Raw genomic sequence first — 72,089 nt, forward strand, 5'->3', positions numbered from 1 at the left:
CACCTTCTTCCATATGTTTGGTGTGTCTCCCAGGTGGCTTGTGGCAAACTTTAAACGACACTTTTTATGGATATCTTTAAGAAATGGCTTTCTTCTTGCCACTCTTCCATAAAGGCCAGATTTGTGCAATATACGACTGATTGTTGTCCTATGGACAGAGTCTCCCACCTCAGCTGTAGATCTCTGCAGTTCATCCAGAGTGATCATGGGCCTCTTGGCTGCATCTCTGATCAGTCTTCTCCTTGTATGAGCTGAAAGTTTAGAGGGACGGCCAGGTCTTGGTAAATTTGCAGTGGTCTGATACTCCTTCCATTTGAATATTATCGCTTGCACAGTGCTCCTTGGGATGTTTAAAGCTTGGGAAATCTTTTTGTATCCAAATCCGGCTTTAAACTTCTTCACAACAGTATCTCGGACCTGCCTGGTGTGTTCCTTGTTCTTCATGATGCTCTCTGCGCTTTTAACGGACCTCTGAGACTATCACAGTGCAGGTGCATTTATACGGAGACTTGATTACACACAGGTGGATTGTATTTATCATCATTAGTCATTTAGGTCAACATTGGATCATTCAGAGATCCTCACTGAACTTCTGGAGAGAGTTTGCTGCTCTGAAAGTAAAGGGGCTGAATAATTTTGCACGCCCAATTTTTCATTTTTTGAATTGTTAAAAAAGTTTGAAATATCCAATAAATGTCGTTCCACTTCATGATTGTGTCCCACTTGTTGTTGATTCTTCACAAAAAAATACAGTTTTATATCTTTATGTTTGAAGCCTGAAATGTGGCAAAAGGTCGCAAAGTTCAAGGGGGCCAAATACTTTCGCAAGGCACTGTAGTAGTGCAAGGATAATGGACATTGTTAATAATGAACATTTAGGCCTAATTAGCCATTCAAAGGAGAAGAATATTACTGCGACAATGTTGCAGACTACTTCTATTATTTAGTCCCCTCATACAGACTGCATCAACACAGTAATGTGTGTCATTCTTTATTTTTGTTTGTTTGTTATTGTGATATGAGATAAATGCTGTAAGACTGCTTGGTAGTATTGCTGTGTTTTCATTGGCTGTCTTCAAGTTAGGCTACACGTGCACATGTATTGCAGGTGTATTGCAGGTGGATGCTCCATGATATTAACCACATAATCTGAAGAGCTGTATACAGTTAGTTATTTTTAAATGTTCACCCTATACTATTAGGAAAGGTGCCACTACTCCTAAATACTGTGGTGAGGTTAAATGTTTTGGGCAACAGGGACACAGCTCTGTTTGTCTGAGAAAAACCCTACAAGAAAAGTTATTTCCTACCTGTTACATGTGGTCGTTTCAGGTTGTGTATTCATTGTCATTTATGTATTGCCTTGGAATCAATTCCAATTCCAATGTTAGTCCATTATAGCTTGTTAACTGGCTTACGGAAACAAATAACAAAATGTAGACCTATCCCATCTTTGTTAAATACAGTGCATTCGGGAAAGTATTCAGACTGCTTGACTTTTTCCATATTTACATAAGTATTCAGACCCTTTGCTATGAGACTCGGAATTGAGCTCAGGTGCATCCTGTTTCCATTGATCATCCTTGATATGTTTCTACAACTTGATTGGAGTCCCCCTGTGGTAAATTCAATGGATTGGACATGATTTGAAAAGGCACACACCTGTCTATAGAAGGTCCCACAGTTGACCATGCATGTCAGAGGCAGGAAGATGGCTGAAGTGGATGCTGAGTTTGAATTAAGCAGCGCGTCAAGTACATTTTGTGAAGACGAATGTTCTGAATGGACAACATTAATATTGAAAACTGGAACAAAAGGAAATAGTCTAAAATTGGAGTGCAGGATACGTGTGTAAATAATAATGAATTGCTTCTTGTTGGGATGCTGGTTTGAGGTGTCGAAAATGGTGAAGTATGCGCTTGGAAAAGTGGAGTCTGTCCGAGTGACCAGGAGTGGTCTTTTTTTTATTAATTTTATTTCTGAAGAGCAGAGGAAGATTGCAGTGGGACTTAAAAGAATCCGGACAACAGAGGTTTTGTGTTTTGAACTTACGTAATAGAGCACCCACAAAGGAGTCATCTCAGGGGTGACGACTGATGTTCAGGTTAAATACCTGAAGAGAATTTCTGGTGTTGTTTCGTTCCCGGCGTCTGACCCGCTTGGTGAATGGAGAAAAAGAAGAAAGTCTGTCGGTCCTGTTGTTTTTTGATAAAGAGCAAATACCTACGCATGTGAAGCTTGGTTATGGAAGATAAGCCATAGGAGCTTCCGTCCCCAAACCACTGCAGTGTAAGAATTGTAAAGGATTTGGCTATGTTTCAAGTGTGTGCAGACGAACGGAGTCTACTGAAGAAAGGTATGTAGAAGGAGGACGGTGTTGCAAATGTGGTGGTGATCATGATCCTGAGTTCCTGGAGTGCCCTGTAAGGGTGAAAGAAATTGTGGTGGCAAAAGTTAGAGTGGTCAATCAAATCTCCTATGTGGAGGCGATTAAAATAATTGAGAAAACAAGTGATGCAAGTGAAGAGATGGTAGAGGATACACCTCAGCCTGTAGTAAATGTTTTCTGCCAGACAAAATATACCCTGTGTGTTAAAAAGGTGGATTTTGTTGCGTTCATTGCCACAGTTATAAACTGTACAGCACAAGTCTCAAAGAAGTCGAAGAAACTAGACATTATTGTGGCTGCAGCAGAAAAGTCTTTAGGATTCAAGGATTTGACATCGAAAGACTTGCAAGGGTTACTGGCACCGGAAGACCCTACATCCCAGGTTCCCCTTGAGGTTCCCCCAGATCAGATCTGTTTTATTTATTTTTTTCTGACAGAAAAGTTGTTTGATTTATATTATTTTTTGTTGTTGTAGTTTTGGTAGTTCAGTTTTTTGGGGGAGTACAGTTTCCATCTCGCATAGTAGGTTGGTGGGATGCACATTAAATTGTGTGATCACCAATATGCAATAGAAGAAGAAGAAGAACATATCAGAGCAAAAAGCAAGCCATGAAGTCAAAGAAATGGTCAGTACAGCGCCGAGACAGGATTGTGGCGTTGCACAGATCTGGGGAAGGGTACCAAAACATTTCTGCAACATTGAAGTTCCCTAAGAACACAGTGGCCTCCATCATTCTTAAATGGTCGATGCTTGGAACAACCAAGACTCTTCCTAATAGAACTGCAAAAGTGTTACTCTCCACTTTCTGGAGGACTGAGTTTTGAAATCAGTGGAATTAGAGTGATAGCTAAGATGATGGAGAAAATTCTGCCGTTTGATTGCAGAGAGAGTCGAAAAGAGAACACAGAAGGCTGTGGGACAAAACACCTGTCTCGAGATTACATCTTCAAACTAAGGGCAACCATGGCATCTGTGACAGAGGACGAAGCATCCATCCATGTATACGGTAAGATAGTCTACCTAGCTACATTTTCATATATTACACGTTTCTAATTTCTCAGTAATTTTCATTTCAAGTTAAAGCGTACTGTTAGCTAACGTTAACTGACTGGCCTTCTATAGGAATTTAATGACTGCATAGGGCTATGTTTTGGATGACTGGCTGCGAATGTTGTTTTATTTCTGCCTTTTCTATTCCAGACATTCTGAAATTCACTAAAGCATCCCATGAGTTGGGATTATGGTTCATTGTTCAGATTGCTAGATGTCTAAACAAAAGACTCCACTATGCAAGTAACCATTTCAATAGAATTTTCATGATGTCACTGCGACAACTGTCGATAGACGTAGCTGGTAAATTCACTCTGGCTATCTACTCCGATTTCAGAGCACTCTCATCGGTGTAACGTTTGTTGAATGGAGGAGACCAAAGCGCAGTGTGATTAGAATACATACTTTTTAATGAATGATGAAGAACACGTAACTATATAAAACAACAAACCGAACGTGAAGCTATAATACTAGTGCAGACACAGGCAACTAGACATAGACAATAACCCACGAAATACCCAAAGAAGATGGCTGCCTAAATATGGTTCCCAATTAGAGACAACAATAAACAGCTGCCTCTAATTGAGAACCAATCTAGGCAACCATAGACATACAAAAACACATACATCACCCATGTCACACCCTGACCTAACCAAAACAAAGACAGCAAAGAATACTAAGGTCAGGGCGTGACAGAGTGTGACAGAGTGCAGAATAAATGACGAATTTAAGGCCGGTGTCAGTGAATGTTGGAAAACAATTGTAATTCAATTGTTACTCGCAGAACAAACGCAGTCACCAACATTCTGGATAACATAAAAAGCCTAACCAGCTCTGCTAGGGCGAGTAAAATGGTCAGAATGAGCTGTTCATTTGTGTCTGGAAGTAGCTAGCAAGCGAGCCAACATTAGCCAGTTAGCCTGGGTGCTTGACTGCTGTTGTTAGGTCAGAACGCTCGGATCAATCCTACTCCTTGGCCTTGAGTGAAAAGCTCCAAATTTACGAACGGACAATCTGACAACGCTCTGAGTTTACGAACACCCAGAGTGCACTCTGGCCCTCCAGATTGAATTTACTAACATACCCATAGTATAAACCAGCCATTAGTATTGAAGTCTTTGGTTGTTTAGTACATGGCCTCACTTGTGAATCCTCAGAGATGGGTGGGGCTAAGGCTTAAGAGGGTGTGAACGATGCTGAATGGGTGTAAACAAAGAAGAGCTCTCCAGTAGGTGTACCAAAACATCTAAGGGCCATTTTCTCAGAAGTGAGGTACACGTTTATAAACGTTCAAAGTAGAATTGCTTTTCCATTGTCCCTCAACTGTAGTGTATGATATACAATTTTCTCTACTTTTATCCAATGTAAAAAAAAAAAAAACATTTCACATTTTGCTACATAAGACCGGATTGAGCCAGCTACATTTTTAGGTTGCTCTTGTTGCATGCGCATATGGGCATTGATGGATAGGCTGGATAGGCTGTGTTTCCACTGTAAAAATTCATGGCATAACCAACAGCGTTACCGCTAAAACCAGCTTTTGGTTGGTCTTAAATATCAGCGCTGCATGAAATTAGCACTTTGGATCATGTTTTTAAGGACACACCTCAAATATTTCCACCCCGGCCATATAAGACTGGTGAATTACTGAATCTTTAGGGCTGGAAAATGCCATTGTGCCAGTTTTTACATGACTTGCAAACTAAAGTGCATTTGACACTAGTGCTGCAAAGTAATTATATAGGCATGTTTTTTCACATCCAGTGTCCAATGTCAAAAGCTCTCAGTTTCCATGTTATTCCCATTTAACAGCCTTTGAATTTTTAAAGTGTTAAACCTCCCCCAAAAAAACATCTCATGCTGCTTTTCCACCTATAGACTTACCCCCACACCAGGGTGTCACCAGTGTTTAATGTTAATGTCAGCTCTAGTGTTTCCATCAGGAGTGTGACACTAAAGACATGTGGCAAGCAGAATCAACAACCTCTGCATCATTCAAGACCCTTGCTTTGTGAGAATGTGTTAAAAGTTAGCCATTGTTATGAAAATGAGCCAAGTCAATGCAGGTCTGCCAGAGCCATGGCCCAGTGAGACACGGCCCGGCGAAGATGGAAACAGAAAAGTCTGAGCTTTTTGGGTAAAACACTGGGGTAAATGCTCAGTGGAAATACGTGTGTTTAGTATGTCACATAAGCCATTTAGTTCATAAACAAAACTCAAGCACTATTTGCATGCTGTTCTGAATATGGCCTCTTGCCTCGTGTATTTGGCTATTTTGTCAGACATGCCCCAAATCCCCAAACTGATGCGCTTACCCTGGGGCCACCTTACACTGCCAGCCTACTTCTAACGTCACTCTGCCACTCTCTCCGTTACTGCCAATTAATACACCAGGGCCAAGTTGTGTTTGTGTGAAGATTCACTAGCTTTCTCTCATTTTCAGCATCTCAGTTTCTCTGTTTTCTCACTCTCTGTCTGTATTCTTACAGGTGCAACTACATCCGTCAGTGGCCACACAAAAGCTGACTTACAGCAACCCCATAGTTACAATGGATAACGGGCCAATGTTCCAATGCTCTAATTCAAACTTAATCAATTGATTAGTCATTAATGATGCCACCTACAGGGGGATTTAATGTATACCCCTGTGACCAGAGGCAGGTGACGGGGGCAAATTACATCATCATTACTGGTCCCATTGGTTGGCAGAAACCTCAACCTAAGGCTATGGAGCTATATAGGCTAATTCAGTCCGATAAACCTAAGTTAATATGAGCTTATCCACGCCCAAAGTGTCCCCAGCTCCCAGTGCAGTGCGTAAGACCAGGGAGTAAACGTCTTTTCCATGGCTTGTACGCTTTAGCTAGGAGCTGCGGCCCCAGTTCCCTCCAGTGTCACGTTGTACACAAGCCAATCACTTGCCCATGATGCACTTAAGTGGGGGCAGTGGGGGAGAGCCTGTGTCAGTGCCAAAGGTTACGCTGTTGTAACAGACATTAAAGCTACAGTGGATGCCTTTAACTTTGACGTTTGCATAGACTTGGGCAGATGTCATTTTATGTTGATTTATCATTCAAGTTTTAATACACAGACACAAATTTCTGCAGAAAATCTGTGATATTTTCTTAGTGGTATATCATGTAATATTATGGATGTTATGTTATTGGTATGTTATTAATGAAATTGAACATTTTGCTCTCATGAATGTAACCACAGGTGCTAAGAGGACAGTTTACATCCTTTCACAACTAATTGATTGTTGGTAGAGCATGGTGCTTGCAACACCAATGTTGTGGGTTCGATTCCCACAGTGGTCGCCTATATGAAAAATGTATGCATGCAAGACTGTAAGTTGTTTTTGATAAAAACATCTAAATGGCATATATTATAATATTATATTACTAACCCACAGACACCTCAACAACTAACAAATTTACCTACAGGGACATCTCGACAGCAAACATATTCGCCCACAGAAACACCTTAATAACAAGCAAATGATCTTACAGGGACATCTAGACAACAATGTTATGCACTCGCATTAACAAACACACTTATATGCATTGCTTTTAATACATTTGTGAAGTGCATGAAGACTTTCTAAATACTGTATAATAAATAATAAACAAAGTGCCTTCAGAAAGTATTCACACCTCTTGACTTTTTCCACATTTTTCTTTTGTTACAGCCTGAATTTACAAAATGGATTAAATTAAGGTTTTGTCACTGGTCTACACACACTACCCATAATATCGAAGTGGAATGATGTTTTTAGAATTGATTACAAATGAATAAAAAATGAAAAGCTGAAATGTCTTGAGTCAATAAATATTCAACACCTTAGTTAGGGCAAGCCTATATAATTTCAGGAGTAAATATTTGCATAAAGGGATACCTCAGCATTTTGGCAATGAGGGCCTTTATCTACTTCCCCAGAGTCGAATGAACTTGTGGATACCATTTTTATGTCTCTGTGTCCAGGATGAAATTAAGAGGTACTTTTTGCGAGCCAATGCCAACTAGTTATGGCAATTGCGCAAGCGCTAGTTAGGGACTTCCATCAAACTGCACTGTTGGCTGTCTGGAATTGAAAAAAAAAACACTATTGGCTGCCTTGCTGCTGTCTGGTTGATCGCGGCTAGCTGTCATCTTCATCTTAAACAATTTCCATTTCGATGCGCTGCTACCGGCCACCTCCTTTTCCTCCTCTACCTGTACTGCCACTGCCTCGATCGGCTAATCAGGCTAATTTTTTATTTTATTATTTTCTCGATTTGGCTAACTGAGATTGACCATTTTTATTCACATACTGTAGGTATATTTGAGATTGTAAATGGATTCTTCGCAGGATATATTTTCAAAAAAGGGAGTGCTGCCAGAAATGGCTTTTAAATACCAGTAACCAATCGGATGTCAGGAAATTACTCACCTTTCAGCACTAAGCACTACATCTACAAAGGATATAGCCCTGTATGGACTAGCTAACGATATGCTCTTGGAAAACAAGCTTTTGAATGATATATGATTCAACATGCAGAGTTTTAAAATTGCAGTTGAAGTTCTAGATGAAACATGCTAACAATAACTACATTTATGCTAGATGTAGTTGACGGAGTTGGGTTAAAATGATATAAATCAAGTATGTATATACATTATTTACGATTTATTCGTATATTTTATGAAAGTATGGCAAAATATCCCAAAATCTGAAAATGGACAAATGGAAGCTAAATCAACTATTTTGCCTGTGGTGCATGGCCTTAACAAGTCACATAATCATTTGAATGGATTCACTCTGTGTGCAATGATAGTGTTTATGAATGACCACCTCATCCCTGTGCCCCACACATACAATTTTCTGTAAGGACCCTCAGTCGAGCAGTGAATTTCAAACACAGATTCAACCACAAAGAACAAGGAGGTTTTCCAATGCCTCAAAGAATGGCACCTATTGGTAGATGGGTAAAAAAAATAAAAAAGCAGACATTGAATATCCCTTTGAGCATGATGAAAGATACAACCGTCCTTCCTAACTCAGTTGCCGGAGAGGAAGGAAACCGCTCATGGATCTCACCATGAGGCCAATGGTGACTTTAAAACAGTTACAGGGTTTAATGGCTGTGAAAGGAGAAAACGGAGGATGAATCAACAACATTGTAGTTACTCCACAATACTAACTTACATGACAGAGTGAAAAGAAGGAAGACTGTACAGAATTAAAATATTCCATATCATGCATCCTGTTTGCATAAGGCTCTAAAATAAAACTGAAAAAATGTGGCCTGAATACAGAGCGTTATGTTTGGGGCAAATCCAACACATCACTGAGTACAGCTCTTCATATTTTCAAGCATGGCAGTGGCTGCATTATGTTATGGGTATGCTTGTCATCGGCAAAGACTAGGTAGTTTTCAGGATAAAAAAAATTACTTAATGCAGCTAAGCACAGGCAAAATACTAGAAAACCTGGTTCAGTCTGCTTTCTGCCAGACACTGGGAGATGAATTCACATTTCAGCAGGACAATAACCTAAAACACAAGGCAAAATAGACACGTGAGTGGCTTAGTTACAGTTTGACCTAAAATCGTCTTGAAAATCGACGCCAAGACTTACAAATGGCTGTCTAGCAATGATTAACAACGAACTTGACAGAGCTTGAAGAATTTTATAAGATTAATGTGCAAATACTGTACAATCGAGGTGTGCAAAGCTCTTAGAGAATTACCCAGAAAGACTCACAGCTATAAATCGCTGCCAAAGGTGATTCTAACATTATTGACTCAGGGGTGTGAATGCTTATGTAAACTAGATATTTCAGTATTACATTTGCAAACATTTCTAAAAAACATGTTTTTACTTTGTCATTATGGGATATTGTGTGTAGAGAAATCTACACAACAAAATGTAGAATGTGGGTTTGAATACTTTGTGAAGGCACTGTATCATTAATATCAACCATGACAAATGAACTATAATTAGCACATATTTCAGTGCTTGCACATACAATCGTGGCCAAAAGTTTTGAGAATGACACAAATATTAATTTCCACAAAGTTTGCTGCTTCAGTGTCTTTAGATATTTTTGTCAGATGTTACTCTGGAATACTGAAGTATAATTACAAGCATTTCATAAGTGTCAAAGGTTTTTATTGACAATTACATTAAATTAATATTTGCAGTGTTGACCCTTCTTTTTCAAGACCTCTGCAATCCGCCCTGGCATGCTGTCAATTAACTTCTGGGCCACATCCTGACTGATGGCAGCCCATTCTTGCATAATCAATGCTTGGAGTTTGTCAGAATTTGTGGGGTTTTGTTTTTCCACCTGCCTCTTGAGAATTGACCACAAGTTCTCAATGGGATTAAGGTCTGGGGAGTTTCCTGGCCATGGACCCAAAATATCAATGTTTTGTTCCTCGAGCCACTTAGTTATCACTTTTGCCTTATGGCAAGGTGCTCCATCATGCTGGAAAAGGCATTGTTCATCACCAAACTGTTCCTGGATGGTTGGGAGAAGTTGCTCTCGGAGAATGTGTTGGTACCATTCTTTATTCATGGCTGTGTTCTTAGGTAAAATTGTGAGTGAGCCCACTCCCTTGGCTGAGAAGCAACCCCCCACATGAATGGTCTCGGGATGCTTTACTGTTAGCATGACACAGGACTGATGGTAGCGCTCACCTTGTCTTCTCCGGACAAACGTTTTTCTGGATGCCCCAAACAATCGGAAAGGGGATTCATCAGAGAAAATGACTTTACCCCAGTCCTCAGCAGTCCAATCCCTGTACCTTTTGCAGAATATCAGTCAGTCCCTGATGTTCTTCCTGGAGAGAAGTGGCTTTTTTGCTGCCCTTCTTGACACCAGGCCCTCCTCCAAAAGCCTTCGCCTCACTGTGCATGCAGATGCACTCATACCTGCCTGCTGCCATTCCTGAGCAAGCTCTGTACTGGTGGAGCCCCGATCCCGCAGCTGAATCAACTTTAGGAGATGGTCCTGGCGCTTGCTGGACTTTCTTGGGTGCCCTGAAGCCTTCTTCACAACAATTGAACCGCTCTCCTTGAAGTTCGCAATGATGACGGCACGTGTTTCCTTCCAGGTAACCATGGTTGACAGAGGAAGAACAATGATTCCAAGCACCACTCTCCTTTTGAAGCTTCCAGTCTGTTTTTCAAACTCAATCAGCATGACAGAGTGATCTCCAGCCTTGTCCTCGTCAACACTCACACCTGTGTTAACGAGAGAATCACTGACATGATGTCAGCTGGTCCTTTTGTGGCAGGGCTGGAATGCATTGGAAATGTTTTTGGGGGATTCAGTTAATTTGCATGGCAAAGAGGGACATTGCAATTAATTGCAATTCATCTGATCACTCTTCATACATTCTGGAGTATATACAAATTGCCATCATACAAACTGAGGCAGCAGACTGTGAAAATTAATATTTGTGTCATTCTCAAAACTTTTGGCCACGACTGTACACTCACTAACACATTCTAAGCATGCACACGTGCTAAGAGATATTCACTTTGGTCGTTTCATGCTCTCGCTCTAACTTTTAACTAAATGCTTAGTGCAAACCTGTCATCTCAGCTGACTAACAGTGTTAGCCGAATGGGGGGAATTCATTGGGGGTAGGAGAGTTAAGAATCAGACCACCAATTCCCCATCTGCTTCATGGTCTGGAGTGCCCTACAGCAACCCCTCCCAAAACATCAGGGTGAGTTTGCGGCCTCCAGTCCAGCAGAGTTTTAGAACTGTAAGGTTTTGAAAGAGCACAACACTGGTCTCTCACTTTGCACACACACACAAATCCACTCTCACTATTTCAAACACTAGTAGATCCACACGTATTTGGTCACACACTTCAGCAAATGAACACACACACCTGCACAGTCACTTTATAATCTATGAACAGTACCTCATCACCATCACAACGCTGCTTTATCTGACATATGTGTGTTGACAGACAGCTCTCATAATGCTCTAACAACTAACCCAGCTCGTGTACGACAGTTCCTGCCAGAGCATGCTACTACAGTATACTGTATTGTGCCTCCCATTATGGCTCTAATACATTCTGACTCCATGGTACACTAACCATGGCTATAGATCCAATGGATCCCAGTCTTTGGCTGAAAGTGTATGCCCTCTAGTGGCCTATTTGCAGTCCAGTGAAGCTCATTAGCTGAAGCACCAATCATAATCCTATGTCACAAGTGAGAGATGATCTAATGCTGAAAGGAAATTCAAGAAATACGGTGTATTAAAGGCCAGGTTTATAAACAGATCCAGGACAATCAAATAGTGAGGAGATAATCTGATGGACACCTGTTTTATGGCTGGGCTAGCTGGCAGAGGTTTATGGTACTATCATGGCACAAGGCGAGACCCACATGCAGGCAGATGGTAGATGGTTGGAGTCTTACAATGTTTATTAATCCAAAGGGGTAGGCAAGAGAATGGTCATGGACAGGCAAAAAGGTCAAAACCAGATCAGAGTCCGGTAGGTACAGAGTGGCAGACAGGCTCATGGTCAAGGAAGGCAGGTACGAAGTCCAGAAACAGGAAAGGGTCAAAACCAGGAGGACTGGAAAAAGGAAATGCAAAAAGCAGGAGAACATACAAGACGAACTGGCACAGAGAGACAGGAAAACAGGGATAAAACACCGGGCAAAATAAGTGACACCTGGACAGGGTGGAGGCAATCACAGGAACAGGTGAAACAGATCAGGGCGTGACAGGTACTATAAGATCACTTCAAGAGAATAATACAAGCCAGAAATGAGGCCCATTCACACGAACACTGCAAAGACGTTTTTTTCAACAGTGTTGAAAAAGTGTTAACTGGATTAGTGGTTCTCATATGTGCTCTGTGAAGTGTTATTAACACTTTCTGACTTAAATGTCCATGTGAATTTGCTGTGAAAGTTATTCATATATTTACTCTACAGCCTCCTACGGCCTACTTTACACTTTTCCAAGTTTAAATGTAATGTAGTTCATTTAATGTGTGACACACACCCACTCACAACCTTTAGTAGATACTGTATGTGAGATGTAACAGTCTCTATTTATACATAACATATCGTGTTATTCCCTGATGGAGATTGGAAGAAAATGGCAGAGTGGGCCACCTGGTCAGTCCAGCCAGGACACCTGGCCCACACAAACAGTGGAAGACGCATACTGATGTCCAGGGTGGAGAGGGTCATTGGAGTGGATAAGGAGGTTTGCGCTGGCAGGTTGATGTTTATTGTCATGAGTCTTGTCCTAGAGGCAGAACTGAGCAATGTTCCCTTAGATAGTCCAGCTGCAAAGTAAAAATTGTCTATATTGTAAAAATTCATGACAACAAAAATGTTAATTTTGGTCTTAATTTAAAGGTTAAGGTTAGGCATTAGTGTTAGCAGTGTGGTTAAGGTTAGGTTTAAAATCAGATTTTATGACTTTGTGGCTGTGCCAGCTAGCGACCACTCTTCAGAGCTGCATCCAGAACAAGATTAATGACGAAGAACGTTAACATGCTTTGGGCTGGGGGGTCTTTGGAAAGTCCAGCCCAAGAATCTGGGACATGCTAGTTAAATTAGTTGAAACTGGATCCAGAGCTTTTGGGATATTCACAAACATCAAAAAGGTCATATTGGGTCATCTTTAAAACTCAAGGCCTGAGATTTATAGTTAGACAGTCTGTCAAATTGTAAGGCAAGTGTATTGAGTGTTACCTGCAGCTGTTGGCGACTCAACTCATGATGAATATGCAAATCTGCAAATGATCAGTGTTGGGGAGAAGTGAACTACATGTAGTTTAACCAGTAAACTACATTTTGCAGTAGCTTGGTGGTAGTTGAACTAAATTGAAATCTTGTTAGTGTTTTCAGTAGTTAAGAACTTTTTGCCATGTAGCAGTGTAGCTAACTACTGGAACTACAAAAAGAAAAGAAAATATGGGGGAAATCTGCAATCTTTTCCAGCACCAGACCTGCCTAATTATCACTTGAAGCATAGTTGTGTTTAATAGCCTAAATTACACATTATTTTAACACCTGACCCCAGAGTGATCTATTCTTGCGATTTGTAGTCTATGACATTTCAGATTTAGATATAACTTTCTGACCTTGTACTGGGCCTTTAATTGCATAAAAATGAGGAAATCATTGATTATAAAAATGTATTGAATTGGTAACACGTTCTATAATTTGCACTGTGAATACTCTCCAAAAATATTAAGACCACAGAAAAAAATGGCAATAAATCCATTTTTGAGGCATGCAGCGGGTTTCGACTACATATTTTCAGTCAATGCAACCAGACTGTATCACAACCGGCTGTGATTGGGAGTCCCATAGTGCGGCCCAATTGGCCCACCGTCGTCCGGGTTTATGCCGGTTTAGGCCGTCAGCCTGAATGTGAAGTACAAGCGATGGGTAGTGGAGTAGCCGCAGGATGGACAGGTAGATGTTGAGGGTCATGAGGGTGATGCCCACGCCATGGCCCAGAAACACCTGGAAGTCAAAGAGGACCCAGCAAGTCAGGCAGCTGTCAGATCCACATCATAGTTGGAGTCATTGGACATCGCTTAGTGTCTGATTGTCAGGTCACAGCGGTGAAAAACAAATTGGGAATTCACCAAACCCAGGCAATGGTGCCACTGCCAACAACTATGGCTGTCTATCTATGGGAGCCGTGGTTGCTAGCCCTTTGCTTCAGGTAACTGTTATCTTCTCCATCATTCTTCCACCTTTTCTGTCACGTGTCACCCTCTTCATGCATTTATAAATTCTTTATCAACTGCCTACAAATCGATTGGCTTAGTGGAATAAATTGTTCAGTCAACACCTGCCTCTCAGCATAGCAACATTACCATATTTAACAGTAGGTCAAGCAAGTAGGCCTGTGCTATGTGTATGTGAGAGAGAGGACACCCGACCTGCATCAGGAGGGTTAGTGACAGTGAATATCCATAAGTGGAATGGAAGTCAGGCTGAATCACTTTCCCTATTGTTAGCTACTACCATGTACATGTTCATTAATAAATAAATATTGAGGATGTTACAATTATTGGACCTCTTGGTCCTCAAGTTGTTTAGCCTAGATAAGGATATTCAATGGAATATAGGCCTAGGTCATGAGAATGTTTAAAATATTGTGATATTGTAAACATGCATGTACATTTCAAATATACATTTACAAAATAAATGAGGAATAAAGTTATGTTATGGACACAGCTGAGAGGTACAGGGTTTTATCATTTTATTTTCAGAAACATGCACTCCCTGAATCATTCCACCAAATGGTAGTACTGCTCGTGCAATAATGTATAGGACATAAGACTGTCGCACATGTGCAACATAGCAACAGCAGCTAAAAATGCATGTTAACATCTCCAATCATTGCCACAACATCCTTTGCTGCAAGACAACTGACCCTCTTCCAACACAGCCACTGTACTGATTGAAAGATGAAACACAAACAAACATGGATGCTGGGTAGCAGCATCAAATTTCCATCCAAAAGCAGCAGCCTAGTTTGTTAACATAACATTCATTTATCAAACATTCAGCAGTCATCATATTTGTCAAAAATGACTTGTACAGTCTCCATCCGAGACCAATCCCAACCTCTAGTCCTTTTTGCATGGAAACCTCAAGGAATCTATATAGAGTGAAAATATCAACCAAAAAAAATAATTTCAATGAGGTCCCCGAATCAGAGCTCCAGTCCCCTCTTCCGTAACCTGAGTCCCCCTGTGACACACTCTGACCCAGTCACCACACAGCGCCGCATGTCTTTACAGAACTGCTCCGCCTCAGCGTTGCTCGGAACCTGGCTCTATATCAGCAGCGGGGTCTCTGCGCTCCACCACGATGTTATACATCATAGCTCTCTGGGTCTGTACAGAGTTGCTGTTGCTGGCTCCTCTGCCTCCTGCGGCTGATCAGTGTCCGCAGCTTGGCCAACACAGAGCCAAAGTGGCCCCGCACCACTTGCACCCAGAACACCTCCAAACCACATAGCTGACAGACACACAAAGAACAGTGGTTAGGGACAGAGACAAGGGTTTGCGGTCAATCATTCAGTTAAATAATCATCAGGGGTTTAAACCACACAAGCAAAATCTGACAGACGCTCCAGGTAGTACTACTCACTCTAACCGCCCAAAAAAATGAAGTATAAACGCAGAGAACACCATTTCCGTACTTTAGGGTCCATAATGCAATTCTGCAGTAAATGGGCGTGGCTTCACATAATTTGCAGATTTGAAGAAAATATGCAGCCTAAATCCAACGATAGCGGATAAAAATGAATTGCTTTAACTAACAAAATGTTGAGCAATGTAATAAAGTAATTACTTTTCAAATAAGTAACCTTACATGCTATGTTGGCTGACAATTTGTTAGCTAAGCTGTCCTTATGAATCACAAAGCATATCATTACAGCAGTATGTACAGGTATGTTAGCTAGCTAACGTTAGTTGTCTACTCACACATCAAACTTGCCAGTATATTGACTATAAACTAACTACCCAACGTTTATTGACTTGACAATTCCCGTAAATCTTAGCTAAATGGTATAGTCGTTGTACATTCTCAATGGACATTCGGGTAAATTCGCTCTGGCTATCTACTCCGATTTCAGAGCACTCGTCTGAGCTACCAGAGCGCAGAGTAATGAATTTATGAGCGCTCAACACCGGTTGAATATGTCCGGTGTCAGTTAACGTAGGCAAAAAAAGCATTAAATTGTTGCCAGCAACAGGTAGTCACCAACACTCGGGATTACATGAAAACTGCCTAACCAACTCTGATAGGGCGAGTAAAATGGTCACTCCCATTTGTGTCTGGAAGTAGCGAGCAACGTTAGCTTGGGTGCTTGACTGCCGAAGTAAGGTCAGAATGCTCAAATCAACCACACTCCTCGGCTCGAGCATCCAGTGTGCGCTATGAGAGCGAAATGCTCTGAATTTACAAAAGGACACTGACAATGCTCTGAATTTAGAAGCACACTCTGGCACTCCAGATTGGATTTAAGAACACACCCTGAATCGTAAAATGTCTAACTAGTAAAGGGTTATCCTAACTAGCTAAACTCACTGTCAACTGCGTTTCATTTTCAGCAAACCTAACGTGTAAATATTTGTATGAACATAACAAGATTCAACAACTGAGACATAGACTGAACGAGTTCCACAGACATGTGACTAACAGAAATGGAATAATGTGTCCCTGAACAGGGGGGGGGGTAACAGTCAGTATCTGGTGGAATGATACAGCACTCTTCCACCAAGGCACCTACAAGTTCCCGCACATTTGGCTGGTGGCATTGTCATGCTGGAGGGTCATGTCAGGATGAGCCTGCAGGAAGGCTACCACATGACGGAGGAGGATGTCTTCCCTGTAACGCACAGCATTGAGATTGCTTGCAATGACAACAAGCTCAGTCTGATGATGCTGTGACACGCCCCCCCCCCCCCCCCCCAGACCATGACGGACCCTCCACCTCCAAATCGATCCCGCTCCTGAGTACAGGCCTCAGAGTAACTCTAATTCCTTAGACGATAAACGCGAATCCGACCATCACCCCTGGTGAGACAAAACCGCGACTCGTCAGTAAAGAGCACTTTTTGGCAGTCTTGTCTGGTCCAGAGACGGTGGGTTTGTGCCCATAGGCGACGTTGTTGCTGGTGATGTCTGGTGAGGACCTGCCTTACACCAGGCCTACAAGCCCTCAGTCCAGCCTCTCAGCCTATTGCGGACAGTCTGAGCACTGATGGAGAGATTGTGCGTTCCTGGTGTAACTCCTGTACCTGTCCCGCAGGTGTGATGTTCGGATGTTCCGATCCTGTGCAGGTGTTGTTACACGTGGCCTGCCACTGTGAGAACGATCAGCTGTCCGTCCTGTCTCCCTGTAGCACTGTCTTAGGCATCTCACAGTACAGACAATGCAATTTATTTCCCTGGCCACATCTGCAGTCCTCATGCCTCCTTGCAGCATGCCGAAGGCACGTTCACGCAGATGAGCAAAGACCCTGGGCATATTTATTTTGGTGTTTTTCAGAGTCAGTAAAAAGGCCACTAAGGTGTCCTACGTTTTCATAACTGTGACCTTAATTGCCTAATTGGAAGCATGCTTGGGGTCATTGTCCATTTGGAAGACCCACTTGTGATCAAGCTTAAACTTCCTGAATGATGTCTTGAGATGTTGCTTCAATATAGCCACAATCTTCCTGCCTCATGTCGTCACCTATTTTGTGAAGTGCCCCAGTCCCTCCTGCAGCAAAGCACCCACACAATATGATGCTGCCACCCCTGTGCTTCACGGTTGGGATGGTGTTCTTCAGCTTGCACGCCTCCCCCTTTTCCCTCCAAACAAAACAATGGTCATTATGGCCAAGCAGTTCCATTTTTGTTTCATCAGACCAGAGGACAGTTCTCCAAAAAGTACGACCTTTGTCCCCATGGGCAGTTGCAACCCGTAGTCTGGCTTTTTTATGGCTGTTTTGGAGCAGGCTTCTTCCTTGCTGAGCGGCCTTTCAGGTTATGTCGATATAGGACTCGTTTTACTGTGGATATTGATACTTATGGACCCGTTTCCTCCAGCATCTTCACAAGGTCCTTTGCTGTTGTTTTGGGATTGATTTGCACTTTTCGCACCAAAGTACATTCATCTCTAGGAGACAGAACACGTCTCCTTCCTGAACTTTATGATGGCTGCGGCGCTGCCTGACTTAGCCGACCAAGCAGGCGCTGCCTGACTTAGCCGACCAAGCAGGCGCTGCCTGACTTAGCCGACCAAGCAGGCGCTGCCTGACTTAGCCGACCAAGCAGGCGCTGCCTGACTTAGCCGACCAAGCAGGCGCTGCCTGACTTAGCCGACCAAGCAGGCGCTGCCTGACTTAGCCGACCAAGCAGGCGCTGCCTGACTTAGCCGACCAAGCAGGCGCTGCCTGACTTAGCCGACCAAGCAGGCGCTGCCTGACTTAGCCGACCAAGCAGGCGCTGCCTGACTTAGCCGACCAAGCAGGCGCTGCCTGACTTAGCCGACCAAGCAGGCGCTGCCTGACTTAGCCGACCAAGCAGGCGCTGCCTGACTTAGCCGACCAAGCAGGCGCTGCCTGACTTAGCCGACCAAGCAGGCGCTGCCTGACTTAGCCGACCAAGCAGGCGCTGCCTGACTTAGCCGACCAAGCAGGCGCTGCCTGACTTAGCCGACCAAGCAGGCGCTGCCTGACTTAGCCGACCGTAATAGAGTAATTTAATCAGGGGTTGATTGGGTTACAATCAATGCAGTTATTTTTAGCATGGTAATTTGCTTTACTCGAGGGCATAGGCTTATTTCACTACTATCTACCTAGCTAGTAGTGAGCAGGGTGGGCAGTGACCCAGCTAAAAACAAACATTCCCACACCTAAGAGAACATTTCCATCCCTATTCCAGGGGAGGGTCATGTAATTTGTAATTGATGAAAAGTCAATATTTCTCAGTGTTTTCATAATTAGTTGCTTATTGGACTATACAGTAAAATTGGAAAGTTTTCAGACTCCTTCCCTTTTTCACATTTTGTTACGTTACAGCCTTATTCTAAAATGGATTTAAAAAACAAATAATCTCAATCTACACACAATAAATACCCCATAATGACAAAGCGAAAACAGGTTTTTAGATTATTTTGCAAATGTATTAAATAAACTGGACTCAGACCCTTTGCTATGAGATTTGAAATTGATTTCAGATACATCCTGTTTCCTTTGAACATCCTTAGATGTTTATCCAACTTGATTGGAGTCCACCTGTGGTAAATTCAATTGATTGGACATGATTTGGAAAGGCACACTCCTGTCTATATAAGGTCCCACAGTTGACAGTGCATGTCAGAGCAAAAACCAAGCCACGAGGTCGAAGGAATTGTCCGGAGAGCTCCGAGACAGGATAGTGTCAAAGCACAGATCTGGAGAAGGGTACCAAAACATTTCTGCAGCATTGAAGGTCCCCAAGAACACAGTGGCCTCCATCATTCTTAAATGGAAGAAGTTTGGAACCACCAAGACATCTTCCTAGAGCTGTTGTCCTAAACTTAACAATCAGGGGAGATGGGTCAGGGAGGTGACCACAAATTAGAGCTCCAGAGTTCCTCTGTGGAGATGGGAGAACCTTCCAGAAGGACAACTAAATCAGGCATTTATTGTAGAGTGGCCAGACGGAAGCCACTCCTCAGTAAAAGGACTCTCAGACCATGAGAAACAAGATTATCTGGTCTGATGAAACATAGATTAAACTCTTTGGCCTGAATGGCAAGTGTTACATCTGGAGGAAACCTGGTACCATCCCTATGGTGAAGCATGGTGGTGGCAGCATCATGCTGTGGGGATGTTTTTCCAGTGGAAGGGATTGGGAGACTAGTCAGGATTGAGGGAAAGATGAACGGAGCAAAGTAAAGAGAGATCCTTGTGCACCAGAGCACTCAGGGCCTCAGATTGGGGCGAAGGTTCACCTTCCAACAGAACAACAACCACAAGCACACGCCAAGACAACGCAGGAGTGGCTTAGGGACAATCTCTGAACATCCTTGAGTGGCCCAACCAGAGCCCGGACTTCAACCCGATCGAATATCTCTGGAGACCTGAAAATAGCTGCGCAGCGACACTCCCCATCCAACCTGACAGAGCTTGAAAGGATCTGCAGAGAATGGAAGGAACTCACCAAATACAGGTGTGCCAAGCTTGTAGCATCATACACAAGAAGACAATAGGCTGTGTAATCCCTGCCAAAAGGTGCTTCAACATAGGGGTCTGAATACTTATACATTTTCACAAATGTCTAAAAACCTGTTTTTGCTTTGTCATTATGGTGTATTGCGCGTAGATTGAGGGAAAAATGTAATTCATTTTAGAATAAGGTAATAAAATGTGGAAAAAGTCAAGGGGTCTGAATACTTTCCAAATGCCCTGCATATAGGCCTATCACTATCGCAAGGCATATGAACTAACAGGTTATAAAGCAAACAACGCAATGATCACAACACATTTGTAATATGGCTTTTTTTTGGCTTCCCCTGTGATTTTACCCCCGCATCGTTACGTAATGGGGATAGGGAATTCTAAATGAAAACATTTGAATCAAAAGCATATTGTAGTTAAAAATCTTTAATATTTATACATATATTTATATATGTACACATTGACTTACATATTCCTGTAATGGCAAGTAACGTTTAAATTCATTAAAAGTGATTGGGTGCCACAAGTAACCATCTCTCCAAATAAAAACAAACTTCTCAGGTGTTTTTACACACATGCGGGTCAGGTTACATGGAGAGGGCTCGCTGAGAGCACAAGAACCTTTCCTCTCTATTCCCTACTCTCCTTCCCTCTCTTTTTGTGCTGCAGTAGACACCTGCCTGTCATCCAAACGGCTAGTGCTGGAGTCTGGGGTCTCTTTTTTTTTTTCACCAGGCATTTGTTCCCTTTCCAAACGGTCTCAAAACTAGCTAACGTTAGTGTGTTTGGGCTGTTGTTACACTTGGGACTTATCCTAGTAACAAATAAATAAAAAAAAGAGTAAGGGTAAAAGACCTGGGTTGTATTCAAGGTTATTCAACGGTTTTGTAAACCGCTAGGCAAAATGCTGTTGCAACGCCTTGGGATAGCACTATATGGTGTTTTGAGCCTAATAAGAACAGGGCCACGTTCAGTAATAGTGGTAATAATTATGGACCAAATAAAAGTCCCTTTCCCGGATGCCATACCTACAGGCGGAGGCGTCATGCCCATTGAAACCGTTACACATTACATAGTTTATTTTACACGGAATTAAATTATACTGAATTTGACTACCAGTAGCCCCTCAAATAGAATTAGGTGCATATCTCCTCTGCCAGCCTGATAATTCACATAATTCGAGGCAAAAACTCTTCACGTCACCTCAGTTCCCTCCTAGACTTGTATACAACCCTGATTGTTATCCTATAAACACACTGGTACAAACATAGTGGCACATCCATAATGTTGCCCAACCATGTCAAGTCCTTATTATACCTTGTATTTTAATGTGATTACAAATGCCGATATGCACAATAAAGAGCTGTCAAATGAACAAAAAAAATAAATGAATAGAGAATGTATTTAGTCCAAGGGCATCATTCCATGGCAGTCCCAAATCCCATAGTCCTTTATAGTGTCATAAACTAAGCTTTTAATAAAAACTTGAATTCAGAGTTTCAGAACTGTACGTTCACATCACAGGGTGTGACGGAGCCGGTGCATTGAATAGGTGCTGCATGCTGCCCCCTGGTGGTGTTGACGAGGAGATAGGCGCACTACAGGAAGGGGTTGGTGGAAGAGCCTCCAGCAGGGTAGGATCCAGCCGGGGCTCCCGCCTGGTTCAAAACAAATGGTTCATCAATATCGTAAAATAACATCACCATCAGCATGACTTCCAAACTCATCCATGAAGTTAGCAGAGAGAGTGCAGCAGCATGGGTGACCGCCCACATAGGTGTTTTTACATTGGACCCATGCAGAAGTTGCATGTGTATGTAAATTCAGACTTGTATGTGTTATGTCAAAGTGTTTCACACTGGTATGACAAGTATTACTGTTAAAGACCACAATGCGTCCTTCGGTCCCACAACATGATCTGGAAACGCACACACAAGCTTCGAGCTGCTCACCATGAATGGGTTATTGGTCATCCCCGGCCCAGCCATGGGCTGCCCAAAGGGGGTCATGGAGGGCTTGGTCTGCCCGTAGACTGGGTATCCACCAGGGCCTGTCCATGCAGAGAAAAAAAATCTGGCTGAATGGTCTATTTACTATTTAACCTTAGTAATAACTTTTCCATTTTTTTAATTTTTTTTAATAAACCTGGTAAATGTAATAACTTGCTGGTAAACGTAATAAAATGTTGAACGGTAAAGTTGACTTTTTCTGCTAAATTGTAAAGTTATTACGTTAACCGGTGGTTATTACATTAACCGGTGAGTAACAACTTCATGAATAATGTAATAACTTCAACCAAACATGTAATAACATACCAAAATCAATGTTTTGTACTACTACCCTCATTTTGATGTACATACCACCACCTAGTGCCAATCACAACACAAACAACTCATACAGGAATACATAGACACTCACAAGCACACATTGAAATGTACCCACATGCATAGTCTCACTCACTCACTCACACACCACTTTATTTGATCCTTATTAAATCAAGCTTATTATGTTATCCGGTGGTTATTATGTCAGGTCACCAGGACAGTAGCAACTTTATTTCATGAAGCATAACTTCAACTGGTCATGTAATAACAATGTCTGTGTTATTTCCCTCGTTTTTAATGGACATGGACTAGTGCTAAAACCATTAATCCGGCACTCCAGGAAGGCTCAAGCAAACACCCAAAGTATTCGAACGATTTCAAAATCGGTTTGGCCGATCTGGATGGCACCAGGGCAATTGGGTGTCAAATGAACATGCTGAGTAACCTTGCATGAAACCTGAAGACTGCCATTACAAGGTAACACAAGCTAACAACCTTGGCTTCAGTTCAGTAGAGGCTATCAAAGTCATGTGCTGCACAGAACCAACACAGTCAGTAACACCAGCAACCATGCAGCTCAATACAAACTATACTGAACAAAATATAATATTCGTTTATTTGAGAATCAGGTGACGTTCCCCGGACAAACACGGAACTAGACAAAAAAAGGAACCATACAAGACCGCCAGGGGACTATGACAACGTCCTGGCGACCATTTTGTGACGTCCTGGGGACTAATTATTAGCAGGGAACTATTGTAGATGACATGTTTAGATTTAGCAGCAAAAGTTATCTTATCATTCCACAATGTATTACGATTACCAGCAAGCTTTAACATTTACTGGTTTTATTACATAAGAAAAAAATCTAAAATTTATTTCAAACAGAAAAGTTATTACATTTACCGTTGTTACAGGGATACCTGCCAGAAAAACAACCTTTGTTTATAGTGGAGGGCCACAAGAAAATTTGAAACATTTGGTGAGTCAAAACACAATATTTGGTGGGGGGAGGGAGGGGGGAAATCACAGCTTTGAAGTAAAGTCCAAACTATATTGTGTTATGGGTGAAACTACTAAGGAGACGAGGGCACACTACTTACCGTTGGGTTGCTGGGGGTGGTAGGCCCCCGGCTGGGTGTAAGGGCAAGGGGCCTGGCCAGGGAAGGGCTGCTGGAATGTCCCACTGAAACTGGTCGGGAGGCAGTAAGAGGAGGGGTTCCCAAAGCCAGCAGGCATACTCATAGAGCCTGTGCCAAACGAGGCTACGAAACAGGAAGGGCGGAGTGAGTACCACAAACACAGTGGTACACAACCGTACCTTTCAATGTACAGTATCTACTGATATCAAACAATGCTATTTCAGACAAATTGACACGCATTCACTGGCAGAGGCCCAAACATGTCCTTTAAGCATGCTTGTGTTCATACTTCTGACTTCAACCACACACACGTTATGCATGTATTTATGTACTTTCACGTGCTCTCTCTCTCACACACACGGCCGGTGCTATACCATTAGTCTGGAAGGGGTTGGTGGCCATATCCGGGGCGGCGGCAACAAATGGATTATTGGACGGGATGGCTGAAACAGGACATTACATCATGTTTTCATTACATTTGAGGGTCACCCATTTCAGAACTCAATGTTCAGGAATATGTAACACAATCCACTCACCTCCAAAGCCTTGCTGCACATGCATGCTGGGTAATACTGACTGAGTCTGGGCAGGCGAGGTTCCCAACACAGCTCCAAACATATTCCTAGATTCACATAAATACATAACATGAATCAATTTGTTACCGCATTGAATCATAAAAAAAAAACACTTTTTTAGCAAGATCCAGAGGCAGTGTTAGTTTGTGCATATCTAAAACCTATTTTTAGTGCCAAGTTTTTAAAGTGGCGTCTGTCTCTCACCCCTGGACACTGCTCCCTGTGGGGGCCGAAGAGCTCAGCTCGTTGTCCAGCTCAGCAAGAGCAGCGTAGCGGTCCTCTGCTGAAGTGCCCAGCTGGGACGGAGCCGGTGCAGCACCGGCCACCGACGGCACTGGGACACCTCGCCCTACAGAGAGCGAGAGAGACATACACAGGGGTCAATATACACACATGGCAATGGACATGGACACTAACACACAAAAATAAGATAACATGCTGTGCCCCTGTTGGGCTTGGAACAGATATAATGTAAATAAGAGGGAATGTATGAGAATGGGACCCAGGGGTACCTGATGCAAAGGACTGTGAGGGGGGTGAGGTGCTGAAATGTGAAGGTACTCCAGAGTTGCCAAACGCCTCAAAGTTGGCAAAGTCGGCGTTTGAGCTAACCTGAGTCGCTGCAAACCACAGAGGAGGAAACAAAACACTGACAACGTGAGGAATGTGGAAATCATAATGGCATTATGGTACATGGGAGGAGGGGCAGATGACAATGATTTAACACAAACACATTATAATAGCGTGTTAAGTCTTCTTACACTACTTTTTATAACTGATCATTTCCAAGCCCTCAAGATATGATGTTGTCTCATTGAAGACAAACATTTCAAATCAACTCAATACTGGGAAACTCCTGAACTGCCATTTAAGTAAAATTTTCACTTCATTGACATTATTGCACGACTAAGTGGAAATTTGGCTGAAACTGAAGTTAGTTTGAGTGAAGGCCATTCCCACTCATTACCTGACTGGCTCGGGAAATGTGCAAAGTTGGCAAAGTTGGAGTTGCTGGCAGCCTGAGAGGGCGGAGTGGCAAAGATGTCTCCACCCAGGTCAGATAGGAGGTCAAACTTCTTCTCCTGAACTATAGGATAGGCCTGGGAGCGAACCACCACCGGCGACTGGCAGAGAGAGGGAGAGAGAGATGGAAGGGCATGAAGAATGACAGCATGCTTTAAAGAAAAATAACTGGGGACATTGGGTAGCACCCATTGACTTTTAAACTCAGAAAAAAAAGCAACGTCCTCTCACTGTCAACTGCGTTTATTTTCAGCAAACTTAACATGTGTAAATATTTTTATGAACATAACAAGATTCAACAACTGAGGCATAAACTGAACAAGTTCCACAGACATGTGACTAACAGGAATGTAATAGTGTGTCCCTGAACAAAGGGGGGGTTCAAAATCAAAAGTAACAGTATCTGGTGTGGCCACCAGCTGCATTAAGTACTGCAGTTCATCTCCTCCTCATGGACTACACCAGGTTTGCCAGTTCTTGCTGTGAGATGTTACCCCACTCTTCCACCAAGGCACCTGCAAGTTCCCGGACATTTCTGGGGGGAATGGCACTAGCCCTCAGCCTCCGATCCAACAGGTCCCAGACATGCTCAATGGGATTGAGATCCGGGGTCTTTGCTGGTCATGGCAGAACACTGACATTCCTGTCTTGTAGGAAATCACACACAAAACTAGCAGTATGGCTGGTGGCATTGTCAAGTTGGAGGTTCATGTCAGGATGAGCCTGCAGGAAGGGTACCACATGAGGGAGGAGGATGTCTTCCCTGTAACGCACAGTGTTGAGATTGCCTGCAATGACTACAAGCTCAGTCCGATGAGGCTGTGACACACCGCCCCAGACCATGATGGACCCTCCACCTCGATCCCGCTCCAGAGTACAGGCCTCAGTGTAAGGCTCATTCCTTCAATGATAAACGCAAATCGGGCCATCACCCACGGTGAGACAAAACCGTGACTCGTCAGTGGCTGCCACTTTTTGCCAGTCCTGTCTGGTCCAGAGACGGTGGGTTTGTGCCCATATGCGACGTTGTTGCCGGTGATGTCTGGTGAGGACTTGCCTTACAATAGGCCTACAAGCCCTCAGTCCAGCCTCTCTCAGCCTATTGCGGACAGTCTGAGCACTGATGGAGGGATTGTGCGTTCCTGGTGTAACTCGGGCAGTTGTTGTTGCCATCCTGTCCCTTACCCGCTGGTGTGATGTTTGGATGTACCGATCCTGTGCAGGTGTTCTTATACGTGGTCTGCCACTGCGAGGACGATCAGATGTCCGTCCTGTCTCCCTGAAGCTCTGTCTTAGACGTCTCACAGTACGGACATTGCAATGTATTGCCCTGGCCACATCTGCAGTCCTCATGCCTCCTTGCCGCATGCGTAAGGCACGTTCACGCAGATGAGCAGGGACCCTGGGCATCTTTCTTTTAGTGTTATCCAGAGTCAGTAGAAAGGCCTCTTTAGCGTCCTAAGTTTTCATAACTGTGACATTAATTGCCTACCGTCTGTGAGCTGTTAGTGTCTAAACGACCGTTCCACAAGTGCATGTTCAAGCATGGGAAACAGTGTGTAAACCCTTTACAATGAAGATCTGTGAAGTTATTTGGATTTTTACGAATTATCTTTGAAAGACAGGGCCCTGAAAAAGGGACGTTTCTTTTTTCCCCAGAGTTTATAATGACCAGGGTTTAAAAATAAGCAACATTTTAGACCTTTAATAAAGTATCTAAAATTGCTAATGTTGTACTGTAGCTTAGACCCTATTTCACATCATCTGACGTTGTGTTGTACCCACCATCAGTTGAAACTTGCTCTTAAATACAGGGTGGGTTTCATTTCAATCACAGAAATAATAGAATGGACCCATCCCTTCAGACCACTGCAAATTAGCTGGTACAAGTTTAATTTGAATCACTACAACAAAAGATGACCACCGGTCCGACCACCGTCGAATGTCAACACTAGAACCGCTAATGCCAACGGCCACAGATGATTGATTTTGTAAATAAATAAAACAAATTGGGGTAGAAAAAAGCAACGTACTGCTCCTTCCCTTTTCCTAAATGTCTGTATTTTACATTGCTCAGTTGTCAGAAGGTGATTAAAACAAACAGAAGTACAGTACTTTAAGCTTTATCCCAGTTGTTCTCTCTCCACACCTATTTCAAGGTAAATGCGCTGTAGGACGTTGGTACCTAGCCAGGCACTTATGTCTCTCTCTCTCTCCTCACCGAATGAATGACGTAGGTTAAATGGATGCGTGGGTGACAGAAACTGATAATTGTGCACATTACTTCAACTGAATTCAAATTAGGCCTAACTGAATGATAAGGAGGGTGAAGACAAGAGGTTGAATTAATTTAGATTAGTGTAAAATTGGGAGCATAGATATGAGATGACGAGATTGATTCACGCGTAAAGGCACGGTTAAGGGCCCACAGGGCCCGATTACAATCAATAAATGCCTCCTTGTTTTCATATCTTGTCATGAATATATATTTTTATAAATATTTTATGCAATTAATTATTTACATTTGTCTTATGCCTATTTATCAGCATTGGCACTTATGCTTATACTAAATAATTTGACCGTGGCACCCTGAGGGTTCCTATCCTTCTTTTACATTATACACTGCTCAAAAAAATAAAGGGAACACTAAAATAACACATCCTAGATCTGAATGAATGGAATATTCTTATTAAATACTTTTTTCTTTACATAGTTGAATGTGCTGACAACAAAATGGAAATCAAACCAATGGAAATCAAACCCATTGAGATCTGGATTTGGAGTCACACTCAAAATTAAAGTTGAAAACCACACTACAGGCTGATCCAACTTTCATGTAATGTCCTTAAAACAAGTCAAAATGAGGCTCAGTAGTGTGTGTGGCCTCCACGTGCCTGTATGACCTCCCTACAACGCCTGGGCATGCTCCTGATGACGTGGCGGATGGTCTCCTGAGGGATCTCCTCCCAGACCTGGACTAAAGCATCGACCAACTCCTAGACAGTCTGTGGTGCAACGTGGCGTTGGTGGATGGAGCGAGACATGATGTCCCAGATGTGCTCAATTGGATTCAGGTCTGCAGGAACTGCTGACACACTCCAGCCACATGAGGTCTAGCATTGTCTTGCATTAGGAGGAACCCAGGGCCAACCGCACCAGCATATGGTCTCACAAGGGGTCTGAGGATCTCATCTCGGTACCTAATGGCAGTCAGGCTACCTCTGGCGAGCACATGGAGGGCTGTGCGGCCCCCCAAAGAAATGCCACCACACACCATGACTGACCCACCGCCAAACCGGTCATGCTGGAGGATGTTGCAGGCAGCAGAACGTTCTCTACGGCGTCTCCAGACTGTCACGTGCTCAGTGTGAACCTGCTTTCATCTGTGAAGAGCACAGGGTGCCAGTGGCAAATTTGCCAATCTTGGTGTTCTCTGGCAAATGCCAAATGTCCTGCACGGTGTTGGGCTGTAAGCACAACCCCCACCTGAGGACACCGGGCCCTTATACCACCCTCATGGAGTCTGTTTCTGACCGTTTGAGCAGACACATGCACATTTGTGGCCTGCTGGAGGTCATTTTGCAGTGCTCTGGCAGTGCTCCCCCTGTCACTCCTTGCACAAAGGCGGAGGTAGCGGTCCTGCTGCTGGGTTGTTGCCCTCCTACGGCCTCCTCCACGTCTCCTGATGTACTGGCCTGTCTCCTGGTAGCGCCTCCATGCTCTGGACACTACACTGACAGACACAGCAAACCTTCTTGCCACAGCTCGCATTGATGTTCCATCCTGGATGAGCTGTACTACCTGAGCCACTTGTGTGGGTTGTAAACTCCTTCTCATGCTACCACTAGAGTGAAAGCACCGCCAGCATTCAAAAGTGACCAAAACATCAGCCAGGAAGCATAGGAACTGAGAAGTGGTCTGTGGTCCCCACCTGCAGAACCACTCCTTTATTGGGGGTGTCTTGCTAATTGCCTATAATTTCCACCTGTTGTCTATTCCATTTGCACAACAGCATGTGAAATGTATTGTCAATCAGTGTTGCTTCCTAAGTGGACAGTTTGATTTCACAGAAGTGTGATCGACTTGGAGTTACATTGTGTTGTTTAAGTGTTCCCTTTATTTTTTTGAGCAGTGTATTTTCCAGTGATGAGGACATGGATGTATGGTGGGGTATGCAAAATGGGTCAACTTTGAGCACCATTATCTCTTGAATGTTTTGGCATTCAGGTCTAAAAAGCCACTTTCTGTGCACTTCTACAAATACCTATGGAAGTGAAAAAGGGATTGAGTTTAAAAAGTTATTGAATTTACCCTAGACAAAGTTATGATTATTATTTTTTTTGCATCAGCCTAAAATGGATTTCCCCATATGTTAGGAAATGACTCAAAAGCACATTAGCCTGAGATGTACTACGTCATATGTTAGGAAAGAAGATGGGGAAATACCTGACGCGTTGGTGGGGTCTTGTTAAGCTGCAGGGTTCTCAGGGGCTGGACCTCCGGGGTGCTGCCTGTGCTGCTGGCTGAGGTGCCCGACTTGGAAGCCTGGGCTGTGGCTACCGTTCTAGCCTGGTCTGGAGAGACATACCTGTGTGCACACAACCATGAATAAAAATACATCCAGGGGTGGAATCGATGGAGAGTTCCCAAGGTGAAATCATGTTCACATGTAAAAATGGGTTGTTACTTGTTTTTTTAAAGTGAATTCATAAGATTTTACATTGAGAGCTCTGAGTGTGATTTTACATTAATACATCACAATAGAAACTGTGGGATCTGCAAATCAAATGATTCTGCTTTTGAAGATGTTCAGTTCACACAACACAATAGAAAGCAAGTGAGTGAAGTTCAGTGAACAGATGAATGAACCAAAAAGAAGCATCTCACCATCTTTTTTTCTCGTACTTTTCCTGGAGGAATTCTTTTACTTTCTGTGGTTCGTGGAAGTCTGGAACAACCAATGTCCGGTCATTGTACAGCCCCAACCAGATGTGTTTACAAACCTAGAGTAGAGAAAATGTTTGGGGAGAGGGTGTGGCGAGAGAGCGCGAGAGAAAAAGGAATGCCAATAAACTCCCTAGAGAGAAACAAAAAAACCTCAAATAAAGAAAGCAGACATGAGGAGACAGACATGCATAAAGACACTAATCCAGTGTTTTTCCAATGCTGGTCCTAGGGGCCCACAGGGTAAGCAGGATTTTGTTCTAGCCCAATACAAACACATCTGACTCAACTAATCATCAATACCTTTGAATGAATTGGATTTGTTAGTGCTAAACTGGAATAAAAGCCTGCACTCCCTGCAGATCACTAGGGTTGAAGTACACATTTCTTAGTACATTACTTGACCTCATGTCATTACCTCGTTGGTGTGTTTCTGTAGGAATTCGATTTCCTGTTGCGTGAAGGTGGTCATAGAGATGGACTTCACTCTGTGGGGGGGATTCAGCCCTCGTCTAGTTGGGAGTGGAGGGGTATGTATTCGGTGTCATTCAGTTTACAAAGACCAGGCACAACATGACTGCACACTCACAGCTAAACTGTGCATTTACTGACATTCACTGTCAAAAGGGTTGTTCCATTTGATTTCAATCACTTTTTGACCGCCCCCTTTATATTTGAACAAAACTTGTCATATATATTTGCCCATGGTAGAAGTGGCCAGAGAGTGACTTTTTGAACCTGAATGCCAAAACATTTAGGAGATAGAGGTGCTCAAAGTTGCCCCATTTTGCATCAATGTCTTTAACACTGGAAAATATAAACAGGGATGTCAAACTATTTATCCTTTAGCAGCAATTATCAAAAACAACTCATTTTTGCATATGCTTTAACCATATTTTACATAAGCTGAGGTGTTTGTATTGTGCCCGCTATCTGTTGAGACACAGCATACTGTTGAATACAGGGCGGGTGTAATTTCAATCATAGACATTCATAGAATGGATTTCTCTCTTCAGACCACTGCAAATTAGCTGGTACATAATTGAAATTCTAATGTTTACTTCCAATTACTACCACAAAGATGGCCACCAGTCCCCTCAGCGTAGAATGTCAACTTAAATTGAAATATCTATTCTTTTATCTACATTTCTATGATTTCAATAGGTTTCCTATGGAAGATTGACAGTATCATTTAAAACTGATATTCCGCTACCATTTCAAAGATGACATTTCTATTTTATTCACATTTTAGTACACTTATCTGGCAAACCATGACACCCAATAGCATGCTGTTTCAACCAATAGCAGGCCTAACAAACACATCAGATGATGTCAAATAAGGTCTAAGCTACACGTGGGGGAAAAAATAGTTTATGCATTTAGATAATTTATGTTAAAATTAAAAAAAATATATAGATATATAAAAGTTTGACAACCCTGTTTGTGAGCTTTTGAATTATATCAAACTCAAACATGTATATTGTCCAGTGATGAAGACATGGATATTCACTTTGGGAAACTCCATCTCCTATATGTTATGGCATTCATGTCCAAGAGGTCAAAAAGTGATTGAAATCAGATGGCACATCCCAAAAGTGAAAACCACCAGTGAAAGTCATTATATGATTCATAAGGCTATGCATTCATGTGCCTAGCCTTCACATATGACGTGAGATGATCACTTGTGGCATCAATTGTGGTCTTGTCAGAAGTCCTTTCCTATTGTGGTCTCTGAACCATATCATTTGCATTACTTGACCTACTGCCCCATTTCATGTATTCTACAAGACAGTGTCTGTCTGGCACTTATACACTTCCTCTATCTCAGGGATGGAAAACGCCAATCCCTGGGGGCCTGATTTGTGTCACTTTCCCCCCAGCCCTATAACTAACACACCTGATTAAACGGAATTGCATTCTAAACTGAATACCTTGATTAGTTGATTATTGGAGTAAGGTGTTTTAGCAGGAGCTGGAGCAAAAAGTGTGTCAACAATCAGGCCCCCCGAGGACTTGCCCATCCCTGCTCGATCTATACACATATAGGCGTGAGCAACGGATGTCCCAAACTACGCCTACGGTATAGACGAGATGATTGGGAAATAGGTTCGCCGGTGCCGTGACGTGCCGTTTTGACACACTGGTCAAATATTTGCCTTTTATCAGACAAGTACTTTCGGCACAAACAATCCTTTAGTTAGTTGCCAAGCTAGGTATGGAAATGAATATTGACCTTCTAAAGATTGGGAATTGAGACCCCTCCTTACAACAAAGCATGGGCTTGCGACCCAGCCCAACCAATGGCCTCGAGCTAACGTCGGATAGCATTACCTGCTGTGTTGGGGAGCTTGCCAACGTTAGGCTAAACCACCAAAACACATAATAAAGAGCGCAATTTTGCTTTAAAAACAAGCCCACATAAAAACACAACCATAGAATCAACACAGTACTTACAAGATGCCAGAACAGGTGGTACAGACGAAGGAACCCACTGTCATGTTGGCATAAGTCGGGCCGCGCTGGTCGCAATCAAAGCACTTCCTATTCGGGGGTTGGCTAGTCATTTCCCGAAGCATCTTGAGATGCGTCTCCTCTTGCTTTCGCTTCGCACTCGTCGCCATGGTTGAGAAATGGGGCTACTAACGGTGGGAGAAGTTTATCGAGGCCTAGGGAGAGGATGTCTTCGGGGAGGCTTGCCTCGACAGCGGTGGTGGTTCAGACACCTTGCTGAGAGGTCTAGTGGGACGGACACGTTCCTTCTTCGTTGGCATACAGGAGGTGTACCAGACAGCTAACCGGAGAGTGACTGACACCTACCGGTGGGAAGATCTGGTGGGCAGTAATTCGACAACAAATTACATTGATGAATAAAAGTTTAATAGTAAATACCATCATTCTGACATCTTGTGTAAAAAGACAGATACAAGAGATTATCATATTTTGGTCTCTACTTTGACATGATCATGTTTATCAAGATAAGAAAGTCCTTTGCCTCAAATTTGGCACTGTTGAGGGTAGCAGGTGTCCACCAAATAAGCCATGAGCCCATCTGACCTTCCTCCATAGAAATCAATCGGCTCCTGTTTTGGATGAGGGAACAAGCAAGCCAAGGCCCCACAGACAGTGGTTGCACTGTTCTCGCCAATGAGTCTCCGCCTCTGCTCATCCTGTTTACTTGCTCCCTAGGAGTTGCCCTGGTCATGTTCATTAGGGGCACGTTTTTAAAACAGAAAACGAATATGAGCATTACTTATTGGATATGCCCAGGTAGTCTGCCCCCTGTTTCAAGGTGGTGCCTAATGAACACGACCCCGAGGTACTCTCTGTCACAAATCTTTACATAATAAGAATTGGTTTATGCTCAATCGTTAGGAAGTTAATGAAATGTATAGATCAGTTGATCTGCACAGCTCCTTTCTCAGGTAGACCCTCATGAACAAGCACATCCTTTTAACTGTCAGACAGCTGGTTGGTAAGGATGCATTTGCAGTACCACCAGACTCCGTCGGAGGGCAGTGTCACTTTGGCCTCGCTCTCTTTTCTTTGGTGCCAATGGAATCCCCAGTTTCAGACGGCTACAAGTGGAGATAAGGCACAACACACTAACTGAATACATACCAGAAATACACAGGCTAATTTAGGTGTCACATCCCTTCAGTCTAGATTCCAGTCTGTTTCTGCTTTAGCCAACCTGTAATCATGAAATGTTATATTGCCAAACAAGGCAAGGCAACAATGTGACATTGTTACAACAATGTGAAAAGTTAACCTTAGTTGTATTGGATATAGTGGACCAATGTAAAGGGTTGATACAGTATGGGGATCTCCAAAGCCATAAATACCGTAGATATGAAACATTTGGCATCAATGAACAGGCTAATAAAGTCTGATATATAGCCATCTCTATACCAGGCTCTGGGCCTTGAGATATAGAGTTTAGCAGGTACTCCCACCATAAAATAGTGAGGTGTCATAAGTGTCATAGTGGGGTTATATTACCTGTTGCCTTTTCCGTGTAACACGGAAGAAGTCCTCCATGCGAGTTTGTCGGCTCTGTCCTGCTGCCTTGTCCTCCTCCCTCTCCTTCCTCAGGCGTTCACGCTTCTCACTGAACTTCTGCATTCGACCACGTACTCTTTGCTCCCTACATAACACACACACATATATGGAATAATTCCGTTTTAGATTACTGGGCAAGGACATAAAACAACCATGCACTGCAGATATAGAGGACTCGATTTGTGCACACCAGGGGTCTCATATATCAAGCGCCTCAGTTTGACTTTTTTGAACACAATTAATAAGATTACATGGTCAAGGGGAACCTGATCCTACTCTGAGATGCTTGATACATATGGCCCCTGGTCTAATTCCAAAGGTGGTCGGTCATACAGGACCAGAACAGTACTTGATGTGTTTCTCATGGCACAGAAAGTGGACCAGGGCCTCCTCATCTGGCTCAGTCCAGACCAGGTTCGGTAGCTCGGTCAGGGGTGCATCCAAAAACAGCTTGCGGGCATCCTGATACTGCCAGAACAGTGGGACAGGGTGGGTCTGAAGGAGGTTGGGTGTTAGTCTAATTACATGGACAGGAACATAGCATAGAAGGTGAGGTCTGAGATGAAAAATGAAATAATAATTCGTTCATATATGTTATTCATATGTGGAGTGGTAACAAATGACATATCATTTAATATTTTCTTGGTTTACTAGTATATTTTATCCAGACTTATAGATAAGACTTCAGCAAACACATTGGAACCAAAATCTCCAAGACAATTGCATTGCAGTAATATGAACAGTTGTCAGGGAGGGAACATTTACCTTTCTGTTGATGTTCAGCACCACGTTCTCTATGTTCCGGTGCTGCTGGATCAGAGTCAGAGCTCTCTTAGGTCCAAGGCCTGTGATTTTGTCACAGTAGTCACAGCCCAACAAGATACACAGGTCCACAAACTGACATACATTAGGAGGAAAGACAAGGGGTGTTAGCCTAAGAGATTAAATATCACTGAATAGATAGTATGGGAGCATTTTGAGGGTTGAGAGACAGTTGAGAGATTACACTTGAGAGAAAGGTACATGATGTTTATGCCTTACAAGAATGTAGTATGCTTGTACACGATGCCTATGAACATGTAATGAAGGCCTTTGCCTCATTCAATACAAATGCTTTGGGTGGAGGAGGTATCTTACCTCATCATGTGTTATCTTCAAAATGTCTAGCAGCTTGGGCAGAGAGTACTCAATGACTTCGCTGCGAGGAGAATAATAATTTGATTTAGAGACCCAGAGAACTGGTCATTACAATTACAACATCAGTCATCATGTTTTTTTTTGTTTTTTTTGCTAATACTTTGCCACAAAGTGCTTAGAAGTAACCATGGCCTAAAACCTTTTCTATTGGGGGAAACCACAGCAGTATAAACAAACTGTAAATATATGAAACATAAATCCTGTACACTCCAATTAGTATGATATGTTTCATATGATATGTATTACTTTGTAGATGTCCATTATCTATTTTGTATGATTTGTAACACATTACAATTCATTTGATATGTTATGAATTGCAATTTGTACAATATGTTGTGAATCACAATTAGTACATCATGCTACGAATTTTCAGAAATGCAGAATATGTTACGAATTCCAATTTATTGTGGCTAACATTAGCTAAGTGGCTAACGTTAGCTAACCTACGTGTTAGGGGTTAAGGTTAGGGTCAATGTTATGCATGAAACACACCAACAATCTCTGTGCCGATAGGTATTTATCACAGTGGGAGTGTTCCTTCTCTTGCTAGAACAAAAGCAGTACCCGCTGCTTGCAGACCCGGTAGCGCCGAACCTACCGATTCTACTTGTAGAATCGCAATGCTCGTGTCAGTGGCCAACTACTTCACTTTGAGCCAATCAGAGCGCACGAACCCCCACGTGGGGGAGCCAACACTTCATATGCAATGTTGGCTATTGAATAGTAGCTAGCTAAGTGCACAGATGCAATACACACAACACTAAACACTTCCTCCAAACTATCTAACCACTGTAGCTAGTATTGGCATTATAATTAAATCACAATGGATTTGCTAGTTTCCATTAAACAGCTGCCTGCGTTAGCTACTGAGTTAGTGCAGTGTCCTTAGCTGGCTATGTTGCTCTAGCTAGCAAATATGCTAACTTTAGCTAGCTAGCTAAACATTTGGCTATGGGCTGGCACTGACAGTATGGGATTATGGAAAGTGAATTAAATTGTTTCTTCGTCATCTTGCTAGGTAATTATCTAGCTGTGGTCATCTGGTTAGTATCAACAAGGGCTTTCTATAAAATAGCAACATTAGCCAGAGTGTCCATGTCTCCATCCAATTCGCTACACATGTATAACAACTTCTAAATATGTGTATGCGACCTACTCGATTTGACAGCTTGGAATGTAGACCATAAGTAATATGCACAGATATGCAAAGCCAAACAACGCAACTGCCACATTCTGGTTTGGAGTATTTTAACAAGGCCTGATGACTTCCAAGGTCTTTGCTGTGTGAATAAAAAAGACATTGACTGCAGACCCCCTGTTCAGAGGTGCTAAGTACTGTCGGCAGGCAAACGTTTCACTATCCTGCTGGTGTCTTGAGCTTTTATGGTTAAGCTTAGGGTTAAGGTTATGAGTGATGTTAAAGGGTTAAAGTTAGGTTTAGGGGAATTGTTAGCTAGCATGCTAAGTAGTTGCAAAGTAGCTAAAAAGTAGTAAGTAGTTACAACGTTGATAATTAGCTAAAATGTGATGAGATTCGAACATGCAACCTTGTAGTTTCTTGACATTCGCGTTATTTGGGTTGCTAGACATTCATGTTATACACTCACCCATACCAAATCATTGTCTTATGTAACCACTGGGGCGGCAGGTAGCTTAGTGGTTAGAGTGTTGGACTAGTAGCAGAAAGGTTGCAAGATCTAAACCCCGAGCTGACAAGGTAAAAATCTGCCTTTCTGCCCCTGAACAAGGCAGTTAACCCACTGTACCTAGACCATCATTGAAAATAAGAATTTGTTATTTACTTACTTGCTTAGTTAAAAAAAGGTAAAAGAAATACCAAACATAACATATCATACTAATTTGAGTGTCCCTGAAGTACATTTACTATATTACGTCTAGTCTATGAGACCAGGCTGTATAGACATGGTTATGGACTCAAAGGTGCACTCTCACCTGTTTTTCTTGGCATTGAGCTGGCGGATCAGAATGTTTCCACCAAAGGGCAAAGTGTCCATGTCTTCTGATGCTACCGCGTCTACTGTGCCCTGTTTCACCAGGTGGGCACATAGTGCCTCGCCATCTCCTGGAGCCTGGAGAGAGCAAGAGAGTGGAAGGAGAGGGTTCATATGTTATGGTTATGGTGGTTGGTTTTTGTTCAAGACAACTTGGTATAATTAGGGTATGTGTTCAGGGTTAGCATGCTACATAGAGCACTTGCACACTGACCTGGATGATGGGCACACCCATAAGCTTCAGAAGGTGGAGACAGTCCCGTGTCTGAGGGGACACTACAGGTGCCCACAGAGAGGTCAAAAGTAAAATACAGGAAGATGGAAAACTGGTATGCGCTGTGATTGAATTCCAATGTTTCTCTTACCTGCTCCTGAATGACTGGGGGAGCTCCAGCCTGCAACCTGTGCCCTCTTCTCCAACTGAAAGAAAACAGAGAATACAATAAAATTAAATCGTATTGACATGGACTGTAGCAAATTGTACCCTATTCCCTATTTAGTGTAGTGCACTACTTGTGAGGGTATCATTTTTTGAGGTACAGTGCCTTCAGAAAGTATTCATAACCCTTGACTTATTCCACATTTTGTTGTCACAGCCAGAAATTGATTAAATATATTTTTTTCCTCACCCATCTAGACATAATACCCCATAATGACAAAGGGAAAACATGTTTTTCGAAATGCCAGCAATTTTTTTGAAAATGACACCACTGAGTCAATACTCTGTAGAAGCACCTTTACCAGTGATTACAACTGTGAGTCTTTCTGGGTCTCAGAACTTTACAAACCTGAATTGTGCAACATTTGCCATTATTATTTAAAACATTCTTCAAGCTCTATCAAATGGGTTGGTAATTATTGCTAGACAATCATTTTCAGGCCATGCCATAGATTTAAGTAGATTTAAGTCAAAACTGTAACTCGGCCACTCAGTAACATTAACTGTCTTCTTGGTAAGCAGTTCCAGTGTAGATTTGGTGTTGTAGGTTATTATCCTGCTGAAAGGTGAATTCATCTCCCAGTGTCTGGTGGAAAGCAGACTGAACCAGGTTTTCCTCTAGGATGTTGCCTGTGCTTAGCTCCATTCAGTTTGTTTTTTATCCTGAAAAACTCCACAGTCCTTAACGATTACAAGCATACCCATAACATGATGCAGCCACCATTATGTTTGAAAATTTGGAGAGTGGTACTCAGTAATGTGCTGTATTGGATTACCCCCAAACACAACACTTTCTATACAGGACAAAAGGTGAATTGCTTAGCCACGTTTTTTGCAGCATTACTTTAGTGCCTTGTCGTAAACAGGATGCATATTTTGGAATATTTTTATTCCGAGCTTCCCACTCGGACAATTAAGTTAGTATTTTAGAGTAACTACAATGTTGTTGATCCATCCTAAGTTTTCTTCTAACACAGCCATTAAACTCTGTAACTGTTTAAAAGTCACCATTGATCTCGTGGTGAAATCCCTGAGCATTTTCTGGCAACTGAGCTAGGAAAGATGCCTGTATCTTTGCAGTGACTGGGATGACTACACAATCCAAAGTGTAATCACAAGACATTTCAGCTTTCATTTTTTATTAATTTGGAATTATTTTTTGTAAAACATTGTTTTAACCTTATGGGGTATTGTGTGTAGGCCAGTGACAAACAAATCTCAATTTAATCCATTTTGAATTCAGGCTCTAACAACAAAATGGGGGAAAAGTCAAGGGGTATGAATACTTTCTGAAGGCACCGTAGGTATCTATGGTCTCAGCTGTAATTCTAAGAGCACCACTAACCACAGCCCTTTTCTCTCCAGGAGGCTTCCCATCGAACACAAACAATGGTTTGATGTCATGCTCCAGGAAGGTTAGCGTTCGAAAGAACAAACCTGTCAAGGGACTAGAGTGAAAGGATGGGAACATGGGATAGAAACAGAAACATGGCCCAGAATTCAGTTAGTTTACACAGGTCTACACATCCCAATAGTCTAAAGTGACTCCCTCTCTTCCTCTAGCTACTTACTTCATCTGCACTGGCTGGAAAGAATTGGACAGATGACAGTAAATAACTGGTAGACATTCACCATATGCTTTCCCCTATCCTGTGATTTTAGATCAGTGCCGATGAAGGAGGGAGAAGCCACATTTGAGGTGCTGTCAACAATGCCAACGGTTGGGTAAGCTTCTCAATTTAGAAGTTAGAAATGACAGCTCACCCCAGTAACCGAAGATTTGGTACTGCAGTGCGGAACTGGTTCAGAACAATGGAGGTGTCCAACGCAATGACCTTTCCTAAAATTGAGACAAAACATTTGTAAAATCTTTGAGTGAACTCAATGAGTAGGAAACATCCAACTGTGCCCATATCTAGTACTGGATTAAACTTGACCAAGCTAGTTTGATAACGTGAATAATGCCTGCCCTGTCTGGTAGAGTCAATGTTGGGGAGACGTCATGTCAATTATTGGGTGGGGCACACTGATGCTCCATAACATTATACATGCTAGGATGAGATAAAGAGCATATGAAGGAGGTCAATGTTGATACTAGTAGCAAACTGCATGCTAGCTAGCTAACGTTAGCCTTAAGTAGCTAAGCATGCAAACTTACCTGTGTAGTCGCAGATCTCTTTGTAAGAAATGGCACCAGGTGCATCGCTACGAATCAAATCTGCCAGTTTTGTAATACCCATTGTGCTTGTCTGACAGTTAGTTATAAAGCCAACAAATTAGATACACAGTTTTGGTGATGCTGTACACCCGGAAACCTGCTTTGTTGTTGCTACACGAATCTACCAATAGGGGCAGGAGGGATCAAACAAATGGAGAGAGCACAGTAAGAGACTATACCTTAAAAAGCCACCCGTAATTTCTTACAGTAAACAATTTACAAACAATCCATTGATATACAGTGAACAAAAATATAAACGCAACATGTAAAGTATGGTCCCATCTTTCCTGATATGAAATATACGATCCCAGAAATGTTCCATATGGACAAAAAGCTTATTTCTCTCAAATGTTGTGCCCAAATATGTTTACATCCCTGTTAGTGAGCATTTCTCCTTTGCCACACGAATCCATCCACCTGACAGTTCTGGCATATTAAGAAGCTGATTAAACCGCATGATATTACGCAGGTGCACCTTGTCCTGGGGACAACAAAATGACACTCTAAAATGTGCTGTTTTGTCACACAACACAAAGCCACAAATGTCTCAAGTTTTGAGGGAGCATGCAATTGGCATGCTGACTGCATAAATGTCCACAAGCCACCCCCAATGTCGAGAATTTGGCAGTACGTCCAACCGGCCTCACAACCGCAGACCACGTGTATGGTGTCGTGTGGGTGAGCGGTTTGCTGATGTCAATGTTGTGAACAAAGTGCCCTATGGTGGCAGTCGGAACAACGAACACAATTGTATTTTATCGATGGCAATTTGAATGGACAGAAATAACGTGACAAGATCCTGAGGCCCATTATGAGACAGATTTTTTTTAAAGGAATCTGTGACCAAGGGATCTTTGTTCCCAGTCATGTGAAATTAATAGAGTAGGGCCTAATGAATTTATTTAAATTTCCTGATTTCCTCATGAACTTGAAAAGTTTGGGGTCACTTAGAAATGTCCTTTTTGAAAGAAAAGCACATTTTTTGTCAATTAAAATAACATCAAATTGATCAGAAATACAGTGTAGACATTGTTAATGTTGTAAATTACTATTGTAAAAACGGCAGATTTTTTTATGGAATATCTACATAGGCGTACAGAGACCCATTATCAGCAACCATCACTCCTGTGTTCCAATGTCACACAGCATTGTACGAGATCTTCAGTTTCTTGGCAATTGTTTGGAAGGAATAGACTTCATTTTTCAGGACAGGTTTATTGCTTCTTTAATTAGCACAACAGTTTTCAGCTGTTCTAACAATTGCAAAAGGGTTTTCAAATGATCAGTTAGCCTTTTAAAATGATAAACTTGGATTAGCTAACACAACGTACCATTGGAACACAGGAGTGATGGTTGCTGATAATGGGTCTCTGTACGCCTATGTAGATATTCTGTTAAAAATCAGCCGTTTCCAACTACAATAGTCATTTACAACATTAACAATGTCTACACTGTATTTCTGATCAATTTGATGTTATTTTAATTAATGGCCAAAAAATGTTACTCTGTTATTATCTATGCATAGTAATTTTAATAACTCTACCTACATGTACATATTACCTCAATTACCTCGACTAACCTGTGCCCCAGCACATTGACTCTGAACCGGTACCCCCTGTATATAGCCTCACTATTGTTATTTTACTGCTTCCCTTTAATTATTTGTTACTTTCATTTCTTTTTCTTATTTTTTTTCAAGTATTTATTTTTTTACTTAATTTGAATTTTTTAACATTTTATAGTTGGTTAGGGCTTGTAAATAAACATTTCACTGTAAGTTCTACACCTGTTGTATTTGGCGCATGAGACAAATAACATTTGATTTGATTTGATGTACAGTACCAGACAAAAGTTTGGAAGCACCTACTCATTCAAGGGTCTTTCTTTCTTTTTACTATTTTCTACATTGTAGAATAGTAGTGAAGACATAAAAACTATGAAATAACAAATATGGAATCATATTGTAACCAAAAAAGTGTTAAACAAATCAAAATATATTTGAGATTCTTCAAAGTAGCCACTCTTTGCCTTTATGACAACTTTGCACACTCTTGGCTTTCTCTCAACCAGCTTCAAGAGCTTCACCTGGAATGTATTTCAATTAACAGGTGCGCCTTGTTAAAAGTTAATATGTGGAATTTCTTTCCTTCTTAGTGCGTTTGAGCCAATCAGTTATGTTGTGACAAGGTAGGGGTGGTATACAGAAGAAATCCCTATTTGGTTAAAGACAAAGTCCATATTATGGCAAGAACAGCTCAAATAAGCAAAGAGAAATGACAGTCCATCATTACTTTAAAAAGTCTAAGAGGCAGTATTCGGAAGTTCAGATGACTGACGTGCCCAAAGTAAACTGTCTGTTACTCAGGCCCAGCTAGGTTAGGCATATAATTGGTAGTATTGGATAGGAAACAATGTGAAGTTTCAAAAACTGTTAAAATAATGTCTGTGAGTATTTCAGAACTGATATGGCAGGCGAAAACCCGAGGATAATCCATCCAGAATTTTGTTTTTGAGGTCACCCATTGAAATGCTTGTCTATTGGAAATTCAAAAGAAATCCTCCCATATTGCAGTTCCTATGGCTTCCACTAGATGTCAACAGTCTTTAGAAAGTGTTTCAGGCTTGATTTTTGAAAAATGAATTAGTAGTTTTTCAAGGTGGCTCTCATTTTGACTGGAGTCTTGGAGTCTTGCACACATCGTTATTTATCAATTTATATTTATTGAACATATTACATTCCGTCTTAAAATTGTATTGTTTATTTACATATTATGGTACCTGAGGATTGATTAGAAATGTTGTTTGACTTGTTTGGACAAAGTTTATTGGTATCTTTTGGGATTCCTTTGTATACATATTGAACTAGTGGAACGGGTGTATTGCTGAATCAAACGCGCCAACTAAACTGACTTTTTTGGGATATAAAGAAGGACTTTATCGAACAAAACGACCATTTGTTGTGTAGCTGCTTTTGAAATGTTCCTGATTGACTGACCTTCATGTCTTAAAAACTTCTTAAGGCTTGGTGGGACCCTAGCGCCCCATCTCGACAACATTCGGTGATGGGACCCTTGGGATTGCAAACAGAGGAAGATTTTCAAAGGTAAGTGATTTATGTTATCGCTATTTCTGACTTTTGTGACACCTCTGCTGGTTTGGAAAATGTTTTAATGCTTTTGCATGTGGGGCGCTGTCCTCAGATAATCGCATGGTATGCTTTCACCGTAAAGCCTTTTTAAATCTGACAAAGCAGCTGGATTAACAAGAAGGTAAGCTTTTAAATGATGTATGACACTTGTATTTTCATGAATGTTTAATATTACGATTTTTGTTTTTTGAATTTTGCGCTCTGCAATTTCACCGGATGTTGTCGAGATGGGGCGCTAGGGTCCCACCAAGCCTTAAGAAGTTTTTAAGACATGAAGGTCATTCAATCAGGAACCTTTCAAGAAAGTTTGAAAGTTTCTTCAACTGCAGTTGCACAAACCATCAAGCGCTAGGATGAAACTGTCTCTCATGAGGACCGCCACAGGAAAGGAAGACCCAGTGACCTCTGCTGTAGAGGATAAGTTCATTAGAGTTAACTGCACATCAGATTGAAGCCCAAATAAATGCTTCACAGAGTTTAAGTAACAGATACATCTCAACATTAACTGTTCAGAGGAGACTGCATGAATCAGGCCTTCATGGTCGAATTGCTGCAAAGAAACCACTGCTTTAGGACACCAATAAAAATAAGATACTTGCTTGGTTCAAGAAACACAAGCAATGGACATTAGACCGGTGGAAATCTGTCCTTTGTCTGATTAGTCCACATTTGAGGTTTTCAGTTCCAACCGCCTTGTCTTTGTGAGATGCAGAGTAGGTGAACGGGTGATCTCTGGTGAAGTATGGAGGAGGAGGTGTGATGGTGTGGGGGTGCTTTGCTGGTGACACTGTCTGTGATTTAATAAGAATTCAAGGCACACTTAACCAGCATGGCTACCATAGCATTCTGCAGCGAATCACCATCCCATCTGGTTTGCTCTTATTGGGACTATCATTTGTTTTTAAACAGGACAATGAACAAAAACACACTCCGGCGTCGACAGAGATGGTCGCCTCGCTTAGCGTTCTTAGGAAACTATGCTGTATTTTTTTTTTATGTATTATTTCTTACACTGTTTCCCCAGGAAATATTAAGTCTTATTACATACAGCCAGGGGGATCTACTTACCAACATCATGACCAGGAATACGACTTTCCCAAAGCGGATCCTCTGTTTGGTCCACCACCCAGTACATTGTATTGGATCCCAGCAGGCGACCCAAAACAATGGCGCCGCAGAAGGGTCAGACGGAGCTGTCTTCTGGTCAGGCTCCGTAGACGGGCACATCGCCCACCGCTCCTGAGTACGACAATGTCCAGTCTCTTGACAACAAGGTAGACGAAATCCGAGCATGGGTTGCCTTCCAGAGAGACATCAGAGATTGCAACATTCTCTGTTTTACGGAAACATGGCTCACTCGGGATACATTATCAGATCGGTACAGCCACCTGGTTTCTTCGTGCATCTCGCCGACAGAAACAAACATAATTCTGGTAAGAAGAAGGGCGCGGGTGTATGCCTTATGATTAACGAGTCGTGGTGTGATCATAACAACTGTCATGACTTCCACCGAAGTTGGCTCCCTTGCCTGTTCGGGCGGTGCTCGGCGGTCATCGTCGCCGTCCTACTAGCCTCTACCGATCCCTTTTTCGTTTGTCTGTTGGTTTTGTCTTATTAGTTTCACCTGTGTGTATTCTGGTTTAATTCGCTTCCCTATATGTAGTAGTTTGACCCGCCCTTGTTTTGTGCGGGATTGTCTTAATGTTACGTGTGTGCATGTTAGGTAGTGATGTATTTTCTTTTCTTTACTTGACACCCTGTGGTTTTTGGGTTGTCTTGTATAGTGTCATGCACCCTGTATTTTTTGGGGCTTATTATTTTGGTGTGCAAGAGTAAATTACTTCAACTCAGTTACTGTTAAGGGAATTTTTATTAATGATGACTAATTATATATACATTTCAATCAGGACTGACTAATCCGAATACTATTATGTTACTGTATATGTACTAATCAGAATACTAAATGCTACTGTATATGTATGAGTTTTCTTTCTTGATCCCAGTACTGAAAATAATGTGTGTGAACGTGGGCAAAAGTTAGAACAATGACTGTCTGTTCCTTGGTACAAATCTTCAGACTGCTATTTGAATGCTTATCTACTCGAAAAGGCCTTGAGTCATAAATTATATTAAATTGATAGGGAGGCGGATGTGGGAAGGCTGGAGAGACAGCCTTTGTACTGGAACGGATATGGCACGGATTGGGGCTGGAACTAAGGACGTCGTTTTCAGTTTATAACCTGTGGTAACCTGTATTGTGGCAGTACTCTCTTGAATAAAGGCTGTTATTTGACTTTTAAGACCGGGCTCTGTACATTCCTATAAAATTAGAGTCTTACAAATTCTTATGAATTGACAGAGTGTTTAATTTTAATTGGGAATTAGAACAGAGGAATGAAATTCCTTCAACAGTTACTCTCTCTCTCTGCGTCTGATTCCTGCACCCACCTAGTCAATGTGTGACAACAACATACAGCAACTCAAGTCCTTTTGTTCACCTGACCTAGAATTCCTTACAATCAAATGCCGACCGCATTATCTACCAAGAAAATTATCTTAGATTATAATCACAGTCATGTATATCCTCCCCCAAGCAGACACCTCGACGGCCCTGAAAGAACTTCATTGGACTCTATGTAAACTGGAAACCACATATTCCGAGGCTGCATTTATTGTAGCTGGGGATTTTAACAAGGCTAATCTGAAAACAAGGCTCCCTAACTAAATATTATCAGCAAATGGAATGCGCGACCCGGGCTGGGAAAATCCTGAATCATTGTTACTCTAATTTCTGCAAGGCATACAAAGCCCTCCTTTCGGCAAATCTGACTATGACTCCATTTTGTTGCTCCCAGCCTATAGAACGAAACTAAAACAGGAAACGCCCGACTCAGGTCTGTTCAATGCTGGTCCGACCAATCTGATTCCACGCTTCAAGATTGCTTCGATCACGTGGACTGGGATAGGTTCCGGGTAGCGTCGAACAACAACATTGATGAATACGCTGCCTCGGTGAGCGAGTTTATTAGCAAGTGCATCGGTGATTGTACCCACGGCGACTATTAAAACCTTCCCCAACCGGAAAGCGTGGATTGATGGTAACATTCACGCAAAACTGAAAGCGTGAACCACTGCTTTTATTCAGGGAAAGACAACCGTAAACATGACCGAATACAAACAATGTAGCCATTCTCTCTGCAAGGCAATCAAACAAGCTAAGCGTCAGTATAGAGATAAAGTAGAGTCACAATTCAATGGCTCAGACACGAGAGGTATGTGGCAGGGTCTACAGTCAATCACGACTACAAAAAGAAAACCAGCCCTGTTGCAGACCCCGATGCCTTGCTCCCAGACAAACTAAACAGCTTCTTTGCTCGCTTTGAGGACAATACAGTGCCACCGACAGGGCCCGCTACCAAAACCTGCGGACTCTCCTTCACCGCAGCCAACTTGAGTAAAACATTTAAATGTGTTAACCCTCGCAAGGCTGCCAGCCCAGACGACATCCTTAGCAGCGTCCTCAGAGCATGCGCAGACAAGCTGGCTGTTGTGTTTATGGACATATTCAATCAATCCTTATCCCAGTCTGCTGTTCCCACATGCTTCAAGAGAGGCACCCTTGTTCCTGTTACCAAGAAAGCTAAAGTAACAGAATTAAATGACTATCGCCCCGTAGCACTCACTTCTGTCATCATGATCTGCTTTGAGAGACTAGTCAAGGATCATATCACCTCTACCCTACCTGACACCCTAGACCCACTCCAATTTACTTACCGCCAATGGTCCAACCACACAGACAGCGTGGTGAAGAAGGCGCATTAGCGCCTCTTCATCCTCCGGAGGCTGAAGAAATTTGTCTTGTCACCAACAACACTCACAAACCTTTACAGATGCACAATCGGGAGCATTCTGTCGGGCTGTATCACCGCCTAACACGGCAACTGCTCCGCCGGCAACTGCAACTGCTCGGCTCTCCAGAGGGTAGTGAGGTCTGCACAAGGTCTGCACAACGCATCACCTGGGGCAAACTACCTGCCCTCTAGGACACCTACATCACCCGATGTCATAGGAAGGCCAAAAATATCATCAAGGACAAGAACCACCCGAGCCACTGCCTGTTCACCCCACTATCATCCAGAAGGCAAGGTCAGTACAGGTGCATCAAACCTGGGACCAAGAGACTGAAAAAAAACGTATATCTCAAGGCCATCAGACTGTTAAACAGCCATCACTAACATTGAGTAGCTGGTGCCAACATACTGACTCAAATCTCTAGCCTCTTAATAATAAAACATTTGATGTAATACATGTATCACTAGCCACTTTAAACTATGCCACTTTGTTTACATACCCTACAGGCGGCAGGGTAGCCCAATGCTAGTGGTTCGAGCATTGGAATAGTAACCGAAAAGTTGCAAGTTCGAATGCCCGTTCTGACAAGGTACAAATCTGTCGTTCTGCCCCTGAACAGGCAGTTAACCCACTGTTCCTAGGCCGTCATTAAAAATAAGAATTTGTTCTTATTAACTGACTTGCCTAGTTAAATAAAGGTAAAATAAAATAAATAAAAAACTAATCTCATATGTATATACTGTACTCTATACCATCTGCATCTTGCTTATGCCGTTCGGCCATCGCTCATACATATATTTTTATGTACATATTCTTATTCATTCCTTTACACTTGTGTGTATAAGGTAGTTGTTGTGAAATTGTTAGATAACTTGTTAGATATTACTGCATGGTTGGAACTAGAAGCACAAGCATTTCGCTACACTCGCATTAACATCTGCTAACCATGTGTATGTGACCATTAACATATGATTTGATTTGTAAGGTCTATTTTACCAAGGAGAGTAATGGAGTGCTGCATGAGATGACCTGGCCTCCACAATCCCCCAACCTCAACCCAATTGAGATGGTTTGGGATGAGTTGGACTGCAGAGTGAAGGAAAAGCAGCCAACAACTCCTTCAAGACTGTTGGAAAAGCATTCCTCATGAAGCTGGGTGAGAGAATGCCAAGAGTGTGCAATGCTGTCGGAAGTTTACATACACTTAGGTTGGAGACATCAATTTGTTTTTAAGCAACTCCACAAATTTCTCGTTAACAACCTATAGTTTTGGCAAATTGGTTAGGACATCTACTTTGTGCATGACACAACAAATTTTTACAACAATTGTTTACAGACAGATTATTTCACGTATAATTAATTCACTGTATCACAATTCCAGTGGGTCAGAAGTTTACATACACTAAGTTGACTGTGCCTTTAAACAGCTTGGAAAATTCCAGAAAATGATGTCATGGCTTTAGAAGCTTCTGATAGGCTAATTGACATCATCTGAGTCAATTGGAGGTGTACCTGTGGATGTATTTCAAGGCCTAACTTCAAACTCAGTGCCTCTTTGCTTGACATCATGGGAAAATCAAAAGAAATCAGCCAAATCAGCCAAAAATTGTAGGCCTCCACGAGTCTGGTTCATCCTTGGGAGCAATTTCCAAATGCCTGAAGGTACCACATTCAGCTGTACAAACAATAGTGCGCAAGTATAAACACCATGGGACCACACAGCCGTCATACCGCTCAGGAAGGAGACACATTCTGTCTCCTAGAGATGAACGTACTTTGGTGCGAAAAGTGCACATCAATCCCAGAACAACAGCAAAGGACCTTGTGAAGATGCTGGAGGAAACAGGTACAAAAGTATCTATATCCACAGTAAAACTAGGCCTACAAAACTGACTCAGTTACACCAGCTCTGTCGGGAGGAATGGGACAAAATTCACCCAACTTATTGTAGGAAGCTTGTGGAAGGCTACCCGAAACATTTGACCCAAGTTAAACAATTTTAAAGGCAGTGCTACCAAATACTAATCTAGTGTGTACAATTTTCTGACCCACTGGGAATGTGATGAAAGAAATAAAAGGTGAAATAAATCATTCTCTCTACTATTATTCCGACATTTAAAATGAAGTGGTGATCCTAACTCACCTAAGACAGGGAATTTTTTCTAGGATTAAATGTCAGGAATTGTGAAAAACTGAGTTTAAATGTATTTGGCTAAGGTGTATGTAAACTTCTGACTTCAACTGTAATCCCACCAGTCCTATTTATGATATAATTTACAAAGATGATACCTTTTAATTTTTTAAATATTGAAAAATACTGTTTTTTTAATCAATTAGTTTGAGTTTAACCACAATTTTTGTTGTATTATTTTGGTCTGTATTTTCTGGTGGATTAAACTGAAATTGCAGCCAATTTTCTCTGGCTTGTTAAAAAAATAGTTTTATTTTGATATTGATTTCATTTTCAAATAACCGAAAGTCAGCGGTTGTAATCTGAATTGTGGTAAAAAGGTCATTCTTGAACATGGGGTGAGACATTCTTCTTACTAATTTTCTGGAGAACCAGTTTGGGTTTAAGTATAACTTGTGTATGACTGACGCCTTTAGTGAGAGGTCGAATGCTTTAATATTTAATCATTTCTGCCTTCTGAATTCATATTCATTATATAAATATGCCCTTTTAATTTTGTCTGGACTGCCATTACAAATAAAATTGAATATTTTTTGCCCTTATAATTTTTTAAAACTCTGTCGATAGGTGTAGGCAAAACCATAAGAAAATAGTTAAACTGTGAGATGACTAAACAGTTAATCAGGGTGATTTTTCTGCAAATAGACAGGTATTTTCCTTTCCATGGTAGCAATAGCTCATCTATTTTTTTCTGACTTTCTATTAAAACTTATTGGACTGAGATAATATTTATACCGAATATATCCACACCCCTGTCAGACCAGTTTATTGGTCAACTACATGGTAATATAAAAGTTGCATTTGTTTGTGATCCAATATGTAATATAGTACAGTTATCTTAATTTGGTTTTGATCCAGAGAGGTTAGAAAAAGTATCTAGATCCTCTATGAGTTTGTAGCATCATACCCAAGAAGACTCAAGGCTGTAATCGCTGCCAAAGGTGCTTCAACAAAGTGCTGTGTAAAGGGTCTGAATACTTATGTAAATGTGATATTTCTGTTTTTATTTTTAAATACAGTATATTTGCAAAAAAACAAACATGTTTTTTCTTTGTCATTATAGGGATTCTGTGTACGTTGATGAGGAATAAAAACAATTTAATCAATTTTAGAATAAGGCTGTAAAGTAACAAAATGTGGAATAAGTGAAGAGGTCTGAATACTTTCCAAATGCACCGTATCATTTATGTAGATATTTTAAACTAAGTGCTTTGATAACTTTCAAATGTATTAACAGGTTCATGTAGAATGAATAAACAACCCTCTCCATAATACCATAGAAGCGGAATATAACAATGTGCACCTTTCATTGTCATTCCCAACCAATACAGATACTGCACCATTCAGTATTTTGTCTTGTGGTAATGGGGCTTGTCCTATAGTAAAGACAATACAAGTAAAAGTTGTCTAGTGGAAATGTTATGCTGAGTGCCAGATCTCTCTCCATTCAGAACCATCAGTATCAAGCCCGTCTGTCAGTCTGGGGACTTCATTACATAATCTTGCAAGTCTCCATGTCCTGGCTCCATACACGTTTCTGTTAACACATACACACATAGTCATTGTTCTATTACCAATGGCAGTAAAGCTGGGTAATATCTGACACACAAGCATACAGTATAGTATGTTAAAGTTTGAACAGCTCAGACTAAAAGTATGCAACCAACTGTGTTTTGCTATGGCCCTGGGTTGGCTTGAGTTGGTTGCTGCTAGTTAGTGCACTGTTGTAGTCAGACATGAGTTAGCTAGTACCCCCAAAGCTGCATCCAATATTTATTTGTGACCTAGACATGGGATGGACATCGGAGGCTAATGTGACTGTTGTCTGAATTACACTATCTTAGAGTGGCATGGAAATACGATCTAAAGTATGCAAATAATTAGTAGGAAACAACTTTGTCAAATTATGATGTTGTCAAATTTACTTTAGAGAAATGGCAATGTTACCATTATTTTTTACTAGTAAAGTTTGTTGAAAATATCAAGCAATACTAATGTTTTCTAGCTAAAATGTGGTGGTTCCTTCAATTTAAGTTAGCTGGCTAATGTTAGACTGCATCTAAAGTCAATCTGGCGACATCAGAATCATGACAAAAGGTTTTCCTACTAATTATTAGCCTTTTGAAATGGTATCACGTTTCCACGCCAAATGCGAGTTGTATTGAGGTAGGATAATGTTAGCCAAAACTAGAACTACATACTGTAAATGTGCACACATTTGCATAAAATAACCCACCAACAGTAAGTCTTGAACCATTCAAGGTAGAGACACCAAACCAACTTTTCTTCAGGAAATTTACTTTTCTAGTCTTGTACATTTTATGCATTTATTGATATTCTATGTGATTTCTTAGCTGATCATGTATTTGTGCATTTATTTATCAATCAAACAGGGAGCGGGCACAATAAATCAAATCAGTAACAGATTATCATACTTTTCAGCCACCCATAATTGATTACAGCAAAATATTTACAGATAATCCATTGATATATTAACAGCTGAACAGAACGACTCATGTGAAGGCCAAATTACAGAGGAGGAACTTCTTGATGTACTTAAAGCTTTTAAGTCCGGGAAAACTCCAGGGTTGGATTGCATACCCGTGGAGGTATACCAAACCTTTTTGATATACTCAGAGGACCGTTCTTAGCATGTTTTAACCACTCCTATATAAATGGTAGATTTGTAGACATTCAACAAGAAAGTCTGATTTCATTATTACTAAAACAGGATCCAAGTGGTAAATATAAAGATCCAGTCCATTTAAAAAATTGGAGGCCTATTACACATCAGTGTTGTGATGCAAAAATTCTAGCAAAATGCTCAGCTCAGTGAATTAAAAAGGTATTGTCGAATATTATTCATCCTAATCAGACAGGTTTTTTAAATGGACTATATATATTGGAGATAATATAAGACAAGTACTTGAAACAATAGAACACTATGAAATATCTGGGTAACCAGGCCTGGTATTCATAGATGACTTTGAAGTATGATAAAGTATGACTGGAGTTTGTATATAAATGCCTTGAATATTTCAATTTTGGAGAATCTCTTATGAAAAGGGTTAAAGTTATGTTTAGTAACCCTAGATGTAAAATAGTAAATAATGGCTACTCCGAAAATGTTAAACTCTCAAGAGGAGGAAAACAAGGTTGTCCCCTATCGGCACATCAATTTATTATTGCCATCGAAATGTTAGCTGTTAAAATCAGGTCCAACAATAATATTAAGGGATTAGAAATTCATGGCTTAAAAACAAAGGTGTCATTGTACGCTGATGATTCATGTTTTATTTTAAATCCACAATTAGAATCCCTCCACAGCCTCATAGAGGATCTAGATACTTTTTCTAACCTCTCTGGATCAAAACCAAATTAAGATAACTGTACTATATTACATATTGGATCACAAACAAATGCAACTTTTATATTACCATGTAGTTGACCAATAAACTGGTCTGACAGGGGTGTGGATATATTCGGTATAAATATTATCTCAGTCCAATAAGTTTTAATAGAAAGTCAGAAAAAAATAGATGAGCTATGTTACGGTGCGTGAATGAGGACCCAAAAGCGAATTAACTTAAACAGAGCTTCTTTAATTACCAAACATAGGTAGGCTCAGACGGACCGGCAGATTCCGACAGGACAAGACAAGGTTACAGCAAACATGACGACAGTCTGGTTCAGGCATGAAACACAACAAACAAGAATCCGACAAGGACAGGAACAAAAACAGAGAGAGATATAGGGACCTAATCAGAGGGAAAAAGGGAACAGGTGGGAAACGGGGTGACGAGGTGGTTAGGAGGAGACAAGGCACAGCTGGGGGAAAGAGAGGGAGAAAAGGTAACCTAACAACGACCAGCAGAGGGAGACAGGGTGAAGGGAAAGGACAGAGACAAGACACAACATGACAGTACATGACAGTACCCCCCCACTCACCGAGCGCCTCCTGGCGCACTCGAGGAGGAAACCTGGCGGCAACGGAGGAAATCCTCGATCAGCGCACGGTCCAGCACGTCCCGAGAGGGAACCCAACTCCTCTCCTCAGGACCGTACCCCTCCCAATCTACGAGGTACTGGTGACCACGGCCCCGAGGACGCATGTCCAAAATTCTACGGACCCTGTAGATGGGTGCGCCCTCGACAAGGATGGGGGGGGGGGGGGGGAAGACGAGCGGGGGCGCGAAGGACGGGCTTGATGCAGGAGACATGGAAGACCGGGTGGACGCGACGAAGGTATCGCGGAAGAAGAAGTCGAACTGCGACAGGATTAATGACCCGAGAAATACGGAACGGACCAATGAACCGCGGGGTCAACTTGCGAGAAGCCGTCTTAAGGGGAAGGTTCTGAGTGGAGAGCCAAACTCTCTGACCGCGACAATATCTAGGACTCTTAGTTCTACGCTTATTAGCAGCCCTCACAGTCTGCGTCCTATAACGGCAAAGTGCAGACCTGACCCTCTTCCAGGTGCGCTTGCAACGTTGGACAAAAGCCTGAGCGGAGGGGACGCTGGACTCGGCGAACTGAGATGAGAACAGCGGAGGCTGGTACCCGAGGCTACTCTGAAAAGGAGATAGCCCGGTCGCAGACGAAGGAAGCGAGTTGTGGGCGTATTCTGCCCAGGGGAGCTGTTCTGACCAAGACGCAGGGTTGCGAAAAGAAAGACTGCGTAAGATGCGACCAATAGTCTGATTGGCCCGTTCTGCTTGACCGTTAGACTGGGGGTGAAAGCCGGAAGAGAGACTGACGGAAGCCCCAATCAAACGGCAAAACTCCCTCCAAAATTGAGACGTGAATTGCGGACCTCTGTCCGAAACGACGTCTGACGGAAGGCCATGAATTCTGAAAACATTCTCGATGATGATTTGTGCCGTCTCTTTAGCAGAAGGAAGCTTAGCAAGGGGAATGAAATGAGCCGCCTTAGAGAACCTATCGACAACCGTAAGAATAACAGTCTTCCCCGCTGACGAAGGCAGTCCGGTGACAAAATCTAAGGCGATGTGAGACCACGGTCGAGAGGGAATAGGAAGCGGCCTGAGACGGCCGGCAGGAGGAGAGTTACCGGACTTAGTCTGCGCGCAGACCGAACAAGCAGCCACGAAACGACGCGTGTCATGCTCCCGGGTGGGCCACCAAAAACGCTGGCGAATGGAAGCAAGCGTACCCCGAACGCCAGGGTGGCCGGCTAACTTGGCAGAGTGAGCCCACTGAAGAACGGCCAGACGAGTAGGAACGGGAACGAAAAGAAGGTTCCTAGGACAAGCGCGCGGCGACGGAGTGTGAGTGAGCGCTTGTTTTACCTGCCTCTCAATTCCCCAGACAGTCAACCCGACAACACGCCCCTCAGGGAGAATCCCCTCGGGGTCAGTGGAGGCTACTGAAGAACTGAAGAGACGAGACAAAGCATCAGGCTTGGTGTTCTTAGAGCCCGGACGATAAGAAATCACGAACTCGAAACGAGCGAAAAACAGCGCCCAACGCGCCTGACGCGCATTAAGTCGTTTGGCAGAACGGATGTACTCAAGGTTCCTATGGTCAGTCCAAACGACAAAAGGAACGGTCGCCCCCTCCAACCACTGTCGCCATTCGCCTAGGGCTAACCGGATGGCGAGCAGTTCGCGGTTACCCACATCATAGTTACGTTCCGACGGCGACAGGCGATGAGAAAAATACGCGCATGGGTGGACCTTGTCGTCAGAGAGGGAGCGCTGAGAAAGAATGGCTCCCACGCCCACCTCTGACGCGTCAACCTCGACAACGAACTGTCTAGAGACGTCAGGTGTAACAAGGATAGGAGCGGATGTAAAACGATTCTTGAGGAGATCAAAAGCTCCCTGGGCGGAAACGGACCACTCAAAGCACGTCTTGACAGAAGTAAGGGCTGTGAGAGGAGCTGCCACCTGACCGAAATTACGGATGAAACGACGATAGAAGTTTGCGAAGCCGAGAAAGCGCTGCAGCTCGACGCGTGACTTAGGGACGGGCCAATCAATGACAGCTTGGACTTTAGCGGGATCCATCTTAATGCCTTCAGCGGAAATAACAGAACCGAGAAATGTGACAGAGGAGGCATGAAAAGTGCACTTCTCAGCCTTCACAAAAAGACAATTCTCTAAAAGGCGCTGGAGGACACGTCGAACGTGCTGAACATGAATCTGGAGTGACGGTGAAAAAATCAGGATATCGTCAAGGTAAACGAAAACAAAGATGTTCAGCATGTCTCTCAGGACATCATTGACTAATGCCTGAAAGACAGCTGGAGCGTTAGCGAGGCCGAAAGGAAGAACCCGGTATTCAAAGTGCCCTAACGGAGTGTTAAACGCCGTCTTCCACTCGTCCCCCTCCCTGATGCGCACGAGATGGTAAGCGTTACGAAGGTCCAACTTAGTGAAAAACCTGGCTCCCTGCAGGATCTCGAAGGCTGAAGACATAAGAGGAAGCGGATAACGATTCTTCACTGTTATGTCATTCAGCCCTCGATAATCTATGCAGGGACGCAGAGACCCGTCCTTCTTCTTGACAAAAAAAACCCCCGCTCCGGCGGGAGAGGAGGAGGGGACTATGGTACCGGCGTCAAGAGCTACAGACAAATAATCTTCGAGAGCCTTACGTTCGGGAGCCGACAGAGAGTATAGTCTACCCCGGGGGGGAGTGGTTCCCGGAAGGAGATCAATACTACAATCATACGACCGGTGTGGAGGAAGAGAGGTGGCCCTGGACCGACTGAACACCGTGCGCAGATCGTGATATTCCTCCGGCACCCCTGTCAAATCACCAGGCTCCTCCTGTGAAGAAGAGACAGAGGAAACAGGAGGGATAGCAGACATTAAACATTTCACATGACAAGAGACGTTCCAGGAGAGGATAGAATTACTAGACCAATTAATGGAAGGATTATGACAAACTAGCCAGGGATGGCCCAAAACAACAGGTGTAAAAGGTGAACGAAAAATTAAAAAAGAAATGGTTTCACTATGATTACCAGAAACAGTGAGGGTTAAAGGTAGCGTCTCACGCTGAATCCTGGGGAGAGGACTCCCATCCAGGGCGAACAAGGCCGTGGGCTCCTTTAACTGTCTGAGAGGAATGTCATGTTCCCGAGCCCAGGTCTCGTCCATAAAACAGCCCTCCGCCCCAGAGTCTATTAAGGCACTGCAGGAAGCTGACGAACCGGTCCAGCGTAGATGGACCGACAAGGTAGTGCAGGATCTTGAAGGAGAGACAGGAGTAGTAGCGCTCACCAGTAGCCCTCCGCTTACTGACGAGCTCTGGCCTTTTACTGGACATGAAGTGACAAAATGACCAGCGGAACCGCAATAGAGACAGAGGCGGTTGGTGATTCTCCGTTCCCTCTCCTTAGTCGAGATGCGGATACCTCCCAGCTGCATGGGCTCAGCAACCGAGCCGGCAGAGGAAGATGGTAGTGATGCGGAGAGGGGGGCGACGGAGAGCGCGAGCTCCTTTCCACGAGCTCGGTGACGAAGATCAACCCGTCGCTCAATGCGAATAGCGAGTTCAATCAAGGAATCCACGCTGGAAGGAACCTCCCGGGAGAGAATCTCATCCTTTACCTCTGCGCGGAGACCCTCCAGAAGACGAGCGAGCAAGGCCGGCTCGTTCCAGCCACTGGAGACAGCAAGAGTGCGAAACTCAATAGAGTAGTCTGTTATGGATCGATTGCCTTGACATAGGGAAGACAGGGCCCTGGAAGCCTCCTCCCCAAAAACAGATCGATCAAAAACCCGTATCATCTCCTCCTTAAAGTCCTGATACTGGTTAGTACACTCAGCCCTTGCCTCCCAGATTGCCGTGCCCCACTCACGAGCCCGTCCAATAAGGAGAGATATGACGTAGGCGACACGAGCAGTGCTCCTGGAGTAAGTGTTGGGCTGGAGAGAAAACACAATATCACACTGGGTGAGGAACGAGCGGCATTCAGTGGGCTCCCCAGAGTAACACGGCGGGTTATTGATTCTGGGCTCCGGAGATTCGAAAGCCCTGGAAGTGGCCGGTGGATCGAGGCGGAGATGGTGAACCTGTTCTGTGAGGTTGGAGACTTGGGTGGCCAGGGTCTCAACGGCATGTCGAGCAGCAGACACTTCCTGCTCGTGTCTGCCTAGCATCGCTCCCTGGATCCCGACGGCTGAGTGGAGAGGATCCGAAGTCGCTGGGTCCATTCTTGGTCGGATTCTTCTGTTACGGTGCGTGAATGAGGACCCAAAAGCGAATTAACTTAAACAGAGCTTCTTTAATTACCAAACATAGGTAGGCTCAGACGGACCGGCAGATTCCGACAGGACAAGACAAGGTTACAGCAAACATGACGACAGTCTGGTTCAGGCATGAAACACAACAAACAAGAATCCGACAAGGACAGGAACAAAAACAGAGAGAGATATAGGGACCTAATCAGAGGGAAAAAGGGAACAGGTGGGAAACGGGGTGACGAGGTGGTTAGGAGGAGACAAGGCACAGCTGGGGGAAAGAGAGGGAGAAAAGGTAACCTAACAACGACCAGCAGAGGGAGACAGGGTGAAGGGAAAGGACAGAGACAAGACACAACATGACAGTACATGACAAGCTATTGCTACCATGGAAAGGAAAATACCTGTCTATTTGCAGAAAAATCACCCTGATTAACTGTTTAGTCATCTCACAGTTTAACTATTTTCTTATGGTTTTGCCTACACCTAGCGACAGAGTTTTAAAAAATGATAAGGGCAAAAGGAATGGGACAAAATTCACCCAACTTATTGTAGGAAGCTTGTGGAAGGCTACCCGAAACATTTGACCCAAGTTAAACAATTTTAAAGGCAGTGCTACCAAATACTAATCTAGTGTGTACAATTTTCTGACCCACTGGGAATGTGATGAAAGAAATAAAAGGTGAAATAAATCATTCTCTCTACTATTATTCCGACATTTAAAATGAAGTGGTGATCCTAACTCACCTAAGACAGGGAATTTTTTCTAGGATTAAATGTCAGGAATTGTGAAAAACTGAGTTTAAATGTATTTGGCTAAGGTGTATGTAAACTTCTGACTTCAACTGTAATCCCACCAGTCCTATTTATGATATAATTTACAAAGATGATACCTTTTAATTTTTTAAATATTGAAAAATACTGTTTTTTTAATCAATTAGTTTGAGTTTAACCACAATTTTTGTTGTATTACTTTGGTCTGTATTTTCTGGTGGATTAAACTGAAATTGCAGCCAATTTTCTCTGGCTTGTTAAAAAAATAGTTTTATTTTGATATTGATTTCATTTTCAAATAACCGAAAGTCAGCGGTTGTAATCTGAATTGTGGTAAAAAGGTCATTCTTGAACATGGGGTGAGACATTCTTCTTACTAATTTTCTGGAGAACCAGTTTGGGTTTAAGTATAACTTGTGTATGACTGACGCCTTTAGTGAGAGGTCGAATGCTTTAATATTTAATCATTTCTGCCTTCTGAATTCATATTCATTATATAAATATGCCCTTTTAATTTTGTCTGGACTGCCATTACAAATAAAATTGAATATTTTTTGCCCTTATAATTTTTTTAAACTCTGTCGCTAGGTGTAGGCAAAACCATAAGAAAATAGTTAAACTGTGAGATGACTAAACAGTTAATCAGGGTGATTTTTCTGCAAATAGACAGGTATTTTCCTTTCCATGGTAGCAATAGCTCATCTATTTTTTTCTGACTTTCTATTAAAACTTATTGGACTGAGATAATATTTATACCGAATATATCCACACCCCTGTCAGACCAGTTTATTGGTCAACTACATGGTAATATAAAAGTTGCATTTGTTTGTGATCCAATATGTAATATAGTACAGTTATCTTAATTTGGTTTTGATCCAGAGAGGTTAGAAAAAGTATCTAGATCCTCTATGAGGCTGTGGAGGGATTCTAATTGTGGATTTAAAATAAAACATGAATCATCAGCGTACAATGACACCTTTGTTTTTAAGCCATGAATTTCTAATCCCTTAATATTATTGTTGGACCTGATTTTAACAGCTAACATTTCGATGGCAATAATAAATTGATGTGCCGATAGGGGACAACCTTGTTTTCCTCCTCTTGAGAGTTTAACATTTTCGGAGTAGCCATTATTTACTATTTTACATCTAGGGTTACTAAACATAACTTTAACCCTTTTCATAAGAGATTCTCCAAAATTGAAATATTCAAGGCATTTATATACAAACTCCAGTCATACTTTATCATACTTCAAAGTCATCTATGAATACCAGGCCTGGTTACCCAGATATTTCATAGTGTTCTATTGTTTCAAGTACTTGTCTTATATTATCTCCAATATATATAGTCCATTTAAAAAACCTGTCTGATTAGGATGAATAATATTCGACAATACCTTTTTAATTCACTGAGCTGAGCATTTTGCTAGAATTTTTGCATCACAACACTGATGTGTAATAGGCCTCCAATTTTTTAAATGGACTGGATCTTTATATTTACCACTTGGATCCTGTTTTAGTAATAATGAAATCAGACTTTCTTGTTGAATGTCTACAAATCTACCATTTATATAGGAGTGGTTAAAACATGCTAAGAACGGTCCTCTGAGTATATCAAAAAGGTTTGGTATACCTCCACGGGTATGCAATCCAACCCTGGAGTTTTCCCGGACTTAAAAGCTTTAAGTACATCAAGAAGTTCCTCCTCTGTAATTTGGCCTTCACATGAGTCGTTCTGTTCAGCTGTTAATATATCAATGGATTATCTGTAAATATTTTGCTGTAATCAATTATGGGTGGCTGAAAAGTATGATAATCTGTTACTGATTTGATTTATTGTGCCCGCTCCCTGTTTGATTGATAAATAAATGCACAAATACATGATCAGCTAAGAAATCACATAGAATATCAATAAATGCATAAAATGTACAAGACTAGAAAAGTAAATTTCCTGAAGAAAAGTTGGTTTGGTGTCTCTACCTTGAATGGTTCAAGACTTACTGTTGGTGGGTTATTTTATGCAAATGTGTGCACATTTACAGTATGTAGTTCTAGTTTTGGCTAACATTATCCTACCTCAATACAACTCGCATTTGGCGTGGAAACGTGATACCATTTCAAAAGGCTAATAATTAGTAGGAAAACCTTTTGTCATGATTCTGATGTCGCCAGATTGACTTTAGATGCAGTCTAACATTAGCCAGCTAACTTAAATTGAAGGAACCACCACATTTTAGCTAGAAAACATTAGTATTGCTTGATATTTTCAACAAACTTTACTAGTAAAAAATAATGGTAACATTGCCATTTCTCTAAAGTAAATTTGACAACATCATAATTTGACAAAGTTGTTTCCTACTAATTATTTGCATACTTTAGATCGTATTTCCATGCCACTCTAAGATAGTGTAATTCAGACAACAGTCACATTAGCCTCCGATGTCCATCCCATGTCTAGGTCACAAATAAATATTGGATGCAGCTTTGGGGGTACTAGCTAACTCATGTCTGACTACAACAGTGCACTAACTAGCAGCAACCAACTCAAGCCAACCCAGGGCCATAGCAAAACACAGTTGGTTGCATACTTTTAGTCTGAGCTGTTCAAACTTTAACATACTATACTGTATGCTTGTGTGTCAGATATTACCCAGCTTTACTGCCATTGGTAATAGAACAATGACTATGTGTGTATGTGTTAACAGAAACGTGTATGGAGCCAGGACATGGAGACTTGCAAGATTATGTAATGAAGTCCCCAGACTGACAGACGGGCTTGATACTGATGGTTCTGAATGGAGAGAGATCTGGCACTCAGCATAACATTTCCACTAGACAACTTTTACTTGTATTGTCTTTACTATAGGACAAGCCCCATTACCACAAGACAAAATACTGAATGGTGCAGTATCTGTATTGGTTGGGAATGACAATGAAAGGTGCACATTGTTATATTCCGCTTCTATGGTATTATGGAGAGGGTTGTTTATTCATTCTACATGAACCTGTTAATACATTTGAAAGTTATCAAAGCACTTAGTTTAAAATATCTACATAAATGATACGGTGCATTTGGAAAGTATTCAGACCTCTTCACTTATTCCACATTTTGTTACTTTACAGCCTTATTCTAAAATTGATTAAATTGTTTTTATTCCTCATCAACGTACACAGAATCCCTATAATGACAAAGAAAAAACATGTTTGTTTTTTTGCAAATATACTGTATTTAAAAATAAAAACAGAAATATCACATTTACATAAGTATTCAGACCCTTTACACAGCACTTTGTTGAAGCACCTTTGGCAGCGATTACAGCCTTGAGTCTTCTTGGGTATGATGCTACAAACTTGGCACACCTGTATTTGGGGAGTTTCTCCCATTCTTCTCTGCAGATCCTCTCAAGCCCCGTCAGTTTGGATGGGGAGCGTCGTTGCACCGCTATATTCAGGTCTCTCCAGAGATGTTAGATCGGGAGACTTATCCCGAAGCCAATCCTGCGTTGTCTTGGACGTGTGTAGGGTCATTGTCCTGTGGCAAGGTGAACCTTCGCCCCAGAATGAGGTCCCGAGCGCTCTGGAGCAGGTTTTCTTTATGGATCTCTCAGTACTTTGCTCCATTCATCTTTCCCTTGATGCTGACTAGTCCCACAGTCCCTGCCGCTGAAAAACATCCCCACAGCGTGATGCTGCCACCACCACGCTTTACCGTAGGAGTGGTGCCAGGTTACCTCCAGGTGTGACGCTTGACATTCAGGGCAAAGAGTTCAATCTTGGTTTCATCAGACTAGAGAATCTTGTTTCTTATGGTCTGATCGTCCTTTAGGTGCCTTTTGACAAACTCCAAGCGGGCTGTCGTGTGCCTTTTACTGAGAAGTGGCTTCCGTCTGGCCAATCTACCATAAAGGCCTGATTGGTGGAGTTTTTGGGGACTTTCAATGCTGCAGAAAATGTTTGGTACCCTTCACCAGATCTGTGCCTCGACACAATCCTGTCTGGGAGCTCTACGGACAATTCCTACGACCTCATGCCTTGATATTTGCTCTGACATGCACTGTTAACTGTGAGCCTTATATAGATAGGTGTGTGCCTTTCCAAATCATGTCCAATCAATTTAATTTACCACAGGTGGACTCCAATCAAGGCGTGGAAACATTTCAAGTATGATCAATGGAAACAGGATTCACCTGAGCTCAATTTCAAGTATCATAACAAAGAGTCTGAATACTTATATTTTTTGATTAATTTGCAAAAATGTCTTAAAAGCGTTTTTCGCTTTGTCAGTATGGGGCACTGTGTGTAGATTGATGGCATTTTGTTATTTAATCAATTTCAGAATAAGGCTGTAATGTAACAAAATGTGAAAAAAGTTAAGGAGTCTGAATACTTCCTGAATGCACTGTATATCTTCTTATATTATTCTGTAGGCTACTGACCTATTGATAGCTTCCTTCGGCATCTCACTATACATCTGTCTGTAGTTATTGAACTCAACCTGCAAGAGGTTTGTTTGTTGTGATTGAGTGGCAGGGAAACGGCTGTGGGCATGAATCGGAAACCCTGGATGAATGGAGATATCCGTACCATGCTGAGAGGCCGTAGTGCAGCATTCAATGTCAGCAGAATGAGCTCAGATGTCGCGCAATGTGTACAAGGCAAGCAGGTACTAGCTCCGTGAAGCCATTAGGGATGCAAAAAGACTCCAACTTAAATTGATGTTTGATCATTTAGACTCGCAACACAGACTATCTCAGACTACAAAGGAAAATCCAGCTGTGTGGTGCCCACTGAAGTCTCCCTCCAGATGAGCTTAACACATTCTATACTTGCATTGAAGCAGATAATACCGAGCCATCCTGTTACGGTGAGTGAATGAGGACCCAAAAGCGAACTAACTTAAACAGAGCTTCTTTAATAACCAAACATAGGTAGGCTCAGATAGACCGGCAGATTCCGACAGGACAGGACAAGGTTACAGCAAACATGACGATAGTCTGGCTCAGGCATGAAACACAACAAACAAGAATCCGACAAGGACAGGAACAAAAACAGAGAGAGATATAGGGACCTAATCAGAGGGAAAAGGGGAACAGGTGGGAGAAGGGGTGACGAGGTAGTCAAGAGGAGACAAGGAACAGCTGGGGGAAAGCGGGGGAGAAAAGGTAACCTAATACGACCAGCAGAGGGAGACAGGGTGAAAGGAAAGGACAGAAAGACACAACATGACAATACATGACAGTACCCCCCCACTCACCGAGCGCCTCCTGGCGCACTCGAGGAGGAAACCTGGCGGCAACGGAGGAAATCCTCGATCAGCGCACGGTCCAGCACGTCCCGAGAGGGAACCCAACTCCTCTCCTCAGGACCGTACCCCTCCCAATCAACGAGGTACTGGTGACCACGGCCCCGAGGACGCATGTCCAAAATCCTGCGGACCCTGTAGATGGGTGCGCCCTCGACAAGGATGGGGGGGGGGGGGGAAGACGAGCGGGGGCGCGAAGAACGGGCTTAATACAGGAGACATGGAAGACCGGGTGGACGCGACGAAGGTAACGCGGAAGAAGAAGTCGAACTGCGACAGGATTAATGACCCGAGAAATACGGAACGGACCAATGAACCGCGGGGTCAACTTGCGAGAAGCCGTCTTAAGGGGAAGGTTCTGAGTGGAGAGCCAAACTCTCTGACCGCGACAATATCTAGGACTCTTAGTTCTACGCTTATTAGCAGCCCTCACAGTCTGCGACCTATAACGGCAAAGTGCAGACCTGACCCTCTTCCAGGTGCGCTCGCAACGTTGGACAAAAGCCTGAGCGGAGGGGACGCTGGACTCGGCGAACTGAGATGAGAACAGCGGAGGCTGGTACCCGAGGCTACTCTGAAAAGGAGATAGCCCGGTCGCAGACGAAGGAAGCGAGTTGTGGGCGTATTCTGCCCAGGGGAGCTGTTCTGACCAAGACGCAGGGTTGCGAAAAGAAAGACTGCGTAAGATGCGACCAATAGTCTGATTGGCCCGTTCTGCTTGACCGTTAGACTGGGGGTGAAAGCCGGAAGAGAGACTGACGGAAGCCCCAATCAAACGGCAAAACTCCCTCCAAAATTGAGACGTGAATTGCGGACCTCTGTCCGAAACGACGTCTGACGGAAGGCCATGAATTCTGAAAACATTCTCGATGATGATTTGTGCCGTCTCTTTAGCAGAAGGAAGCTTAGCAAGGGGAATGAAATGAGCCGCCTTAGAGAACCTATCGACAACCGTAAGAATAACAGTCTTCCCCGCTGACGAAGGCAGTCCGGTGACAAAATCTAAGGCGATGTGAGACCACGGTCGAGAGGGAATGGGAAGCGGCCTGAGACGGCCGGCAGGAGGGGAGTTACCGGACTTAGTCTGCGCGCAGACCGAACAAGCAGCCACGAAACGACGCGTGTCATGCTCCCGGGTGGGCCACCAAAAACGCTGGCGAATGGAAGCAAGCGTACCCCGAACGCCAGGGTGGCCGGCTAACTTGGCAGAGTGAGCCCACTGAAGAACGGCCAGACGAGTAGGAACGGGAACGAAAAGAAGGTTCCTAGGACAAGCGCGCGGCGACGGAGTGTGAGTGAGCGCTTGCTTTACCTGCCTCTCAATTCCCCAGACAGTCAACCCGACAACACGCCCCTCAGGGAGAATCCCCTCGGGGTCAGTGGAGGCTACTGAAGAACTGAAGAGACGAGACAAAGCATCAGGCTTGGTGTTCTTAGAGCCCGGACGATAAGAAATCACGAACTCGAAACGAGCGAAAAACAGCGCCCAACGCGCCTGACGCGCATTAAGTCGTTTGGCAGAACGGATGTACTCAAGGTTTCTATGGTCAGTCCAAACGACAAAAGGAACGGTCGCCCCCTCCAACCACTGTCGCCATTCGCCTAGGGCTAACCGGATGGCGAGCAGTTCGCGGTTTCCCACATCATAGTTACGTTCCGACGGGGACAGGCGATGAGAAAAATACGCGCATGGGTGGACCTTGTCGTCAGAGAGGGAGCGCTGAGAAAGAATGGCTCCCACGCCCACCTCTGACGCGTCAACCTCGACAACGAACTGTCTAGAGACGTCAGGTGTAACAAGGATAGGAGCGGATGTAAAACGATTCTTGAGGAGATCAAAAGCTCCCTGGGCGGAAACGGACCACTTAAAGCACGTCTTGACAGAAGTAAGGGCTGTGAGAGGAGCTGCCACCTGACCGAAATTACGGATGAAACGACGATAGAAGTTCGCGAAGCCGAGAAAGCGCTGCAGCTCGACGCGTGACTTAGGGGCGGGCCAATCAATGACAGCTTGGACCTTAGCGGGATCCATCTTAATGCCTTCAGCGGAAATAACAGAACCGAGAAATGTGACGGAGGAGGCATGAAAAGTGCACTTCTCAGCCTTCACAAAAAGACAATTCTCTAAAAGGCGCTGGAGGACACGTCGAACGTGCTGAACATGAATCTGGAGTGACGGTGAAAAAATCAGGATATCGTCAAGGTAAACGAAAACAAAGATGTTCAGCATGTCTCTCAGGACATCATTGACTAATGCCTGAAAGACAGCTGGAGCGTTAGCGAGGCCGAAAGGAAGAACCCGGTATTCAAAGTGCCCTAACGGAGTGTTAAACGCCGTCTTCCACTCGTCCCCCTCCCTGATGCGCACGAGATGGTAAGCGTTACGAAGGTCCAACTTAGTGAAAAACCTGGCTCCCTGCAGGATCTCGAAGGCTGAGGACATAAGAGGAAGCGGATAACGATTCTTAACTGTTATGTCATTCAGCCCTCGATAATCTATGCAGGGGCGCAGAGACCCGTCCTTCTTCTTGACAAAAAAAAACCCCGCTCCGGCGGGAGAGGAGGAGGGGACTATGGTACCGGCGTCAAGAGCTACAGACAAATAATCCTCGAGAGCCTTACGTTCGGGAGCCGACAGAGAGTATAGTCTACCCCGGGGGGGAGTGGTTCCCGGAAGGAGATCAATACTACAATCATACGACCGGTGTGGAGGAAGAGAGGTGGCCCTGGACCGACTGAACACCGTGCGCAGATCGTGATATTCCTCCGGCACCCCTGTCAAATCACCAGGCTCCTCCTGTGAAGAAGAGACAGAGGAAACAGGAGGGATAGCAGACATTAAACATTTCACATGACAAGAGACGTTCCAGGAGAGGATAGAATTACTAGACCAATTAATGGAAGGATTATGACAAACTAGCCAGGGATGGCCCAAAACAACAGGTGTAAAAGGTGAACGAAAAATCAAAAAAGAAATGGTTTCGCTATGATTACCAGAAACAGTGAGGGTTAAAGGTAGCGTCTCACGCTGAATCCTGGGGAGAGGACTACCATCCAGGGCGAACAAGGCCGTGGACTCCCTTAACTGTCTGAGAGGAATGTCATGTTCCCGAGCCCAGGTCTCGTCCATAAAACAGCCCTCGGCCCCAGAGTCTATTAAGGCACTGCAGGAAGCTGACGAACCGGTCCAGCGTAGATGGACCGACAAGGTAGTGCAGGATCTTGAAGGAGAGACAGGAGTAGTAGCGCTCACCAGTAGCCCTCCGCTTACTGATGAGCTCTGGCTTTTACTGGACATGAAGTGACAAAATGGCCAGCAGAACCGCAATAGAGACAGAGGCGGTTGGTGATTCTCCGTTCCCTCTCCTTAGTCGAGATGCGGATACCTCCCAGCTGCATAGGCTCAGCTCCCGAGTCGGCAGAGGAAGATGGTAGTGATGCGGAGAGGGGGGCAACGGAGAACGCGAGCTCCTTTCCACGAGCTCGGTGACGAAGATCAACCCGTCGCTCAATGCGAATAGCGAGTTCAATCAAGGAATCCACGCTGGAAGGAACCTCCCGGGAGAGAATCTCATCCTTTACCTCTGCGCGGAGACCCTCCAGAAGACGAGCGAGCAAAGCCGGCTCGTTCCAGCCACTGGAGGCAGCAAGAGTGCGAAACTCAATAGAGTAGTCTGTTATGGATCGATTGCCTTGACATAGGGAAGACAGGGCCCTGGAAGCCTCCTCCCCAAAAACAGATCGATCAAAAACCCGTATCATCTCCTCCTTAAAGTCCTGATACTGGTTAGTACACTCAGCCCTTGCCTCCCAGATTGCCGTGCCCCACTCACGAGCCCGTCCAGTAAGGAGAGATATGACGTAGGCGACACGAGCAGTGCTCCTGGCGTAAGTGTTGGGCTGGAGAGAAAACACAATATCACACTGGGTGAGGAACGAGCGGCATTCAGTGGGCTCCCCAGAGTAACACGGCGGGTTATTGATTCTGGGCTCCGGAGATTCGAAAGCCCTGGAAGTGGCCGGTGGATCGAGGCGGAGATGGTGAACCTGTTCTGTGAGGTTGGAGACTTGGGTGGCCAGGGTCTCAACGGCATGTCGAGCAGCAGACAATTCCTGCTCGTGTCTGCCTAGCATCGCTCCCTGGATCTCGACGGCTGAGTGGAGAGGATCCGAAGTCGCTGGGTCCATTCTTGGTCGGATTCTTCTGTTACGGTGAGTGAATGAGGACCCAAAAGCGAACTAACTTAAACAGAGCTTCTTTAATAACCAAACATAGGTAGGCTCAGATAGACCGGCAGATTCCGACAGGACAGGACAAGGTTACAGCAAACATGACGATAGTCTGGCTCAGGCATGAAACACAACAAACAAGAATCCGACAAGGACAGGAACAAAAACAGAGAGAGATATAGGGACCTAATCAGAGGGAAAAGGGGAACAGGTTGGAGAAGGGGTGACGAGGTAGTCAAGAGGAGACAAGGAACAGCTGGGGGAAAGCGGGGGAGAAAAGGTAACCTAATACGACCAGCAGAGGGAGACAGGGTGAAAGGAAAGGACAGAAAGACACAACATGACAATACATGACACATCCAGGAAGACTCTCACTGCTCTCTGGACAACCAGGTGCTTTCGCTCTCCGAGGCTGAAGTGAGGAAAACTCTCAGGAGAGTGAATACTCACAAAACCGCCGGCCCAGATGGCATCCCTGGCCGCGTCCTCAGAGTGTGTGCTGACCAGTTGGTGGGCGTCTTCTCTGACATCTTCAAACTGTCCCTGCCCCAGGCTGTAGTACCCACCTGCTTCAAGGAGATCACCATCGTCCCAGTGCCCAAGAAAAACAAGGGGACATGCCCAAATGACTGTCGCCCTGTCACACTCACCCCGGTCATCATGAAGTGCTTAGAGAGGCTGGTTATGGCCCACATTAAGGCCAGCATGCAAGGCACACTGGACCCACTCCAATTCACCTACCACTCTAACAGATCTCTATTCACATCTGGACAAGAGGAACATCAATGTGAGAATTCTGTTCATTGACTACAGTTGAGCATTCAACACTATTGTGCCATCCAGGCTCGACACCAAGCTCAGAGCCCTGTGTCTGGACACCACCCTCTGCAACTAGATCCTGGACTTCCTCATGGGCAGATCACAGGCTTTGAGGACTGGCAATATCACCTCCTCCACACGGTCTCTTAACACAGGGGTCCCCAGGGGTGTCTGTTCTGCGTGGCTTTGTGCGACTCCAACTCCATCATCAAGTTTTCTGACGGCACCGCGGTTGTAGGCCCACAATGACGAGTCAGCTCATAGGGAGGAGGTATGTGAACTGGCATTGTGGTGCCAGGACAGCAACTTCTCCCTCAACGTCAGCAAAACAAAGGAGTTGACTGTTGTTTTCAGGAAGCAAAGGAGGGAACATGCCCCGATGCCCCGATCCAGACTGCAGTAGAGAGTCAGTAGTTTTCAGTTCCTTGGCGTCCACATCACCGAGGACTTGACATGGACCAACAACACTACCACTCGTCAAGAGGGCGCAATAGAGGCGCAATAGAGTCTCTACTTCCTAAGGTGGCCGAAGAAATTCGACATACCACCCCGGGTCTTTTCCAAATACTACCGCTACACCATCGAGAGCAACCGAATAGATTGCTCACGGCCTGGTAAGGGAATTGCTCCATCCATGACCGCAAGGCCCTTTCTGTGGGTGGTGAAGACAGCCCAGTACCTCACTGGCACCGTGCTCCCACCCATCCAGGACATCTACTCAAAACGGTGCCTAAGGAAGGCCCGTAGCATCATCAAGGACCCCACACATCCCAGCCACAAGCTGTTCACTCCCTTACCGCCGAGCAGAAGGTATCGGAGCATGAGCTCTGACACCAACAGGCTCAGAGACAGTTTCTATCTACAAGCCATCAGACTGCTGAACACTTGAACTGGACTGACCACCTGCTCTGATTCTCCGCAACCTAGCACACATGCACTCACTCACGCACGCACACACACACACATCCACGCGATGCATAGACATCACAACTGCTGCTACCAGGCTTATTATGATTGCTAAATAGTGCAGTTTAAACACTTGCCCCCCAATACCCCCTTACCTAAAACACGTGTAAATATTGCACTAGAAATTGTGCCTTCCTCTGTTTTATATTTTTGCTAACATGTTTATTCTATTCTGCTAAGCCATTTATTTACTTTATGTTCATACATCATCCTTGTCTTTTATTTCTTATATTTATTGCATTGTTGAGAAGTAACCTGCAAGTAAGCATTTTGTTGGTGGTGTATACCATGTGTATCCTGTACATATGACTAATAAATCTTGAAACTTGATGGGATGTTAATTGCTTAATTAACTCAGGAACCACACCTGTGTGGAAACACCTGCTTTCAATATACATTGTATCACTCGTTTACTCAAGTCTTTCCATTATTTTGGCAGTTACCTGTACAACTCCATATACATGTGCATTATTCCACATCTAACTATAAGACTCACCTTCAGTTACTGTAATGTAGGCACAGGGAGTCAGGAAACAAGTGCAGTTCGTGAGTTTAATAATGAACATACAAGAGAAGGATACAAGAGAAGCATCTGACATGGAAACACACAATACTACCTGACGACTACTAACAGAAGAGTACAATATAAATGGTGAGTAATGAAGTCCAGTTGTGACTGATGAGACGCAGGTGTGCGTAACGAGGGTTGCCAGATGTGCTTCAAGACGGGTTGCCAGGACCGATTGTTAGTAAACCGGCGACGTTGCGTGTCCTGGAGCGGGAGTCGACGTGACAGCAGGAGGTTCTTAGTGGAGAGACAGCCATGATTTGCCAGGATGAATCCCAGGAGCCTCACTGCGGTGACGATCCACCCGCTCCTTCTGGTGGTGGACGGCACGCAGGAGCATCACGTGGGCATCGTTCCAGACCTCTTCTGCATGCCTAAACCACTTGTCCACTGCAGGAGTGTCGGTCTGGCTCGGGGACCACGGAGCCAGGGCTGGCTGATAAAACAGAACACACTGGAAGGGAGTCAGCATCATTTTTGTATAATACACAAAAGCACAATTTATAGAACTATATTTACACATGTATCAAGGAAGGGGGGATTGGCAGTCAAATGTTTAAATTTAGCAGTTTTGGCAAGAGTCTGGTAGTAGCAGTTGTGATGTCTGTGTTGCCTTCAGAAAGTATTTAAACCCTTTGACTTATTCCACATTTTGTTTCAGCCTGAATTCAAAATTGATTAAATAGATTTCCTTTTGCAAATGTATTGAACATGAAATACAGAAATGTCTAGTTTACATAAGTATTCACACCCCTGAGTCATTCATTTGTATAAGCACCTCTGGCAGTGATTACAGCTGTTAGTCTTTCTGGGTAAGTCTCTAAGTTTCTGCACCTGGATTGTGCAACATTTGCCAATTTATTATTTTCAAAATTCTTCAAGCTCTGTCAGATTGATTGTTGATCATTGCTAAACAAAAATGTTCAGGTCTTGCTATAGATTGTCAGGTAGATTTAAGTCAAAACTTTAACTTCGCCACTTCGGAACATTCACTGTCTTCTTGGTAAACAACTCCAGTGTAGATTTGGCCTTGTCTTTTAGGTTATTGTTCTGCTGAAAGGTGAATTCGTCTCACAGTGTCTGGTGGAAAGCAGACTGAACCAGGTTTTCCTCTAGGATTTTTCTTGTACTTAGCTACAGAAATGGTTTGTCAAAATCGTTGTGGAAGAACTTGACTGGCCAGCACAGAGCCCTGACCTCAACCAAGTCCACACAGCAATGTTGCAACATCTAGTGGAAAGCCTTCCCAGAAGAGTGGAGGTTGTTATAGCAGCAAAGGGGGCACCAACTCCATATTAATGCCCATGATTTGGAATAAGATGTTCGATAAGCAGGTGTCCACATACTTTTGGTTGTGTAGTGTAGTTATCTAGCAACGGACATTTTCTCACAACGACATTGTTTCGCTAAATACTCAATTACCCTTTTGATAAATTGCTTCCTTGAACTGCAGATTTCATAAGCTAAATGATCAAATTAAGTTAAGGTGTGTTTATCTTCTCTGTGTGCTGTTCATCAACCAAACTCATGTGCCTCACGCCATGGACCTGTCATAGACAGGCAGCGGACAGTGTCTCATGCCATGGACCTGTCATAGACAGGCAGCGGACAGTGTCAACTAGCTAGCTAGCCAGTTAATGTTACCCCATAGCGGTAGCGTCATTCAGCCATTGTCGTAATGGCAAACTAATGGTATCATAGACTAATGGTATCACATGACTTGCCATGTTTTGCTAAATCCAGGTGTGCAGCAGTAAAATAACACGTCTTTCATCTCAAGGATAAAATGTATCATATGGTGGATGTAATAAACTGCAGTGTAATCATTACTTAAACAGTTGAAAAACAGAATTAGTGTAATGAATACGTCCCTGAAAATATTAGTAAGCAACAGTAAAATAGATTTGTAATATAATCAAAGGAGCAATTCAAAGGAAAAC

At 43.2% G+C, this 72,089-nt stretch overlaps 2 protein-coding genes and 1 long non-coding RNA gene across 5 annotated transcripts; all 3 read right to left on the bottom strand.

Annotated features, from left to right (window-relative positions):
* Positions 1-14,665: 14,665 nt before the first annotated feature.
* Positions 14,666-15,858, bottom strand: LOC110530005. Its single transcript, XR_002474470.2, has 2 exons — positions 15,586-15,858; positions 14,666-15,453 (listed from the first exon to the last, which is right to left on the bottom strand). It is a non-coding gene; the product is annotated as an uncharacterized LOC110530005 (long non-coding RNA).
* Positions 15,859-20,563: 4,705 nt separating this feature from the next.
* Positions 20,564-32,937, bottom strand: LOC110530006 (arf-GAP domain and FG repeat-containing protein 1). Of its 2 annotated transcripts, XM_021612756.2 has the most exons (12): positions 32,616-32,937; positions 30,580-30,673; positions 30,105-30,220; positions 29,664-29,805; positions 25,162-25,318; positions 24,707-24,814; positions 24,399-24,543; positions 24,156-24,241; positions 23,994-24,062; positions 23,581-23,742; positions 22,106-22,203; positions 20,564-21,811 (listed from the first exon to the last, which is right to left on the bottom strand). In XM_021612756.2, the coding sequence occupies exons 1-12, from the start codon at positions 32,780-32,782 to the stop codon at positions 21,752-21,754; spliced, it is 1,404 nt and encodes a 467-aa protein (XP_021468431.2). In that variant the 5' UTR covers positions 32,783-32,937; the 3' UTR covers positions 20,564-21,751. The 2 variants fall into 2 exon arrangements, with proteins under 2 accessions (XP_021468431.2, XP_036841446.1); XM_036985551.1 differs by lacking the exon at positions 24,707-24,814.
* An 84-nt stretch (positions 32,938-33,021) lies between these two features.
* On the bottom strand, positions 33,022-40,247 carry zgc:110269 (probable flap endonuclease 1 homolog). 2 transcript variants are annotated; one of them, XM_021612758.2, is made up of 11 exons: positions 40,027-40,247; positions 39,633-39,708; positions 39,214-39,316; positions 37,795-37,849; positions 37,644-37,705; positions 37,371-37,507; positions 35,358-35,418; positions 34,986-35,117; positions 34,570-34,715; positions 34,161-34,305; positions 33,022-33,736 (listed from the first exon to the last, which is right to left on the bottom strand). In XM_021612758.2, the coding sequence occupies exons 1-11, from the start codon at positions 40,106-40,108 to the stop codon at positions 33,680-33,682; spliced, it is 1,056 nt and encodes a 351-aa protein (XP_021468433.1). In that variant the 5' UTR covers positions 40,109-40,247; the 3' UTR covers positions 33,022-33,679. The 2 variants fall into 2 exon arrangements, with proteins under 2 accessions (XP_021468433.1, XP_021468434.1); XM_021612759.2 differs by lacking the exons at positions 39,633-39,708; positions 40,027-40,247 and adding an exon at positions 39,440-39,626.
* Positions 40,248-72,089: the final 31,842 nt, after the last annotated feature.

The sequence above is a fragment of the Oncorhynchus mykiss genome, chromosome 8 (genome assembly GCF_013265735.2).
Source record: "Oncorhynchus mykiss isolate Arlee chromosome 8, USDA_OmykA_1.1, whole genome shotgun sequence".
Classification (NCBI taxonomy): Eukaryota; Metazoa; Chordata; class Actinopteri; order Salmoniformes; family Salmonidae; genus Oncorhynchus; species Oncorhynchus mykiss.

What these genes read in the sequence shown, in the direction of transcription:
- LOC110530006 (XM_021612756.2), bottom strand. Translation starts at nt 32,782, where the DNA reads ATGGCGACGAGTGCGAAGCGAAAGCAAGAGGAGACGCATCTCAAGATG. An exon ending in TACAGAAACACACCAACGAG is followed by an intron (nt 30,221 to 30,579) that starts GTAATGACATGA and finishes TCTCTACTCTAG; the next exon opens with GTTTGTAAACACATCTGGTT. An exon ending in TGACCAATAACCCATTCATG is followed by an intron (nt 21,812 to 22,105) that starts GTGAGCAGCTCG and finishes GTTTTGAACCAG; the next exon opens with GCGGGAGCCCCGGCTGGATC.
- zgc:110269 (XM_021612758.2), bottom strand. Translation starts at nt 40,108, where the DNA reads ATGGGTATTACAAAACTGGCAGATTTGATTCGTAGCGATGCACCTGGT. An exon ending in CCAAATCTTCGGTTACTGGG is followed by an intron (nt 39,317 to 39,632) that starts GTGAGCTGTCAT and finishes CTTTCACTCTAG; the next exon opens with TCCCTTGACAGGTTTGTTCT. An exon ending in TGAAGATAACACATGATGAG is followed by an intron (nt 35,118 to 35,357) that starts GTAAGATACCTC and finishes AATGTATGTCAG; the next exon opens with TTTGTGGACCTGTGTATCTT.